We start from the raw sequence: 72,089 nt of genomic DNA on the forward strand, positions 1-72,089 counted from the left end.
TATGCGGAGGGATGTGAGTGATGTAGATGAGATCTATCCCTCCTATATGACGGGAGAGACATCGATATTCTTGACAGAGTAAGACCACGAAGTGCATGACCATGCCCAAATGAGTTAATATGAGATATTGAGCTTATTTGATTTAGTGAGTCTACTTGGAGTTCAGGATTTAGATTGATCAGAGGATGACACGGTCTATGCCTCACATTGATCAATCTAGATGTCTAGGATAGAAGGACACTTGTGATATATTGTGAGGAGTCACAATTAGTAGCCACAAGGTGATGTTGGATCTCAACATTCTTGTAATTTGGGTAGTAATGATGTGTTGCTAGATACCGCTCATTACTTATGCTCCTAAATAGGTTTATGGGCATTGCCAACGTTACAAGAACCTATAGGGTCACACACTAAGGACAATTAGATGGAGATTAGGTTCATATGATGAACCAAGAGGATTAGATTCATTTGATGAATCAAATTGGATTAAGAGTAATCCTAATTGGGCTAATTTGAGTTGGACTCAAGTTGATTCATGTGTTCAATGAGTCTAATTTAGATTATGACTCATTGAATCAATTTAATTAAATGAATTAGATTCATTATATTAAATTGGCTTGAATTAAATGGTTGGATTAGATCAACCATGAGAGAGATTAAGTCAAGTTTGACTTGAATTGAGAGGAAAAGAAAGAGTCAACTTTGACTTGACTTTTTGCCATATCATTAGTGAGTTGGCAAGATGTGAACCAATGATGATGCTCCATATCATCATGATTAATTAAGTGAGATGTCACCTCATGGAGGTTACAATTCTTCACTTTAATGGCTACACATTAATTGCACTTAATGCAAAATGGGAGTTACATTCTTTTGAATGTGGCCGGCCACTATTGTGTGGAGTGGAATGAATTTTTCATTCATGTGTGCATTCACTCCATCTTCTTCCTCTCAAGCTCTCCCTCTCCCTCTTCTCCTCTCTTGCCGTGACCTATCAAGGTGCTAGCACACCTTCGTTTAGGTCTTTCTCCACCTAATTGGTTCGTGTGGATACTTCTAGAGGAGTATCTATTTTGATACTCTTGAGATCCGGCACCGTTTGGACGAGCGGGAACGCGAAGGGCTTCGCTTCAAAGGTATAACCCTTTTTCATGTAGATCTAGGAGTAGATCTAAGTAGAAACTCGTACATGTAAATTTTTGAAATCTATCCTTCGCACGAGATCCAGTGACATGGGTGATTCGGGGTTTCCGCGACGCGAAAACGCGATTTTCGCGACCCGAAAAACCCAACATATTTCACTCATGGACTTGTGGTTCATTACATAATCTTCTTCTAAAAATCGAGCATTGGTGCTAACAATGATCTTCTGATTTTTAGGATTATAAAACAAACCACCTTTCGTCCCTTAGGATATCCCACAAACAGACAAACTTCTGTACGTGATTCCAACTTGTTAGTATCTCCCTTCAGCACATGTGCTGGACTACCTCATATCCGGATATGATTCAGACTAAGCTTACGCCCATTCCATAATTCCATGGGAGTAGAAGGAACTGTTTTAGAAGGTACCATATTCAGAATGTACACTGCTGTTTCCAGAGCATATCCCCAAAATGAATTTGGTAATTCTGAATAACTCATCATCGATCTAACCATTTCCATAAGAGTCATATTCCTTTGTGCTGTCACACCATTCTATTGGGGTGTACCAGGTGCAAACAATTGGGATTGAATCCCGACTTCTGATAAGTAATTCATAAACTCTCCAAAGAGGTATTTGCCACCACGGTCAGACGGTAGTGTCTTGATAATTTTACCAAGACGTTTCTCCACATCAGCCCTATATTCTTTGAACTTGTCAAAGCATTCAGACTTGCGGCGCATCAGGTAAATGTATCCGTATCTTGAATAATCGTCTATAAAGGAGACGAAGTATTCATAACCACCTCTTACCTGGATAGACATAGAACCACACAAATCAGAATGAACCAGCTCTAACGCATCTTTGGCTCTATACCCCTTGGCCTTAAAAGGTCTCTTGGTCACTTTACCTTCCAAGCAGGATTCACATGTTGGAAAGTTTTCCAACTCTAATGAACCCAAGAGTCCATCGGCTACAAGTCTTTGAATCCTACTTAAGTTAATATGACCAAACCTTAGATGCCAAAGACACGTTTGGTTCATTTCCGAAGGTTCTTTTCTCTTATTAGAGTTAGAAGATGTGTTATTAATTTTCATATTTTACTTTGTGGGAGAAATTGGATTTAAAGTATATAAATTGCCAACCAATGCACCAGAACAGATAATCACCTTATTTCTCTTTACAACGATATTGTTACTAAAGGAAACAGAATATCCATCCAAATACAGTTTAGAAACTAAAATTAAATTCTTTCTAAAACTGGGTACATAAAGACAATTTCTTAAAATCAAACTTCTATTCCTATCAAAAGATAAGTAGACGTCTTCCACTGCAACAGCCGCCACCTTAGTAGCATTGCCCATGTAGACGGTTATCTTTCCATCAAATAGTCATCGGGTTTCCTGGAACCCCTGCAAAGAATTGCAGACATGATCAGTGGCTCCCGTATCTACACACCAGGTGCTGGTAGATAACACCGCTAAACATGTTTCAACTACTAGAGCATGAGATATACCTTTATTGATCTGATTCCTACGAGGACAGTCCGCCTTCCAATGTCCTGACTGTTTGCAGATGAAGCACTTGCCCTTCGGCTTTTTCATTCCAGCTTTTTATCCCTGAGGTTTATTCACTCTCTTTGCTGAAAAGACCTGTTTCTTCTTCTTCTTGCCTTTCGGCTTAGAAGTAGAACCATTTTCAGCATAGTGAATCTGAGAACTTTGACGAAATATACCTTCTGCTGCCTGTAGCTCTGTCAGAAGTTCCACCAACATATACTCTCTTTTGTTCATGTTATAGTTTAGGCGGAACTGCTCAAAACTTCTGGGTAGCGTTTGGAGAATTATATCGACCTGGGTTTCCCCATCGATTTATTCTCCAAGAACTTGTATTTCGTTCAGATAGGCCATCATTTTGAGGATATGATCCCTTACGGGTGTTCCCTCAGACATGGTGGTTGTCATTAACTTTCTCGTTGCCTCTTGCCTAGCAGTCCGACTCTGGTGCCCAAAGAGTTCTTTGAGATTGTTCATTATATCATAAGCTGTTGGTAAATCTTGATGCTGATGTTGCAATACATTTGACATTGATGCCAAAATGTAACACCATGCCATCTCATCAGCTTTTACCCATTTCTTATGATACTCAATCTCCTCTGGGGTAGAGTCATCGTCAGGTGCATCAGGGCAAGCCTCAGTCAGTACAAACTTATAGTTTTCAGCAGTAAGAACAATGTCCAGGTTCCTTTTCCAATCAATATAGTTGGGACCAGTAAGTTTGTTCTCTTTCAGTATAATGGTCAGTGGGTTGAAAGTCATCCTAAGAATCACAAAAATAAACTTTGGTCAAAACTCTAAATTTAGAATAATATTGATTCCTCAAACAATATTATTTTAAATTAACCAACCCCTCAAAACACTGTGAATATTACATGTCACGTTAGTGTGGACGTATACAAATTCATCATTTGTAAAAGGAGAGTGTAACCCATTAATTTTATTATCTTGTCATCCTAACTTTATGACAAATAAAATTAATAGTTGATTTCACTTTGGTCACACAAAACAATAGTAGTGACTCCGTTGGGGAGGTTACTATTGAATGCGTCTAAGTGTATACCATTACTTGATACTAAGTCCATTAAATAGGATTGTGCCCCTTCAGTTGGAGAAGATCACATGCTCCTAAATAATTTCCTATAACCATCCATAATGGAAGTTTGATCTAGTAATCCGCAACAAACCCATCCGTTGTGGAGGGAGGCACTCAGAGCCAACTCGCAAGCTTGTTGCATCACTTACAAACCAGTAATGGAGATCATGAGATTTATTAAAATCCCTCTCCCACTTAGTTATTTAACAATGAGTATTTTAACCTATGCTAGCATACATCACATGCACATAAACATCACAGTAAATAAAAACAATAAATTTGAAAATTAATTTTTCAACTATTATGATTTTTTCCATCACTGTCTTCAGTATGCTCCAACCCTAGCTGTTGCCATCTTTAGCCACCGCCATCGGGTCGAGTTGTTGCATCTATCTTGCTTCTTATTCCGCTGCACCTCTGGTCCTCCAATAACACCACGCTTTGCAAAGATACGATCCGCGACAAATATAGAATTTTACATATATCGATCCTATATTCCATAAAGGAATGTACATGTATTCTAGATTGAACAAAAATTAAAATTCTAAATATAATACAGCTCCTGCTGTATTTAATACATACAATCATGCACAAAAAAAAATGCCCTTGACATGTCCAAGGGCCCAATCACACACAATATCTAAATGTCATAATAGTTGGAGCCTGCAACCACAAAGTTAGCATATCCTACTATTATCCTGCCTAAATTATGTATGACATGTGCATAATTAATTTAAAAACCAAAACACACAGAGGCAAACCCTAGATCTGATACCAATTATTGGTTAGTCCTAGGAAAATCATACCGGTTCCACTGTATAAAAATTTTGTAAAAGTGTCGAACCTTTTCTTAAATAACCTATTGTGTTCTTTAAAAGTTAAATTAGGAATCGCAGACGGAACTTAACATCATTGATTCCAAATTTAACTTATTTGTTCATAATGGTTTAGATTTGAATCGCAAGCGGAACTAAACACTATTGATTCAAATCCACATATGTTATTAATTTCATTAAATATTAATTTTCAAAATTGGCTTCCAGGACTACATGGCGAGGCACATGGCCTTCTTGGATATAGGAGCAACCACCACCACCTAGACAAAGTCTTTTAAGGAAATCTAATATTTAATTTCCTTAAATAACTCTAGGTTAACCAAAAAGAACAATCGAATCACAAATTCAAAAATAAAGAAAACATAAATTTGAAAAACTAATTCGAAATACTAGATCCAATGCCTCTTGTGTTTGGAATTCTTACAAAAAGAAATAACTAGCATGATGCGGAAAACAATTGCTAATTATACATTCTCTTTGTAAACTAACGACCTCGAGATCTTCTGCCGTATTCCTCACCTCGCCTTGGACGTCGTGTGGGCGATGATCCTCCAAGATGAACACCACCCAAAGGCTTTCTTCCTCTTCCTCTAAAATCCGGCCACCACCATTACCAAGGAGAAGAGAGTAAAAGGGAAAATAAGAGAAGAAAGAGGGAGGGTCGGCCACACCAAAATCTCCAAGCAAGAGAATAAGAATTATGTCTCATGAAGCCTCCTCACCCCTTCTTTTATAATACTTGCCCAAGGCAAATAAGGGAAGAATTTTTACAAAAATTAAAATCTTCCTCTAGTTTTTCCTTTTCCCTTTAAATTTTCCTTTTCTTTCCTCTTGATTGAATCGATCACCAAATCAATTTGGATGATGATTTATTTTATTTTCTTTTTGGTCGGTCACCTTGCTTGGGCACCAAGCAAGGGTAGCCGACCTCCATAAGAGGAAAGAAATATTATTTTTTATAAAATTTTACAAGAAGAAAAACTCTTATAAAATTTTACAAGGTCTCTTTCCTAAAGTAGGAGTTAAAAAAGGAAAGTTCTAAAAATTAGAACCATGTTTTAAAATTTAAAACTTCTCTTATAAAATTTCCTTTTTTAACATGGTGATAGAAAATTTAAATTTTAAAACTTCTCTTCCTTTTTTCTAAACCATGAGGATGGTTAAAATGGGAAAGTTTTAAAATCTTTTAAACTTTCTTTTAAAACATGTAGCCTAATTCAAATAAGGAAAGTTTTAAAAATTTAAAAATATCTCTTTTAAAACTTGTAGTTTTCTACAAAGAGAAGATTTTAAAAATTCAAAACACCCCTCCTTTTTTGAATTATCGTGGCCGACCCCTATATGCTTGGGCACCAAGCAAAGGGCCGGCCCCTATAGAAGAGGATGTGGCCGACCCTTGCTTGGTCACCAAGCCTTGGACTGGCCCCCTTCTTGGACACCAAGATGGGCTTATATTTGGATGGACTTGTGGCTATAATGAGGCTATGACAGGGACCTAAAGGAGAAATTAGTTTTGCCCTTCCGATGAGCTTGAGTATCCTGTGTTCGCCTCGAACACACAACTCAAGTTCATCCATAATAACTCATTCCATGAGAGAGTTATTATCGCACTACCGCACCAATCCCAAATTACATTATGGGCTCCTTCTTATCATGAGTGTGTTAGTCTCCCTGTATTTAAGATAACGAATGCCCACTAATTAAGTAAGTTACTGACAACTCACTTAATTAATATCTAGCTCCAAGAATAGTATCACTCAACTTCATTGTCATGTCGGATTAAGTCAACCTGCGGGGTTTAACATGACAATCCTTATGAGCTCCTCTTAGGGACATTCTCAACCTAGATAACTAGGACACAGATTCCTTCTATAATCAACAACACACACTATAAGTAATATCATTTCTCAACTTATCGGGCATATTGATTTATCGAGCTAAACCTCACCCTTTGATAAGTCAAAGAAATAAATATTAAATATATGTACTTTTTATTATATTAGGATTAATAGCACACACTTCCACAATAACTAAGGTCTAGTTCTTTTATTTAGTCAGTACAAAAAGAACTTACCTAAAATGATCCTACTCAATATACTTAGAGTGTACCAGTGTAATTTATTAACCAAGATAAACTAATACTTAATTATACTACGACTATTCCGATGGTTTGTTCCTTTCCATCTTAGTCGTGAGCAACTATTTATAATTTATAAAAAACCGACAACATGATCTTCTGAGTATGACACCACACTCCATGTTGTCTAAAATATAAATTAATTGAACAATTACATTTAACAAATAAATGAAGATATTGACCAATGTGATTCTTTTATTTCAAAAATAAATGTTTACAAAAGCTAGGCTTTTAGTATACACTCCAACACGATCAACTCTTATTCTTTTCCGGAGAGGCTGAGGCGCCACTTCGAGCTGCTAGTGAGTCTGGAAGTCTGGCTGCTCAGGAAGGCACACCAAAAAAAAATTCTCTCCAATGCTTATTGGAGGACGACATTTTGTCGAAGAAAATCAAGCACACTCAGGCTTGGAAAAGTAAAGTCCCTTTCTCGGAAAGTTTTGGTTAGTAGAAATAGTGAAAGACCCGAGGAGTAAGGGGAATGTCGTGCAGGCGAAAGAGAACCACCACCCCGCATAGCAGCCAAAAGGAGTTCGACATTAGTTGGTAGAGGGAGATGCGAAAATATTTACAAACAGAAGGGAAGAAGGGATGGATAGAGAATCGCAGACCGGTTGTAATGTGATCTCAAAAGAAGGTGATACAACTGGGCGGCGGAGAATTCAGCCGATCGGAAGGACAAGGAATGATGACTTCATATTCGGGAGGAAGCTCAAAAGTGGCTTTTAGACTCTCAGCGTCGTCGGTGTCGAACCGGGACTCGGTAGAGGTGTGTCAGGGCCTCTAGATGTCGGTGAGAGGCTAAGAAGAACTTGCCATTGCAAAACAAGGTGGAGATTCGAAGCACAGAAAACCTACTCACAGGATTATCGCCGGAACATTGAGACACCGAAAAACTCAGAAGATAGGGAAGAACAGACGCTGGAAGACGAAAAATCTTGCAGGTCAGTGCGATACGGGGGAAAGCTTACAAGCAAAAGGTCAACGGAGAAAGTCTGTTGGGGGAGGTCGCTAGAGGAGCAGTAAGGAAATATCGTCGGAGCATGAAGCAGGCAGCACCAAAGAGCACGAAGGCGAAATGCGCAAAGGCGACAACATGCACGGGCTTATAAGCCTAGGGGCCAACCGATCGGAGTCGTCCGATCTAGGTCACAGAAACCCAGACAAAGATCATATCGTTGAATTTAAACCATCAAACATCACATCAATACCCTGTCACGCCAAGCGTGCGGCGGCAGCGGGCGTGACACATGGCGCATCGCCACAGGTCGACATTTAATGAAGACGTGGGAGCGTGCTCAGTCTTAATGCGCGGAGATTTGCACAATTTCCCAGAAATATGGGTGACGTAAACCCTGCTCGTGCTCGCCCAAGACAGTCCAAGAATAGATTTTACAAGTGAAAACCTTCGTCGTACCGATCAGATTGAGGGAGCATACCTATAGCCGAACGACAGGGCATAGTCACATCTCGATCAGAAATCACACAGTGTCGAAGGCCGATCGGGAAGAAAGCTGCTCAGACAATTGTCTAGTCAGTTGGACTTATAACTGTTGGAGCAATCCCAATGGTCCGCGGGACCATGTGTTTTGGTGTTTGGGCAAAGGGTTTAAGTTAGGTTCACCCTTGTATTTGATATGTGTATTTGAGTTGTGCAGGTTTGCAGGATACACATATGACTCAGGTTGATGGCTTCGGGTCCGGTGAAGGATGGAGCATCCGAGGGACCGTGGACAAGGCAGCGAGGACAAGGGCCGAGGGAAGCGACTTCGAGGCATACGCGAAGGATGGCATTGGGGACGAGCCGCGGGCTTGAATGCATCCGAGGGACGAGAGCCAAAGGAAGTAGGCTTGAAGGCAAAAGGTCAAAGCTGCAAAGGAAGAATCAAGTGAGTCATAAGGGTGAGGGTACGAGTGCACGAGAGATTGTACTCGGAGTAAAATCCTAGTTTTTAGGGTTTTACTGTAGCAGTACTGTAGCGTTATTGTAGCAGTACTGTAGCGCTACTGTAGCAGTACTGTAGCAGTCGACTGCATGTTTTAGCAGTCGACTGGCAGCGAACAGAATGTGTGGAATCGAGCCGTTGGGATGTAACGGTCGAATTTCCACAGAGGGCAGTCGACTGCATGTTTTAGCAGTCGACTGGTAGGCGGGGTTTTCCAACCCGTGGCCTATAAAACCAAAGCTTGGGAGCTTGGTTTGAGTTGACGAAATTAGTGGTGGGTAACCTCTAATTAGTAGTCAACTAGTGCCCTAGCAATCCAAGTGCTCTTGATCGAGTTGTGGTGAGGTTTCTCCACCGACAAGGAGGATTGTGCTAGCCGGAGTTTCCGGGGATTAATCCACCGACGGATTGAGGGATCGTCCACCTTACGGACACGCCGTGGAGTAGGAGCTTTATCTCCGAACCACGTAAATCGACGTGTGTTGGTTTGTTTGCGCTTTCGTATTTGTATTTGTATTGTTTGTATTTCCGCTGCGCAAGCTAACATCGTAGGAGAAGCGAGTATTTGGGGGCGCCGTCTATCCAACCCCCCTTCAAGCCGGCCGTCCGATCCCCAACAAGTGGTATCAGAGCAAGGCCGCTCTCCGTCGGACTAACCGCCGAGGAAGCAAAGATGACCGGCTTGATTGAACCGCCAAAATTTGAAGGAGGAAGCCTTGGGGACATCACGTATTGGATGATGAAGATGGAGATCTTCTTCAATACAGATTGGGACATCATGATGATTATCAAGGACCCATTCGAAGTCCCAAGAGACAAGAAGGGAAAAAGACTCCGATCACAACATTGGACGGAAGAGCAAACCTCACGATCGGAGGCAAACTCAAAGGTAATATCAATCTTAATAGATATATTGCCGTCTAATGTGATAAATGGTGTAGGTGAGTATAAGAACGCTCACGAGTTGTGGAGCAAAATAAAGAAGGTTCAATGGGAAGAACTCATGCCTACACAAGAAGAAGAAGAAAAAGAAAAATCCGAAGAAATGGATGTAGAAGCTCAAGTAGAGGAAGATCAACAAGAAGTTGAGAAATGTTCAACATCCGAGGAGGAGAAGATAGATGAAGTGGTCCAAGAGGAGAAGAATGACCATTTGGATGTGGAGACCAATTCAACATCAAAAGAGGAAGAGGAAGTGAATTCTATCACATCCAAGGAGAAGGAGGATGAAGAAAGGCCATCCACAAGTGTGGATAAGGAAGATGAGGCATCATCAACATCCTCAAGAAGTGAAGAAAAATCCAAGACAAGTGAAGAGGATGAAGAAGAGGTCTTGGAAGTGGCCAACATAGCAAGCACCTCCACCGAAGTGAAGTCAAAGAATAACATAATTTGCTTCGGTTGCAATAAGAAGGGACACTACAAGAGTAGATGTCCATTGGGTAAGAAGAAGGTATCTCCTAAACTCAATTCAATCTCTTTAGAATCTAATTTGAGTTGTAGGAAGAAGAAGGAGAAGAAACACATTAGATGCTTCACGTGTGGAGAACTTGGACACTACCACACAAGATGCTCAAGGAAGGGAGAGTTCAAGAAGTTCGAGCATCTAAAGAAGTGGGAGAAGAATAAGAGGAGCTCAAGTCAAGGGGGAGCTTCAAGGGTAAGGGAGGTATACCCTAATTTGAAGTGTAATTCAAATTCAAATTCTTATGTTCCCATGCATGTTAGGAAAAATAATTTTAATCATTATATGCCCATGCAAAATTGTGGTTTCAAATATCATGATAGGAGTAGGGTAATTGTAGATCAAAACCCTAGGAGACCCATTCATGAAAAATCTAAAAATGGTAAACCTAAGGAGACCCAAGGCATTAATCCCAAGAAGGGGAGACATATGCCTAGAAAGGGTAGGTCTAGGAATGTCCAATTTGGACAAATTAACTCTAGGGTTAGGAACCTAGAGAAGGAGAATCAAGCCTTAAGGGGAAAGCTTGATAAGTTAGAACAATTCCTTAAGAGATTCAATGTTGGATCTAAGGAATTAAATATGGTGTTGGGTAGCCAAAGACCCAACCATGATAGATCGGGCTTGGGATACCGATCTAGTTCCTCCAAGGCTAATGAGAGATCATGTGCTAGGGTGGCAAATGATCATGGCAAGAGAGAGTCCTCCAAAGCTAAGGGAAAGTCTTATGCTAGGGTTGCATATGACTATAGCAAGGAGAAACCAATAAATGACAAGGGAAAACCATTTAATGGTAAGGAGAAATTAACCAAGGACAAAGTGTCCAAGGTTAAGAAAGTTAGATTTGTAGGCCAAGTTTCACCAGGGGTGGACCGATGTGGCCTAGCCATTGTGAATGAGTCACCTAGGGAGGTGACTAAGGTTAAGAGCTCTAGGGGGAGCTCAAGGAGTCAATTTAGGACCCATGGCCAATGGATCTCAAGGGGGTTTTACTTGGGAGTCTAGACAAGCCATGGAATGTGCCAAGTAGTTTGAAGACGGACTTGAGTCTCAAACTTAGGGTTTTGGCACAATTAGTTTATGTTTCATGCAAGAAATATGACAATTGGGGTCATATAGCATGGAAATTGGTTTTGGATGTATAAATGCCATATAAACCAATGCTAGGGATGCATTGTGGGTTAGTATGGGCAAATACATCAAGAGGAAGCCAAAACTAGGACTTTAGGTCAAGGTTCAATTGAACTTTTTAGCTAGTTTTGTGTTTTGTGTCAATCTTGGGATTGGTGATAGATATATTTTTATATATATTTTTCCCAAGTAGACATGGGTAAAACAGACCTCTCCACAAAATTTGGGGATTTTTGGAGGTCTGTGGAATTATTGGTGCATTTCTGAAATTGGGTCAGAAATGCTGAAAAAGGCTGAAAAACTGTGCCAGTCGACTGCAACTTTTAGCAGTCGACTGCACCAGTCGACTGCTAAAAGTTGCAGTCGACTGGCTGGAAACAGAAGCATTCTGTTCGCTCGACCAGTAGCGACCAGTCGACTGGTAGTTCTTGCAGTCGACTGATACCAGTCTGAAATTGTTTTCAGCATTGAATTTTGACCAAGTCAACTCATACAGGTGTATGAAATCCATGGGGGATTAATACATGAGTTTAGGGTCAATTGGAATGACAAGTTTTCAACAATTGGGATATTGTTGGAGAACTTTTTGGATGTTAGGCAAAGGGGGAGAAGTAAGGTTTAGTTAGGAAAACCTGAAAGTACCTTTGTGTAGGGGGAGCCTTGGGATAGGTTCTTAAAAAGCCCGTTGTAAAAATCCTAGCTCAATGGAGAGCTTAGGTAAAGGGGGAGCCTTGGGATAGGTCCTTCAAAAGCCTTATGTGGAAAATCCTAGCTCAATAGGAGCTTAGGTGTAGGGGGAGCCTTGGGATAGGTTCTTAAAAAGCCCTATGCATTGTTTTGGCGTTGTAAGTCCAAGTGTGTAGCCTTGGCATCGTAAGTCCATTCGGCGGTTGCCAAGTGTGTAGCTTTGGCAACGTAAGTCCATTCGGCGTTGTAAGTCCAAGTGTGTAGCCTTGGCATCGTAAGTCCATTCGGCGGTGTAAGTCCAAGTGTGTAGCCTTGGCAACGTAAGTCCATTTGTTTTAGCATGTTTATTTGCTATATGTTTTCCCTAACTTAAACGTATTGCCAAACACCAAAAAGGGGGAGATTGTTGGAGCAATCCCAATGGTCCGCGGGACCATGTGTTTTGGTGTTTGGGCAAAGGGTTTAAGTTAGGTTCACCCTTGTATTTGATATGTGTATTTGAGTTGTGCAGGTTTGCAGGATACACATATGACTCAGGTTGATGGCTTCGGGTCCGGTGAAGGATGGAGCATCCGAGGGACCGTGGACAAGGCAGCGAGGACAAGGGCCGAGGGAAGCGACTTCGAGGCATACGCGAAGGATGACATTGGGTACGAGCCGCGGGCTTGAATGCATCCGAGGGACGAGAGCCAAAGGAAGTAGGCTTGAAGGCAAAAGGTCAAAGCTGCAAAGGAAGAATCAAGTGAGTCATAAGGGTGAGGGTACGAGTGCACGAGACCTTGTACTCGGAGTACAATCCTAGTTTTAGGGTTTTGTGGCGATCAGTAAGCCATCAGTGGCGATCTGTAGCGCCTCGTAGTAGCATCGTAGCACCATCGTAGCAAGATCTTGTGCGATCATCGCATGTTTTAGCGATCGTGCGATCGCGCCGATCGGCATCGAGCAGAATGTGTGGAATCGAGCCGCTGGGATGTAACGGTCCGAATTTCCAGAGGGCGCTGCATGTTTTAGCGATCGGTAGGCGTGGTTTTCAACCGTGGCCTATAAAACCAAAGCTTGGGAGCTTGGTTTGAGTTGACGAAATTAGTGGTGGGTAACCTCTAATTAGTAGTCAACTAGTGCCCTAGCAATCCAAGTGCTCTTGATCGAGTTGTGGTGAGGTTTCTCCACCGACAAGGAGGATTGTGCTAGCCGGAGTTTCCGGGGATTAATCCACCGACGGATTGAGGGATCGTCCACCTTACGGACACGCCGTGGAGTAGGAGCTTTATCTCCGAACCACGTAAATCGACGTGTGTTGGTTTGTTTGCTCTTTCTTATTCTTGTCTTTAGTTTAGCTTGTTTGTTTTGTATTTCCGCTGCGCAAGCTAACATCGTAGGAGAAGCGAGTATTTGGGGGCGCCGTCTATCCAACCCCCCTTCAAGCCGGCCGACCGATCCCCAACAATAACCTCCTTTGACTTGACTTGAGGGGGAGATTTGTGATGCGGTGATGATGAAGGGCCTCACCGTGCTATCACGGTAGAGGTCAAAGTTAAGACGGTCAACACATAGATGACATCGGCTGGTCGGGCGAAGCATGCCCCGACCGGGGGAGAAGACTCCGATCTGCCGTCACCTTTGACACAGGGAGCAATCAAGCAATCGACGCTCAAGGGAGACAATGTGCAGAAGCTGAGCCGAGCGGCTACCCTGCTCGACCAGACAACAGAGATGTGTGAAGAGTTCAACTTTGGTCGAGCGGCTACCCTGCTCGACCTGGCGACAGGTTTCGGCCGAGTGGTGACCCCGTTCGGCCTGACAGCATGCCTTTGCAATAACAAGGCGGAGCTTCGGTCAAGCAGACACACACTGAGGAACATCGAGGTTTCGGCCGACCAGACGGGGCACCCGGGCGGTGAAATTCAGGCCGAGCGGCCAACCCGATCGGCCTAGCAGTACACTCTTGATGATATCCAGTGATATCCTTTTGGGAGTTGGTGCCGTCGACACAGGGGACTGTCAGAAGATCGTACAGCGAAAGCTTCCATTATCACTTTAGAGATATGCTCGGCCTGTTAAGGTACTGTGTCAGGGACACTTTACTGACAAGTCTTTTCAGGAAAAGTTTTGAGAAGTGTGCTCACCTTGGGAAGCGTACGCGTGCGCTACTGGAACTCTATATAAAGGGGGGGGTCCAAGCATCAATGGGGGTATGTGATATTCACTGTTTACGCTACAGTTCTCTTATTGTTCCGCTTCATTCCTCATCGCCGGTGACTGACTTGAGTGTCGGAGGGCCAACGTTGAGAGCCCTTCCCTGGTTCGACACTGATGTAGTCTGTGTAGGGGTGGCAATTTTCCCCACGGGTTCGGGGCCCCGTGGGGAAAACCCGAACGGGGACGGGTTCGGGGAGTTAATTCGGGTATGGGTTCGGGTTCGGGGATTTTTAAAATCCCCGAAAATAAATCGGGGCGGGTATGGGTATGCTATCCCCATCCCCGAACCCGCCCCGATTTTAATAATAATAATAATGTTAATAATAATAATATAAGATAAAAAAAATCCCCTAATTACTAAACCCTACGTCTTCTGCCCTTTCCCATTCGACGCCGCTTCCTTCAATCCTTCGTCGCCGCTTCCTTCGTCGCCACTCCCTTTGACAGTTCGACGCCGCCGCTCCTTTCTTCTCGTCGAGCTCCACCGATGTCTCTCCTGTTAGGATCTTTCGTACGGCTAGAGAGGGGGGTGTGAATAGCCGCCCCAAATCGCTCTCGTTTCTTCCTACAATTAGGTTAGTCGCAGCGGAAAATACAAAGAAACGAAAGAGAAGAAAACCAAACCTTAACACGAGGATGTAACGAGGTTCGGAGATTAGGGCTCCTACTCCTCGGCGTGTCCGTAAGGTGGACGAGTCCGGTCAATCCGTCGGTGGATGAGTCCCCGGAGAACCGGCTAATATAATATACTCCTTGTGGGTGGAGAAACCTCGCCACAAACGTTTGCAACAGCAAACAAAGAGTACAAGAGCAGTAAGAAAAGCAATACAATATGAATACAATCGCACTCTACCAATTGCTTGCTTTCTTGTCGACTGGAGGTGAAGCAGCAACTTCACGCGACGCCTACAACAGCAGGAACCCAGCCGGAAGCTCACGCGAAGCTTTGGAGGAGCTCAACAAAGCTCAAGCACAGCAGCACTTAGAACAGCAAGAAGGAAGAAGGAGAGATATTCGCACAGAAGATGCCTCGATCCTTTATACCGCGAAGAAGAAATGAAGAAACTAACCGCTGTGTCGCGGTTAGAACCCGATCGGTCTACGCACCGATCAGCCCTAAGCGCATGAGGCTTACTTGTCACCGATCGGTCCCGCACCGATCGGTGTCGCGATCGAAGCCCCGATCGGTGCGTGGACCGATCAGAACCTCTGATCGGTCCATAGACCGATCGGGCCGCTCCTCACGCCATCGATCTATTCTCGATCGGTCCGGGCATCGATCAAAGATGGGTGGATCGGGCCGATCCACGGTTTTTCTCGCGAGGTTCCCGATCGGTCTCGGATCGATCGATTGCAACCGCGAGCCATCGATCCGATTCGATCGGTCACTGCACCGATCAGGCAAACGCAGATCACCGGATCTGGCCACGGCATCGATCCAACTCCTTTAGAGTGCCCTCTCTAACCTAGTTCGAGAACGAGCCACCGAGCCCTCTCCGACTCCATATGCCAAGCTTCACCACTTGGACTTCTCAACACCGGATGTCCGATCACCCTTGATCCATCCGGATTTTCCCTTGCCGGCTTCACTCACCAGGACTTTCCACCGGCTTCACTCACCAGGATTTCACACCGCCTAACATCCCGCTTAGGACTTTCTCATTCACCTAGCTTCACTCACTAGGATTTTCACCGGCTTCACTCACCAGGATTTCACCTGGCTTCACTCACCAGACTTTTCCGCATCTGGCTTCACTCACCAGACTTTCCCTTGCCGCTTCACTCACCAGGACTTCCAACCGCCTAACATCCTCAGTCTTTCCACCGCCCGGCTTCACTCACCGGACTTTCCAACCGCCTAACATCCCAGTTAGGACTTTCCACCGCCTTCCTACTCAGACTTCTCCGTGCCAAGTCTTCATACTTGGACTTTTCCGTGCCAAGTCTCCATACTTGGACTTTTCCGTGCCAAGCTCCCTGACTTTTCCATACTTGGACTTTTCCAGTGCCAAGCTCCCTGCTTGGACTTTTCCGTTGCCAAGTCTCCATACTTGGACTTTTCCAGTGCCAAGCTCCCTGCTTGGACTTTTCCGTTGCCAAGTCTCCATACTTGGACTTTTTCCCGAATCAGGTCAACCAGGTCAACCTTGACCTACGGTTGCACCAATAATCTCCCAAACATCTATTCTTGTCCCATATCAAGAATAGAACTCTCTCACGAGTGTCAAACATCAACATGCAACACAACTAGGTCAACCTTGACCTAAGGTTGCACCGACAATCTTCCCAAGTCAAACATCAAAATACACCTCGAGTCAAGTCAACTCGAGTCGGGTCAACCAGGTCAACCTTGACCTAAGGTTGCACCAACAATCTCCCCCTTTTTGATGTTTGACAAAACCATAATCAAGTTAGGTTAACCCGATAACCTAACTTAGGTTTTCCAACCATCTTCCAATGTCCAATGTTCTTTCCTTGAACATTCTCTAGATATTCTCCCTTAGGTTAACCTGATAACCTAACTTGGGTTCTCTAATAATTCTCCCCCTTTTTGACACACATCAAAAAGTATTCCAATGTTCTTCCTCGAACATTCCTTGACAATCTTCCCCTAGCTTAGGTTAAACCGATAACCTAACTTGGGTTCTCCAATAATTCTCCAATGAACACTCTCCCCTTTTTGACACACATCAAAAAGAATAAGGAGGGTATCAAGGTCAAGAGTTTCTTCCTAATGAAAGTCCCATACCTTTCATTGAAACTCTTATTTTCCCCTTGATACTAAGCTCAACAGTCCACTTAGTGATAATCCCATATCACTAATCCTCAAGGAGTAAAACCCTAAAAGTCAACTCCCTTGACTAATAGTTAAAACTCCCCCTAAAGGCCAACTCCCCTTGACCATTGCACCAACAATGTCTTGGAGAGTTTCAAACCTTTAGAAATCTAAAACCAACTTTCACCGAAATTTCAGACATGCAGTCGAATTTCAGCACATTGGCACGCTATCAGACCTCACTGGATCGGTCACCAGACCGATCCACAGCACTCTGGATCGGTCCAGTGACCGATCCAGCCCTCCCTGGATCGGTCCAGCGACCGATCCAGACACTGATCACAGGGATTTCTGATTTTTCCTCTCCCGAAATTCAGAAACCCCTAATAAATTCCAGAAAATTCGAAAAATTGTGAAATTTTGAGGATACATTCCTCATATCATACACTACCATGGAAAAATAATTTTCTATGAAAATAGTTTCCATTTTCAAATCTTGATACAAAGTTCAACCACTTTGAAATAGTTCAAAGTTTTAACTCAACTTTGTATCACAAAGTTCAATGATGAATGCTATCACTAGGAAAGCTTCATCAAGGTTTTTCAAATCAATTTTAAAATGCTTTTAAAACCATTTGAATTTAGGACCATAATCTTAGGGCTAAATGTACATGACTTGTGCATAAGCTTTCCCTATGATCCTCCATTTCTTGAATTAGGGTCATCTAGGTACAAGAATTATGCACCTTGATCCTAACTCATGATCCTAATATCTCACACACATCTAAAGTGTATCAAACCACATTCAAGTCAATTTGATGTGAGATATGGGTTAAGGTCAACTTAGGCTAAGTTCTCATGCATTTTCTAAACATCAATTTGATCTCAATATCAAAATGTGTTTTTCCTTAAATCAATTACATTGATTATAATGCAAGAGATGATGACATGGCATATAATGATATCATAGGTAAAAACATGTGCCAATGTCATGATGTCATGGCATAAAGTTTGAAAACTTAAATAAAGCATGACATATAAACTAGCCTAGCACTATCATGACATTTCAAATGATGATAAAACTAAACATGATGTCATGACATGTCATACGGCAAACAACCATGGTAAGTTAACACAAATAAAATACCTAGATTACCTATCTAAGTATCCTTAATCTCTTAGTTAACTTAAATTCTAATCCTAGATTGCCCATATATCCCTAAGAGAAACCAAAATCCCAATTATGGTTTTTCTCTAGGTTTCTTAAATTGTGCCAAATAAGATTAAAATATTCTCACTTTGGCACACTTTACTCTTCCAAGGAGTGAATGATAAAGATTATCCCCTTTCATTTTCAAAGGTTCCCAAAAACCTTGAAAATGCTCCTTGAGTGTCAATTTCCTCAAAGTTGGGTTAACTACCCTTCTTATTGAGTTGACACTCTCTAACCCATCTATGGGGTAGAGAAAATGCTCCTAGGAACCCAATACCTACTTGAGCTCATTGGGTTCACTAAAAATTCACTAGGGATGACTTCCCTAGCAACCCTCCTAATGACCCTCTTAGGCTTTAAAGCCTTGGTCATTTGGGTCTCATCAAGATCAACTCTAGGGGTGACTCCCCTTGTGACCTTGGTGGTGGTCTTCCTAGCCCTAGGTTTTGTTCCATAATCGAATGGAACATTATGATAGGTGGGCTTGACCATTTGGGACTTAGGTTTGTGACCCAAACCTTTCTTGTCCTTGGGCTTTGGTTTTTGACCCTTAAACCCTAGAGATGACTTCTCCATGTTTTTAAGAGCCTTTTCTAAAGTATCAAGTCTTGACCTCAAGACTTGATTCTCCTTCTCTAATACCTCAATTTTTGATTTGTCATTTTTCTTTGAGGTATTCCTAGGCATGTGTCTAGTTGTTTTGGGGTTTCTACCTAGGTTCTCCTTAGCCTTAGATGAGTTAATTCTAGGGTTAGCATTTCTAGAATTGTTCTTATCTAGGCTAACATGTTTGGCACCTAAGCATGTGTATCGATTTCTAATGTTATCATGCTTATCATTATTGACTAGTGCAATAAAATTTCTAGCATGCATCTTACTAGTATTGCACGAATGAGACTTAAATGATACCTTAGGGTTTGCCTTAGCTCCCCCTATAGAAGTGCTCGGTCTCTTGCCCTTGTGAGGTTGCCTCCCCCTCGGACAATGGCTCCTATAGTGTCCCCTTTGCTTGCATTGGAAGCACACGATGTGCTCCTTGCCCTTGCGTTTCGGGACTCTGGCTTCCTTGACCTTTGGCGCCGGTGGAGTCTTTCTTACCCTCTTTGGACACTTACTCTTGTAGTGCCCAATTCCCTACACTCAAAACACATTATATGCAATTTACTTGAACTTAAAGTGTTTGAGTTACCTAGGATTGAGGATGAATGGATGTTCTCTTCTTCATCCCTCCCGGAGGTAGAAGCTTCTTCTTCGTGCTCCGAACTTGAGCAAGAGGAACTCTCCTCCTCTTCTTCCTTGGATGTTGAGTAGCCCTCAACTCCCAATTTGCTCTCCATGATGTGAGCTACTTGGCTCACTAGGCTCCTCTTCATGGCTTGAAGTGGAGCTCTCCTCATGGTACTTGGCCAAGTTATCCCACAATTCCTTGGCATTGTTGTATTTACCTATCTTACACAAAATATTAGTAGGTAATGAAAATTCAATTGTTTTAGTTACCTCATTGTTGATCGTGGATTGGTGGACTTGTTCCTTCGTCCACTTGTTCTTCTCTAGAGGCTCTCCTTCTTTATCCATTGGAGGAGAAAACCCTTCTTGTACACAAAACCAGTTCAACATATTAGTCCTAAGAAAATACATCATCCTTACCTTCCAATATGTGAAGTTGTCGTTGTAGAAGGGTGGAATCGTGATGTCTTCTCCGAATTGATCCATCTCTAGCTTTGCTCCCACGGGTGTTGATCCGACGAAGAGCGTCCTCGCTCTGATACCACTTGTTAGGATCCTTTGAACGGCTAGAGAGGGGGTGTGAATAGCCGACCCAAATCGCTCGCGTTTCTTCCTACAATTAGGTTAGTGCAGCGGAAAATACAAAGAAACGAAAGAGAAGAAAAACAAACCTTAACACAAGGATGTAACGAGGTTCGGAGATTAGGGCTCCTACTCCTCGGCGTGTCCGTAAGGTGGACGAGTCCAGTCAATCCGTCGGTGGATGAGTCCCTGGAGAACCGGCTAATATAATATACTCCTTGTGGGTGGAGAAACCTCGCCACAAACGTTTGCAACAGCAAACAAAGAGTACAAGAGCAGTAAGAAAAGCAATACAATATGAATACAATAGCACTCTACCAATTGCTTGCTTTCTTGTCGACTGGAGGTGAAGCAGCAACTTCACGCGACGCCTACAACAGCAGGAAACCAGCCGGAAGCTCACGCGAAGCTCTGGCGGAGCCCAACAAAGCTCAAGCACAGCAGCACTTAGAACAGCAAGAAGGAAGAAGGAGATTTATTCGCACGTAAGATGCCTCGATCCTTTATACCGCGAAGAAAGCGAAGAAACACAGTTGTGTCGCAACGGTTAGAACCTGATCGGTCTGCACCGATCAGCCCAGGCGCATGAGGCTTCGCTTGTCACCGATCGGTCCCGCATCGATCGGTGTCGCGATCAAGCCCGATCGGTCGTGGACCGATCGGAACCTCCTGATCGGTCCATAGACCGATCAGCTCATCCCAGACCATCCAGTCGCGATCAGAGAGTCAGCGAGTTGGATCGGTCCGCCGACCGATCCACGGTTTTCTCGCGAGGTTCCCGATCGGTCTCCGCATCGATCAGATTGCAACTCGCGAGCCATCGATCGATTCGATCGGTCACCGCACCGATCGTGGCAAACGCAGATACCGGATCGGCCACGGCACCGATCCAACTCCTCGGTTTAGAGTGCCCTCTCTAACCTAGTTCGGAGAACGAGCTACCGAGCCCTCTCCGACTCCATATGCCAAGCTTCACTCACTTGGACTTCTCAACACCGGATGTCCGATCACCCTTGATCCATCCGGATTTTCCTTGCCCGGCTTCACTCACGGGACTTTCCACCACTCACCAGGATTTCACACCGCCTAACATCCCAGCTAGGACTTTCTCATTCACCTAGCTTCACTCACTAGGATTTTCACCGCTTCACTCACCGATTTCCAATCTCGGCTTCACTCACTGACTTTTACATGCGGCTTCACTCACCAGACTTTCCTTGCCTCGGCTTCACTCACCAGACTTCCAACCGCCTAACATCCCTAGGATCCCGCTTCACTCACTGGGACTTTCCAACCGCCTAACATCCCAGTTAGGACTTTCCACGCCGGCTTCACTACTGAGACTTCTCCGTGCCAAGTCTTCATACTTGGACTTTTCCTGCCAAGTCTCCATACTTGGACTTTTGCCAAGCTCGCTTGGACTTTTCCGATGCCAAGTCTCCATACTTGGACTTTTCCTGCCAAGCTCCCTGCTTGACTTTTCGCCAAGTCTCCATACTTGACTTTTCGCCAAGCTCCCTGCTTGGACTTTTCCAGTGCCAAGTCTCCATACTTGGACTTTTCCAGTGCCAAGCTCCCTGCTTGGACTTTTCCGTTGCCAAGTCTCCATACTTGGACTTTTTCCCGAATCAGGTCAACCAGGTCAACCTTGACCTACGGTTGCACCAATAATCTCCCAAACATCTATTCTTGTCCCATATCAAGAATAGAACTCTCTCACGAGTGTCAAACATCAACATGCAACACAACTAGGTCAACCTTGACCTAAGGTTGCACCGACAATCTTCCCAAGTCAAACATCAAAATACAACTCGAGTCAAGTCAACTCGAGTCGGGTCAACCAGGTCAACCTTGACCTAAGGTTGCACCAACATCTCCCTTCATAGATCTCCGTCGATGCTACTCCTTTCAACGCGGCAAACCCTCCAGCCTCTCTAGTCTCCTGTCATCGTTCCCTGCCAGTGCCTCCCTTCCAAGTTTGATCTTTGCCCCGTGCCTCTATAGTCTCCCGTCGATATTGTTGGCCTGCACATCTTACAATCCTCGTATGTCATCAACGCTTGCTCCCATCGTCAGTGAGGTGAGCCATATTTTAAATTTTTGTTTGTGTCAATTTCTCTCTTCTCTTTTTCTTCCTGGATTCATGAATTTTATTTCAAAAAATATTACCTTATTTTGTTTCATTTTCAAATACAAATGATATTTTGCTGGTATCTGTCTTTTGAGATGATCTGATGCTTATGAATTATGATGCTATCTATTTTTAGCTTCTTTTGAGATGATCTAATACTTATGAATTATGATGCGATCTATTTTTGGCTTCTTTTGAGATGATCTGATGCTTATGAATTATGATGCTATCTATTTTTGGCTTCTGTTAAGATGATCTATGCTTATGAATTATGATGCTATCTATTTTGGCTTGCTTTACAAATTCTTGTTAATGTAGGGATTATGTGGATGAGTGGACTATGATTTTTTGATGTTATGATATATCATTTCAGATGGAAAATAATGATAACGAGGTTGAGGGTGCTATGCAAACTATTCCAACTATGGGAAGTCAAGTTCTTGCATCGACAGCATCGCATTCACAAAATGAGAGTGTTCCAATTGAGGCAAACGAAGCAACTCTAAATAACACTTTAGATGTTGAAATTTCGGGTACAGATGTTGGAACAAAAAGAAAATGTAGATCTATTGCATGGGATCATTTCGAGAAAAAACTAATTGGAGGAAAATGGAAAGCGATCTGCAATGATTGTAAGAAAACCTTAGGTGGTGATACTAAGAATGGTACCAAGCATTTACTTGACCACATGAAAATATGCTTGCACAAGAAACAGAAGACCATACAACAATCTCTATTGCAGCCAGCAAAATCCAATGATGGGATAATGCAACTTGGGACATACCATTTCAACCAAGATCAAGCGAGGACAGAGCTTGCAAATATGATTATATTGCATGAGTACCCGTTATCTATGGTTGATCATGTTGGCTTTAGAAGGTACTCTCATGCATTGCAACCAATATTTAAAGTTGTTTCCCGAAACACAATCAAGACTGACATCATGAAGATATTCGAGTATGAAAGAAATAAAACAATGAAATTATTAGACTCAAATGTTAGTCGAATTGCGTTGACAACTGATATGTGGACGGCAAGTAATCAACAAAGAGGATTCATGGCCATCACTTCACACTTCATTGATGTTTCATGGAAATTACAAAGTCGGCTTGTCAGGTAAAGTTTTTTCTCTTGAACTTTATACTTGCATTTACCATTAATAATATTACTATTATCATTAAAATGCATTATATTTTTTTTACTAGGTTTATATATGTGCCGTGTCCACATACTGCTGAGGTTCTCGCAAATGCACTTGTTGATTGCCTCTTGGATTGGAACTTGGATCGTAAGTTATCTACTTTAACCGTTGATAATTGCACAACTAATGATGCTATGATTGAGCTTATTCTGGACAAGCTTCCTCCGAGTTCACTTATCTTAGAAGGAAAATTATTTCACATGCGGTGTTGTGCCCATATTTTGAATTTGGTTGTGAGGGATGGACTAGAATTAATTAGTGATAGCATTGAAACAATTCGTTATAGTGTCGCATTTTGGACAGCAACACCAAAAGAGATGAAAAATTTATTGAAACAGCTCGACAATTGAAGGTTCCAAGCACAAAGAAACTAGAACTTGATTGCAAAACACGATGGAACTCTACATATTTAATGCTTAACACTGTATTGGAATATGAAGCTGTGTTTGCTCGTTTGAAACAACGTGAAACTTTATATAAAAGAGTTCCCACACAAGAAGATTGGTCAAAAGTGAGAGAGATTTCTTCTAAATTGGAGATGTTTTTTGATGCCACAGAGTTATTTTCGGGGACCAAGTATCCCACTATAAATCTTTTCTTCTCTACTATTTGTGATATTAAGTTGGCAATTGGTGATTGGCTTCTCTCGGATGATAATGTGGTGAAAACAATGGCAACAAATATGAAAGTAAAGTTTGAAAAATATTGGGATGTAATGAATTGTTTATTGGCAATTGGGAGTATTTTAGATCCAAGGTACAAGATGAAGACAGTTCAATTCTATTATCCTCTTGTTTATGGTGATATGTCTTCTTATGAGATTGAAAAACTAAAGAAAAAGTTGTGTGACATGGTTGAAGAGTATGAGAAGAAATCCAAACAATCACAGAAAGTGAAAAATTCACAATCGTCTTCTTCTTTAAGGCCTCCACTTCCTAAGTGTGGTACTTATGCTGATAAATTTGAGATGTTCATGGATTCTAATAATAGTACTGAACATGAGAAGTCGGACTTGGATTATTATTTAGAAGAGTCTCTTTTGCCAAGAACAAGTGAGTTTGATATCTTATGTTGGTGGAAGACAAATGGGATTAAATATCCCATTTTGCATGATATTGCTAAGGATGTGTTGGCCATTCCCGTGATGACCGTTGCTTCCGAATCAACATTCAGTACTAGTGGGAGAATTTTAAATGCTCATCGTAGTAGACTTCATTCTAAAACTGTTGAAGCTTTGATGTGTGCTCGAGATTGGTTATGGAGTGAAATTCAAGGTATTAAATAGTTTTCAAATGAAATTGTTTCTATTTCTTTATCGGTTTTCATTATAATATTTGTTATTCATTTTATCTTATTAGATTCTACAATTTCAATTGATCAAAAGTTTGATAATGATGCTGATATAGAGGTAAGTTATTTTTATTATTGTATTAAAGTGTTTAAAATTTAATTAATATTTTTTCTATATGTCTTATTATTTTGTAGGAGCCAGAGTCGTCACGCACAATTACAGATAGTAACTCCATAGAATGTTAGAATTTAATGTGATGGTAAATTTAATGTGATGGTCATAGATAGTAACTCTATAATCTATATGTCTTTTTTTCTATTTGCTTTTGTTGGACAATGTGATAGTTTCTGTTATTTGCTTTTATTGGATAATATGATAAATTTAATCTCATTCAAATTCCTTGTCAACATTTATGCAGAAATAGATTTCAAAAACTGGATCATATTAAGGACTCCAATGAAGCTCTTACCCCCACATAGCGAGGATACTTTAGTTTGCTTGAATACCAAGTGGTTCCCAAGTAAGTGCCTTCATTTTCGATCCCATAGGGTTTCATGTACAGGTACTAACCATAGTACTTAATTCATATTGTTAGAAATCAGCATGTTAAAAGGGAGTGAGTGAAATGGAGAAATGATACTTTATCTCTTAGTTATACATTGCTATGTGAAATTTGTTAACCATTCTTAAATATCATCTAATCTCTAACAACGTTGGATATGGGTGATTATATTAGAAATATACATGCTAAAAGAAGAAAGTGAGAACAAGAAGTATTGCTACACTGCAAATATTGCTATAGCATGCATCCTCCAATTGCGGGATAAATTCATAATTATCGCATTTCTGTTGTAATGATGAAAGCATAAATTATGACAGCATGTATACGAAACCACAGGCAATAGTTCTGGCTCTGCATTAGTTCTAAAACAGTTCACAAAAACTTACAATTAAAAATTAGTAAAAAGCTTACAACGAAAGGTTATCAGTAAGAGTTGTAGCTAATCTACACAATCATTACAGATCCCTCGTTCTAAACAAAACTTGGACCAAATGCTGCATTTGTTGGTGTCTGACCAACAGAGTTCAACATCTGAATACACCACAACTTCATCCTCCCTTCTGCTGAAGCTTCCTTCTCTTAAACCTGTCAGTCAACAATCAACAAACCTCTAGAATAACATTTGATGTGTTAACAAGCAAATATGTCAAGTTCATTAGAAAGTTACCAGGGCCATTTTTTCCATTAAATGAAAACTTCTTTTTTTTCTTTGACTGATCAACAGATGTAGGTAGTGTTTTCTAATGATTCTTCTTACCACCTAACGGTTTGATTTTCTTACCTGCATGTCTACAAGCATTTTTAATACTTGTATTAGATTCTTTAATTTTCTTAACTGCAGCATATACTTTAAACTGATTCACAAATTTAAAGTAATTCTAGCAGATATAATTTGCTTTAAAATGCAGATATAGTTTTGCTATTTAATTCTCTTCCTGTAACTATCAAAACATAGTGAAACTAATTCTTATTCTAACTGCTTTCAAATACTTGTGCCTTTCTTGTTGTGATTTTCCTCCTATTTACTCATTGAATTTTCCTTGTTTTGCACTCGGTTATTTACTCACTCTTGACTCATTGCTGTTCAGATTAACATGGAGACAATAGTTCAAAAGAGAACTTGTGACTTGTGAGTATCGCGGGCGAGTTGTGATGTCGTTATTCTTGCAAGGAAATAACTCTTGTTTTAGACAGTTTCATCAATACTTTTGTGATATTACTGTTGTGAATTGGTGGTGTATTTTGCGATAGACAGTTTCATCGATACTTTTGTGAAATTACTATTGTGAATTGGTAGTTTTTTGAGAATCTATCGCATTGCTGTATTATTTATTTTCTTTTGATTATACAATAGAATGAATAGAATATAATGAAAGTAAATTGATATAGTAATTTTTTCTAAAATCGGGGATGGGGTCGGGGACGGGGCGGGGATTGGATTCCCCGATAAAAAAATCGGGGGCGGGGGCGGGGGCGGGGATGGGAATTTAATCCCCGTGGGGCCGGGTTCGGGGATTCCCCGATTAGAAAAAATCGGGTATGGGGCGGGGATGGGGGCGGGGATAAAATTCGGGGACGGGGATGGGGATGATAAACCCGTCCCCGCCCCGACCCATTGCCATTCCTAAGTCTGTGTTGCAGGTCCGCACGGAGTCCACAGGAGGTTAGCACGAGCATCACATTTCCAACTTTCCGTCTCTTCGACTTTCGGACAGGATTACCCATGATAACCAACTGCCTCAGTCGCTAACCATTCAAAAGCGTTAATTCTGCACAGAAGATCCATGTTATTTACCTTAGCCTCTTGCATTTCAACTCCTGAGTCAAAACATACCAAGGTTTATGTTGCTAAATCAAGTTTACCCATTATTTAGGGAGCACACCAAACTTCAAACGGATTGATCAAAGAGAGCATCATTTGAGGCAGCTATCATAATAGGCTCCTTAGGTGTACAACCGTCTTTTAATCATCGTGAAGAACAAGACGATAGTGGTGGTGGTGGTGGTGGTGGTGTCAAAGCAACCTCGGGCATGTAGAGGAACGCAACCATGGCTATAGGCTCCTCGTCTGCTGACAGTTGGTGGGGAGAGCGAAGGATTGTCATATGTAGGATCGAGAGAAATGCAGAAGAGGATGAATATAGAGCACGTTGATTATGCATTTAAAAATCATTTTTCTCTTTTTCAAAGTGTACAACGGAAATGTAAACAAAAAGTAAGATAACACTTTTAATTTTATTTGAATCATAGCCTCAGGCTGCTAGTCTAAGAATAACAATTGTTAATTATTTCGATTGAACAATCCACTATTAATCTCATTCTTCAAAGAAAGAGATTCGTCTGAAGAAGGATAACAAATTTACCATTCATTAGAGTTTAAAGCACAAAGATGAACTTGTAATAAATAAATATATTGACAAAAAGAATTTTGGAGGGTTGCTTCATTGTCGAAGTAGCACAACGACATTGCATCAAGATTTCAGAGCAGAATGAGAATGACAAGGCGTAAGCAATTGATGTCGAAACCTTTGGTCGAGTATTTCTTTTATAGGTCTAGATCTATCTATCGATCGCCTCAATAATTGGATCCAGATCCAATTTATCGGTCTATAAATCTACAGGATCAATCTACCGATCCATCCCTCGACTAGTATCTGTTAAATACATGAATGGAGAAGAAATGGAAGAGGAAAGAGACTCCATTGTGAATGGAATTTTAGTCCCACATTGAAAATTTCAAAGTATTTTTGTTAGTTTATATTGATTCACATACATTGAGGATGTGAACAAATGCATAGGGAGAGGCTCTGTCTCACGCGTGAGTGTACAGGGGGTGCAAATCCAGGCTTCATATTGCACTAAACCAAGTTGACTCGTGTGCGAACGCGACCTGCGCACGCGACGCAAATGCCGGCCCGATCGGGGTAAAATTTGCCCAAGTGGAACAACCAACATTCATTTTGCCACGTAGATCTTTTGCTGCTAAGGAGGCTCCGATCATAAGCAGAGAAGTCCATTTTTTTTCCTCCTCCTTTGTCGTGCATCTCCTGCTCGGCAGAGTGCTCGTGGTAGCATTCGGGTACCATTCAGCTCGTCATGACCACCAGTGCTTGGTCGGATTCACAGTCGGTCGTTGTATCCTGGGAAACAGATGACCCTTGTAAGCCTCGAAGCACAGCTGGAGGTGGGTGAATCTGTTTCAAGAAAACTGCGACTCGTAGACCTCGGTCAGCTCGCCCGGTTGGTCTCTTTGTCAGATCGACAGACTTCTCTGACCGCTCGGGATCTTCGTCCGGTCGGCCAGTCATTTTGACAGCCCGACCTGTCTGCTTCACTCGACCGATCTCTCTGACAGTCCGACCTGTCTGCTCGACCTGGCAGACCTCTCTGTCCGCCCGATTTGTCTACTCGACCCGACCGACCTCTCTTGCTCGGCTTGTCTGCCTCGTCCGACCGGCCTCTCTTGTTAGGGCTGTTAGCCTCGTCCGACCCGCCTATTTGCTCGGGCGCTCTGCTCACTCAATCACTCTGAGGTTGACACTTGGATAAAAATCAGCCCCTGCTAGCAGCCTGAGATCATTTGCTCAGGTCAGCTCAACTGTAAGTTGAATTTAAATTCTGTGTAATATTTTAAATTCAACTAAGTCCCCTAAAAATCTTCGGCAACAGATTATTTGTATTCCAACAATCTTGAAACAGATTCGCTTCTGTTGAAATGGCCACAGAACGAAATGTTGAGGTGCAACAGACTCAACACATGCATGCCCCCTTCGCCCCGATTGGAACTGTGTCAATCAACCACGGTGGAAAGCCAGAGAAGTTCAGTGGACTGAACTTCAAGAGGTGGCAGCAGAAGATGCTCTTCTACTTGACCACGCTCAACCTGGCTCGGATCTTAACCAAAGACCCTCCCAAGTGTGATGAGGATGATGATGCGTAGACCATCAGTACAGTGGAGGCATGGACTCATTCTGAGTTCCTCTTTCGAAACTACATCCTCAACTACCTTGCCGACTCACTGTACGCTGTGTATAGCATGAAGAAAACGGCTAAGGAGCTATGGGAGTCCCTGGACAAGAAATACAAGACGGAGGATGTAGGGGCAAAGAAGTTCATCGTGAGCCAATTCCTGGACTACAAGATGGTTGATTCCAAGACGGTGATCAGTCAAGTCCAAGAGCTTTAGGTGATCTTGCACGAGATCCACTCAGAAGGGATGGTTCTGAGTGAAACCTTCCAGGTGGCTGCTATCATTGAAAAGCTGCCTCCCGGCTAGAAGGTCTTCAAGAACTACCTGAAGCACAAATGGAAGGAAATGAATGTGGAGGAACTCATTGTTTGACTTCGCATCGAAAAAGACAACAAGAGTTCAGAGAGAAAACTGTTCTCTCAGGCTACTGTGAAAGCCAACGTGGTCGAGCACGGTCAAAGCTCGAAATGGAATAACCCTAAGTCTTCCAAGATGGGACCCAAAGGAGGCATTAGTAAGAAGAAGTTCTCTGGGAAGTGCTTCAACTGTGACAAGGTGGGTCACAAATCTTCGGAGTGCAGAAAGTCAAAGAAGAAGCAAGATGCCAACCTGAACGAGGGACCAGAAATGGACGACCACTACGCAGTGGTCTCAGAACTGAACCTGGTCGATTCAAACCCGCGACAATGGTGGATTGATACTGGAGCCACCAGACATGTGTGCTGTAACAAGGAGCTGTTCCACAACTTTGAAGAAGTCACTGGAGACAAACTGTTCATGGGGAACTCAGCAACCTTGGATATAATGAGCCAAGGAAAGGTGGTGCTGAAGATGACCTCGGGCAAGGACTTTACTCTGAGTAATGTGCTGTATGTTCTGGAGATTCGGAAGAATCTAGTGTCCGGATCACTGCTAAGCAAGCATGACTTTTGCATTGTTTTTTAGTCGGACAAAGTTGTATTGTCCAAAAATGGAGTGTTTGTAAGAAGGGGCTATGTATCTGATGGGTTGTTTAAACTTAATGTAATGGTGATTAGGCCTAAGATAAATAAAACTGAAAGCTCTTCCACTTATATACTTGAGTCTTCGTATTTGTGGCATGGTAGACTAGGACATGTTAACTACAATGTTTTGCGTAGATTAATTAATATGCAAAGCATACCTACATTCCACCTTGACCCAAAACACAAGTGTGAGATTTGTGTTGACGCGAAAATGACAAGGTCATCCTTTCAACATATTGAAAGAAGTAACGAATCACTTGACCTAATCCACACTTATGTGTGCGACCTAAAAGGTACGCCAACACGTGGTGGTAATAAATACTTTATCACTTTTATAGATGATAACACAAAATAATGTTATGCGTATCTTCTTAAAAGTAAGGATGAAGCTATAGAGAAATTTGCTCTCTATAAGACTGAGGTTGAAAACCAACTTAATAGAAAAATTAAGGTGGTTCAAAATGATCGAGGCGGTGAATATGTATCACTGTTTGCTGAGTTGTGTGCTGAACATGGCATCAGACACAAAACAACGGCTCCTTATACTCCTCAGCAAAATGGAGTTGTTGAGCGAAAGAATCGAACTCTAAAGGAGATGATGAATGCTCTTCTATTGAGCTTTAGATTGCCAGAGCCCATGTGGGGGGAAGCTGTGTTAACAGTGAATTACCTTTTAAATAAGGTGCCCCAGAAGAAAATAGATAAGAGCCCTTATGAGTTGTGGAATGAAAGACAACCGTCCTACAAATATTTATGAATGTGAGGGTGTCTTGCCAAAGTGTTGGTGCTTGATCCGAAAATGATTAAGATAGGACTAAAGACTATTGATTGCATATTTATTGGATATGCACAAAACAAACTGCGTATAGATTTTGTGTGAGTCACACATATCGGAGATACACAAGAACTCGATAATCGAATAGAGAAATGCCTTGTTCTTTGAGCATGTGTTTCCGTATAAGACCCGAGAGGATGCTAGCTCCTCAAAACGGGCAAATGAAACACAAGGCCAAGAAGAAGATAATGATGATGAGGAACCTATGGAGGTTGAGCCTAGACGGAGCAAAAGAGAGAGTTCGGGTAGAAAAATCCTATGGATCGGATTTTATCACTTTCGTGTTGAAGAGTGAGCCCCGAAGTTACTCAGAAGCTGTAGGCTCTTCTGATGGACCTCACTGGAGAGAGGCAATTGCATCTGAGATAAAATCTATCTTACAAAATCACACTTGGGAACTTGTGGATCTTCCTTCGGGAAGTAAACCATTAGGTTGCAAGTGGATTTTCAAGAAGAAAATGAAGTCAGATGGCATGATTGATAAGTATAAGGCCAGACTGGTAATAAAAGGATATCGACAACGAGAGGCCTCGATTACTTTGACACGTATTCTCTGGTGTCGAGAATAACTTCCATTAGAGTACTGTTGGCTATCGTCGCTCTATGAAATTTCGAAATATATCAAATGGATGTAAAAACTGTCTTTCTAAATGGGGATTTAGAAGAGGAGATCTACATAGAGCAACCTGAGGGGTTTTCTGTACTAGGACAGGAAAACAAGGTTTATAGATTGGTGAAGTCATTATATGGCTTGAAACAAGCACCAAAGCAATGACATGAAAAATTTGATAATGCCATGAAGGAATATGGATTCAAGATCAATGAATGTGATAAATGTATCTACATGAAAGCCACAGAGAGTGACTATGTCATCTTGTGCCTCTACGTAGATGACATATTTATCATTAAAAGTAATGATAAGATAATATAATCCACAAAAGGTATGTTGAGCTTAAGATTTGATATGAAAGACATGGGCCTAGCTGATGTGATTCTAGGAATCAAAAATTTTAGAACAACAGAATGACTTGTTCTTAATCAGTCACATTACGTGGACAAAATTCTTGAGAAATTCACCAAGAGTGATATTGCGTTGGCACGAACGCCGATAGATACGAGTCAACATCTATCGAAAAATCGAGGTGATTGGAAGTTTGATATACTTGATGAGTTGTACACGACCAAACTTGACCTACGCAGTAAGCAAACTGAGTAAATACACGAATAATCCCGGCGTTGAGCACTGGAAAGGGATAGCAAGAGTACTGAGGTACTTGAGGTATACTCGTGAATATGGACTGCACTATACAAGATATCCTGTTGTGATCGAAGGATACAACGATGCAAGTTGGATATCTGATATAAAAGACTCTATGTCTACGATTCTGTAGAATAATATGGCAATTCTGTGCCAATTTGGGAAATAAATTGTAACCAGCTAGAGTTACTGAAACCTGTAAAGCCTTTGAGTATGCATTGATAGGGATCTTAAGAAGCAAGATGAAGAAATATTGAGATTTGTAGTGGTTAAACAGGGCAAAGTTGATACAAAGTCAAAAACTTTCTATAAGGATCCAGATTTGCAGCTAGCTGTGCTACATTGTATGAGATTTGCCATTGAACAGAAATGAAATTTAGTTTTGATTAAGATCAAGTGCAAAAGAATAATTTCGAAATTTAAGACTGGGTTCTGAATTTTTGAAATGTTTCAGCTGGTTTCTGCAGTAGGCAAACTCTGAAAAATTGTGAGTGCAGATTTTCTAAATTGAATCATGAATCTGAATTCATGAGTTTAATCTCATGCTTCTTTGATTCCTGAAATTACCTAACCGGATTAGTATAGAATTGTCAAGCTATTTCACACAATATCTATGCTTTGCAGTTAGTCCTTCCTTTTATCAGCAGCAAAAGATTTTGAAAACTATACTTGATGTATCAACCTTGACATGCCGCGTGCCAAGTTTTTGTGACAAGTTTCTGATAAGTGGAAAGACCAAGTGAAGTTCTTCCACAGATTCCAGTATTTCTGAATTTAGGAATATGTTTGATGATTGTAGCTGAATTCCAGAATCCAGATTTGTTTGTGTCAAGTCTTGGTTATTAACTTTTAATTAGTAAGAGGTCAAAGTGAAGTTGATGATCTTCCATTACCATTTGGTGTTCTAGTCTCTTCAAACTTTACATGATTTTAAGCAAGCAACTATAATGGATGTGGATTCTGAAATTGAATTTGGAAGTTGAGTGCTGACATTGAATTGTAGGAATGAACCAGCTCAGCAACCCTTTACTTACTGTAGAGAAAGAAACAAGAACCAATTACACTCAAGGTCATTGATTGAACAAATCAAGCTGTGAAAGAATGTATCAACTTTGTTAGTATTAGCCCTAGTACCAATTATGAGATGATTGTAAAGGGCTCATTTTGTATCATATTTCATTATTAATAAAGACAAAGTTGGTTATTATATTACTTCAATTCAGTGTCGAATAAATAAGTATAATAATGTCCTAGAGTAGGAGGTTCTAATCTACAACATATCAATTGGTTGAATTGATAGTGAGATATTGTAGATATACATAGAACACTACTCTTAACTATTCCTAGTCAAACATTAATATGCAAGGACAATATTAATGTGTTGAGACTAGCATGTAGGTCAACGGATGACTTAATCTCACAAGTCATGGATATAAGATATCAGGTTGACACATGAGTATATATTAGAGAATATATACTGAATGACTCGCCATGAGAATATTTCATAGATCGTTATATGAGTGTCATAAATATTCTCATGTGACTATTGGTATGAATAGTTCTTAGACCTGAAGTCACTACGGTTCCCTACATAAGGAGTTATATACTTTGGTATCGTCAAATGTCACCCGTAATAGGGTGGACTATAAAGTCGATCACTGGGTATGCAATAAATTATGCGGAGGGATGTGAGTGATGTAGATGGGATCTATCCCTTCCATATGACGGAAGCGATATCTGTGGGCCCCTTGATTAGTAGGACACAAGAAAGCATGACCATACGTAAATGAGTCAATATGAGATATTGAACTCATTTGTTTGAGTGTGTCTACTTGGAGATCAAGAAACACAAAGATTGATAAGAGGATGACACGGTCTATGCCTCATTGATCAATCTAGATATCAAGGATAGAGGGACCAAGTCATACAAGATAATAGCCATGAAAATATTAAGTCAGATCTCGACATTCTTGTCACTTGGGTAGCAATAATGTCTTGTTAGATGTCACTCATTACTTATGTATTTAAATGTTGATTTGGATACATTGCCAATGTTACAAGAACCTATTGGGTCACACATAAAGAACAAGTCAATGGAGATGGATTCATATGATGAATCATTGGATTAAGTCTAATTCAAATTGGACTCATTGAGTAAGACTCAATTAAATCCATCTATTGGATTGTGTCCAATTCAAATTAGACTCATTGAATCAATTAGATTGATGATTAATGAGTTGGACTCATTATATGATTTCATGAATTATTTGATGATTAATGAGTTGGACTCATTATATGATTTCATGAATTTGAATTCATGAAGAAAGAGGAGTGTACAACTTGAATTACTCATGCATTGGATGCACTGGATGAAGAGTGAACAATTTGAATTGCTCATGCATTGCATGCATAGGATGTATTAGATTCATTGGATGAAGACAAATATTAATGTCAATCAAGGCAATTGACATTAAGGCATGAGGCAATTTCATGAATCTACAAAAGGAAGTTTTTGGATTCATTTTCATGATGAATTTTTGGTGTTCTTGCTCTTCTTCCTCCTCCTCTTTTCCACTTGTCGAAACTTCCAAGAAGGGTTGCTAGCACAACCTTTGGTTGTTTCATTCTCCACTTTGTGAGTTTGTGAGACAAATGAGACTTGTTCGTGTGGATACCATAGAGGCACGGCCACTTGATCGCGCGAAGATCTGCATCTAAAGAAACGTTGCTGTCGGGATTGCGAAGGGCACGCAACAAAGGTATAACTTTCTCATGTAGAAAATTAGTACTTAGTATATGCTTTCCTTTCGCATGGATATTTTGGAAAGGAACTAGATGTTTTCCGCTGCGCTTTCACTTGTTTAGCGCCCTAGTTCCTTACAAACTAAGTCTCTAGTGTGCCAAGTTTTTGTTGTACGTTTCTGGAATTGATGAAGTGCAGGAAAATGAATGTAAGAATTGGGAGATGTTAATAGTGGTTATTAATCTCGTTTTAGTTCCCTACCTGTGTAAAGTGGATACATCTTTTTAAAAGGTTGAGGGAACAAGTACGAGCACAAGAGCATGTAACTTCAATGAATCCAGAATCTGAACTTTGAAGTGTAACAGTAAAGAAATAAAAAAAGTGGCAAATAAAAAGAGTATCAAGTGTGAAAATAGAGTATCAAGAATTTTGGATTGTCATCAAATTGAAGGAGAGGTTAGCTTGATCTTTTGAATTGGTAACGACAAATGATATTCATCTCTTTTCACATCAAATTGGTCAACTCATCAAGTATATTCCTCCAATACTCTCATCTTCTCATTTTCTTCATTAAATTCTTTTCTTTTACCTATTTCATTTACTTTAATTGGTCTTCTTGATTTCATCTAAATTCTTGATGATAAAATCCTTTTGATTCATGTATGTTATATTTTATAGTGGTGGAGAATTAGGAAATAAGCAAGCTTATGGTAGTGAAATGTTGTGAATTGCATTGAGTGAGCTCCACTTATACATGTTTGAGTGTGAGAGATAGAATAGGTGAATACCTAATGAGATTGCAACTTGCTTAATTTTTCAATTGGATTGAAACTACCAAACCTACTAATTATTGTTTGGATTGTATTCATGATTGTTTGTGATCTTTAGATGACCTTAGTTAATTACCTTTTACCATCTTCTAGGTACTGCTAGGGGATTATTGTGGAGATGATTTTTAGGTTTTTTTTCTTGACTTGAACGGGATATCCAAGACTAAGTATGAGGGATTTGATAACCATGATTTTGGCTATATTATCTTGATTCATAATTCGAGTTTTTAATGATATTTTCATAGATTGAATTCATATTTACATCACATTTCATAATTGCATTTGATCTTAGATTTAATTACAAATTAGCCTATAATCGTGGTATTTGATGCTAATATTTTGATATTTTCTTTATAGGCACCAAAAGAGTCATGGACCCGATCAGATCAGACCACATTTACAATCAAATCTAGGGCTAAACAAGATGATCAAGCCTTGGAGCGATTTGGACCGTCTATTGAATATTGGAGAGATCTGAACCATCCGTCAAGGATCTAGTCCATCCAAGCTAAGAGGAAATACATCACAACCATTGATGAAGACCCAGAAGCTTTTGATCCAGATCTAAGAAGCTCTCACTGTTGATCAAGACTTGAAGCAATTTGGACCGTCCGATCAGATGTGAGGTTGATTTAAATTGCGCGAGAAGCTACAATGTTCCCTGAGCTTGGCATCCTCGCAATTTTAGCACTGTTCACCCTTCTTCTTCAGCGACGCCGAAGCCTCCCATTCCACTTCCAGATCTGAGAATCAAATCTCTCCATCTCCGGTGAGCCTACAACGATCCAGCGACTAGCAATCAAAGGATAGAGCATGAATTGAGGGTGCTCCCCGTTCGTGGTCATGATTCCAGCGAACGACAACCAAGCACAGTTCTGAAGGTGTTCCCCGATCTGGTGCTGCCATCATCCAACGGAGGTGTTAGAGGGTGTTCCCTATCACTTCCGAATCCATTCCATCATCGATTTCACCTTACGTTTCCGGAATCAGGCGAATCTAAAAAGAAATCCTCTGTTCTTCGGCGACTAGTGAATTCAAGTGATTCCGAGCTAATTAGGGCATTCCCAGTAGCTTAGGATTTCTTCTGAATGAGCTGTGAGTTCAAATCTTCATTGCTGAGTGCTCGAAGGGCGTTCCCAGAAGCAGATCAATGATACGGTAGAGAAGAGAGGTTTTGTTTCGGGATTTGGCTGTGGAATGCATTTGATTTGTTTTCTTTACTTTACATTACTTATATCTGCTCAGATCTTATGATCTGATTCTTAGCTTGCAATTCCGTTTTGGTTACTTAGCTTGCTATTTGATTTCTTTTGAATTTCTGCAATTTCAAACTCATGTTCAGCTACTTAAGGTGATAACAATTTATTCTGTTTTAATTTAGAAGTTCTGATTAACACAAGTTGTTTAGTGTTGGTTATTTAGTTAGCTAATCTTGTTCACTGCATTGTATCTATTGTTGCTGAGATTGAATGTAATTGTTGAATGCTTAACTTGTGAATTTGATTGTTAATTTCTGTTCAATGTTATTGTGAATGAGATTTCGAGTTTAATTTTTTGGATTAGATTGTAATTGTGAATTGGATGTTACTCCGGTACCTACAAGTTTGCTAGAACTTTTGAGTTTCCTTGTTACTGTGATTAATAATTGAAGATATGAAAATTGAATGATTTGATTTAATGGTGCATTAGAAACCGAACTTAATTGATGATAATTTGTTGAGATGAAATGGATCATGTTAAGAAGAGAATTACATTTCTTTGATTCCATTTTAAATTGTTTTAATGCACTTTTGAGAATTAAATGTATTGAAGTTAAAATGAGAATTGAAAGGAAATGCTAAAGGAACCTTGATGATGTAAGAATTCCATTTGAATCATTTCTAGAATTAACACACACTAATTAGCTATCCTTGGAAAAATACGACTTGAGACTCGTTACTACATCTCTTATTTAGTTTGGTTGAGTTCTCTATTTTTATTAATTTGGAGCACCTAGTGACATGTGAAAAAGGCTACTACCACCTGGCTAGGGTTGGCGGCGGCTAGGGTTGGTGGCATACGGAGGACAGCGATGGATGAGACCATAATAGTTGGAAATTTATTTTCATATTTATTGCCTTTATATGCTGTGTTTGTGTGCTTGTGTGCATGTGTGATGTGTGTGTATGTTAAACTTCCTCGATTTTAAATAACTAAGTAGGAGAAGAATTATTTAAATAAATTACATGGTCTCCATTATTGGTTTGTAAGTGATGCATACAAACTTGCGCGTTGGCTTTAAGTGTCTTCCTCCATATCGGATGAGTTTGTTTGCGGATTGCTAGATCAAACTTCCTTTATGGATGATTATAGGAAATTATTTAGGTTTGTGTGATCTTCTCCATCTGAAGGGGCACAATTCTAATTAATGGACTAAGTATCAAGTAATGGTATACACTTAGGCACATTTAATAGTATCATTCCCATCGGAGTCACTGCTATCATTTGTGTGACCGAAGACAAACAAACTATTAATTTTATTTGTCATAAAGTTAGGTTGACAAGATAATAAAATTAATGGGTAAAATCTCCTCATACAAATATTTGAATTAGTATACATCCACACTATCGTGGCATATGAAATTCACGGTGTTTTGAGGTGTTGTTGAATTTAAATTATATTGTTTGAGGAATCAATATCATTTTAAATTCTAAAGTTTTGATCAAATATTTTATTTTGTAATTCTCAGAATTTTAAAATGGCTTTCAATCCTTTTATTGTTATTTTAAAAGAAAACAAACTTATTGGTCCCAATTATATTGATTGAAAATGAAACTTGGACATTGTCTTAACTGCTGAAGGATACAAGTTCATACTTTTTGAGGTCTGTCCTAATGTGCCTGATAGTGATTCTAGTGAAGAGGAGATTGACAGACATAGGAAATGGGTCAAGGCAGATGAGATGGTGCGGTGTTAAGGCTTCTATGTCAAATGTGCTGCAACATCAGCATCAGGCCATGCCTACTGCCTATGACATGATGTACAATCTCAAAGAGCTCTTCAGAAACCAAAATCGGGTTGCCAGACAGGAGGCCATGAGAAACTTGATGACGACCACCATAACTGAGGGGACACCCGTGAGGGATCATATCCTCAAAATGATGGCTCACTTGAACGAGATACAAATCCTTAGAACTGAAATCGATGGGAAAACCCAGGTCGATATCATTCTCTAAACGCTATCCAAGAGTTTTGAGCAGTTACGCCTGAACTATAACATGAACAAAAGGACTTATTCATTGGCGGAACTTCTGACAGAACTCCAAGCAGCAGAAGGGATATTTCGTCAAAGTTCTCAAATTCACATTGCTGAAAATGTTTCTGCTTCTAAGCCGAAAGGTAGGAAGAAGAAAAAGAAACAAGTTGGTTCAGCAAAGAAAGTGATTCGACCTCAAGGGACTGGACCGCAAATAGGTGTGAAGAAGCCGAAGGGCAAGTGCTTCACATGCAAGCAGTATAAACATTGGAAGGTGGGTTGTCCTCGTAGAAAGGAGAACAATAAAGGTATATCTTATCCATTAGTTGTTGAAACATGTTTAGCGGTGTTATCTACCAGTACCGGGTGTGTAGATATGGGAGCCACTGATCATGTCTGCAATTCATTGCAGGGGTTCCAAGAAACTCGACAACTACATAAAGGGGAGATCATCATCTACATGGGCAATGCTACGAGAGTGGCGGCTGTTGTAGTAGGAGATGTTTATTTATCTTTTGATAGAAATAAAACAGTGATTTTGAGAAATTATCTTTACGTACCATGTTTTAGAAAGAACTTTATTTCAGTTTCTAAATTATTTATGGATGGATATTCTGTTTCTTTTGATGATAAAGAAGTTGTCAAGAAAAATAGGGTGGTTATCTGTTCTGGTACGTTGGTTGGCAATTTGTATACTCTTAATCTAATAACTCTCACAATGCAACTGTTGGTGCGGTTAGCACTAACGATTTAATCCAGGTTTTGATGAATGACAAATCAGGTTAAGTTAGTTTGTCGTTGTCTGACACTTTGATCAAGTGTGCAGGAGAAGTCCAGACAGGTCGACGGGCTGACCGGATGTCTGGCACGAAGCCCAGCTAGATCGACGGGCTGACCGGATAGCTGGCACGAAGTCCAAGCGGGTCGACGAGCTGACCAGACGCTTGGCGAGAAGTCCAGCTAGGTCAACGGGCTGACCGGATAGCTGGCGAGAAGTCCAGACGGGTCGAAGGGCTGACCGAACGTCTGGCAGGTAAGTGAGGTAAGTCACTGGAGGGGAGTGACTGTGAGGACGCGTTCCCGGGAAGGGAACATTAGGCGTCGATCCGGCTTAGATCCATTTCGGATATCTAAGTCGAGATCGTGACTAGATTCCGGTCTCGGAAAGACGGAATCTAAGTCATACTTTTTCATGTCAAACTCATGAACTGTGCTAACACTTTGTTTTGCAGGAAATTTATTATACTTGCCTCGGACTAACCTTGTCTTGCAGGAGAAGGACCTGTTCTGGAGAAAGGTGGTCCGGGCGCCCGGAGGGGATCCGGGCGCCCGGGAGGCAAGTTTTATCCCGATTGCGCGTCGCCACGTGGAGCTCACTGGTTGGACCTGCCACGTCTCACCAGGGCGCCTGGAATGGATCCGGGGCTCCTTGAGCTTCATATAAAAGAAGGGGCAAGGGTAGAGCTTCCATATGAACTGAGAATCCAAGATCTGCTGCTCTGTGCTCTTGCGACGCCACAAAAAGCTCTCCGACTCAGTGCTGGTTTTGTTTTAATTCTATTGTCGGTATTTTCTTTATCTGTCAATTCTTGTACTTAACTCTGTAATATTCGAATTGATAGTGATTGCCCAACGAAAGAACTCACGGAGTACGGGCCTTCGAGTAGGAGTCGTCACAGGCTTCGAACGAAGTAAAATCAACTGTGTTCATTTACTTTTCCGCTGCGTACTTTTACACTCGAGTTTTCGAATCGATATTCATCCCCCCCCTCTATCGAACGATCACGGTCTACAGCAACAAATGAAAATTAATAACACATCTTTTAATTCTAAATAAGAGAAAGCAACCTTCAAAAATGAACCAAACATATCTTTAGCATCTAAGGTTGGGTCATATTAACTTGAGTAGGATTTAAAGGTTAATAGCCGATGGACCTTTGGGTTCATTGGTAGTGGAAAACTTTCCGACCTGCGAGTCTTGCTTGGAAGGAAAAATGACCAAGAGACCTTTTAAGGCACAGGGGTATAGAACCAAAGATGTGTTGGAATTGGTTCATTTTGATTTGTGTGGACCTATGACTATCCAGGCAAGAGGTGGTTTTGAATATTTTGTCTCTTTTATAAATGACTATTCAAGATATGAGTACATTTACTTGATGCGCCGCAAGTCTAAGTGCTTTGATAAGTTCAAAAAGTATAAGGCTAATGTGGAGAAACGTCATGTTAAAAGTATCAAGACACTACGGTCTGATCGTGGTGGAGAGTACCTCTTAGGAGAGTTTAGGAATTACTTGTCAGAGGTCGGGATTCAATCCCAATTATCTGCGCCTGGTACACCCCAACAGAATGGTGTGGCGGAATGAAGGAATATGACTTTTATGGAAATGGTTAGATCAATGATAAGTTATTCAGAATTACCAAATTCGTTTTGGGGATATGCTCTGGAAACGGCGGCGTACATTCTGAACTTGGTACCTTCTAAGTCAGTACCCTCTACTCCCACAAATTGTAGAATGGGCATAAGCCTAGTTTCAAACACATTCGGATTTGGGGTAGTCCAGCACATATGCTGAAGGGAGATGCTGATAAACTAGAATCACGTACAGAAGTTCGCTTGTTTGTAGGTTATCCTAAAGGAACGAAAGGTGGTTTGTTTTATAGTCCTAAAGATCAAAGATCAGAAGGTCATTATTAGCACCAATGTCTGATTCTTAGAAGAGGACTATGTGATGAACCACAAGCCCAAGAGTAAAATTATTCTTGAGGAAATAAGAGAGGACACATCTAATTTAGTACCAATGGTACAAGATGAGATACCACAAGAAACTACAACACGTGTCACAAATGATGCACAATTACAGGTAGTGCCTCATCATAGTGGGAAGGTTGTCAGGCAACATGATAGATTCTTATTTTTGGGAGAGTCTTCGGATTTGATCCCTGGTGAACATGAACCTGATCCCTAGACATATGATGAAGCGCTCCAAGATAAAGATGCAGCATCTTTATCTTGTGCAATGAACCCTGAAATAGAATCTATATATTCTAATCAAGTCTGGGAGCTTGTAGAACCACCAAATGGTGTAAAAACCATTGGATGTAAATAAGTCTATAAAAGGAAAAAAGGGACAGACTGGAAGGTGAAAACCTTTAAAGCAAGTCTTGTTGTGAAGGAGTATACTCAGAAAGAGGGAATCGATTATGAGGAAACTTTTTTGCCGGTAGTCATGCTTAAGTCTATCCAGATTTTTTTATCTATTGTTGCTCATATGGATTATGAGGTTTGACAAATGGATGTCAAGATGGCTTTCCTTAACGGAAGTCTTGAAGAAAACATCTATATGAAGCAACCAGAGGGGCTCATTGCAAAGGGTAAAGAGTATCTAGTTTGTAAGCTTCGAGATCTTGGAACATCCGGTTTGATGAAGTAGTCCAGCTTTATGGATTCATTCAGTGTCCAGATGAGTCTTGTGTATATAAGAAAAGTGACGGAAACGTGGTGGTATTTCTTGTACTATACGTAGATAACATTCTGCTCATTGGCAACAATGTCAAAATGTTGTCAGACATAAGGGTATGGTTGTCCAAGCAGCTTGATATGAAGGACTTGGGAGAATGTGGACATATTCTTGGGATCAAAGTATTAAGGGATGGCAAGAAAAGGATGTTATGCTTATCCCAAGCTTCGTACATCGATACTATCCTAGCTCGTTTTAGCATGCAAAACTCTAAGAAAGGTTTTCTACCTTTTCGGCATAGAGTACCTTTATCTAAAGAAATGTCTCCTAAGACACCAAAGGAGATAGAGGAGATGAAGGCAGTTCCTTATGCTTCCGCTGTAAGAAGCCTAATGTATGCGATGCTATGTATGAGACCAGATATCTGTTTTGCCGTAGGCATGGTTAGCAAATATCAAAGTAACCCAGGACCGGGACATTGGACTGCCGTAAAGCATATATTAAAGTACCTGAGAAGGACTAGAAATTATATGTTGGTTTATCAGGCAGATGATTTGCTCCCTGTGGGTTACACGGATTCAGACTTCCAATCAGATAGGGACAGTAGTAAGTCAACCTCAAGGTATGTGTTTACTTTGGGAGGTAGAGTCATACATGGAGGAGCGTTAAGTAGAAAAGCGTTTCAAATTCCACTATGGAAGCTGAGTATGTGGCAGCCTCTGAGGCAGCCAAAGAAGCTGTATGGCTCAGAAACTTCTTGATGGACTTAGATGTGATTCCTAGTTTGCCCAAAATTAACACAATTTATTGTGATAATAGTAGTGCAGTAGCAAACTCGAAGGAACCACGAGCCCATAAGGCAAGTAAACACATTGAGCACAAGTACCACCTGATACGAGATATCGTAAAGTGAGGAGAAGTTGTTGTCGCCAAGATTGCATCAGTAGATAACTTGGAAGATCCTTTCACTAAGGCCCTTCCGGCAAGAGCTTTTGATGGGCATGTTGAGGGGATGAGAATCAGATGTATGACAGCATATATGGCATCATAGTCTTTTAGTATAAGTGGGAGATTGTTGGGATGTATACTATAAGCCTAGCTTTTGTATGATTATCTATTTTTGAGATATTTTGAAATGAGAATCACTTTGATTAAATGTCTGCATTTTATATTTATATATATGTCAATGCAGTTATCCATTTAATTTATATTGTAGATAACATGGTGTGTGGTGCCACACAAAAGATCATGTTATCGATTCCTTATAAATTATAAATAGTAGCTCACAACCAAGATAGATAGGGACAAACCATTGGAACGGTTGTAGTGTAATTTGGTATTAGTTTGTCTTGACTATAAAATTACACTAGTACACTATGTGTGTATTAAGCAGGATCATTTGAGGTTGTTCGATTTATACTGAATATATAAAAGAACAAAACCTCTATTATTATGGATGTGCGTACTCTTAATCCCGATATAATAACAAGCACATATACTTAGTATTTATTTATTTAACTTATCAATGGGTGAGATTTATTCGTTAAATCAATAGGCCCGATAAGTTGGGAGATAGTACCAATTATATGGTGTGTTGTTGATTATAAAGGGAAACTATGTCCTATTTATTTAGGTTGATGATGCCCCCTTGAGGAGCTCATAAGGAATATCATGTAAACCTTGCAGGTGGACTTAATCCGACATGATAATAAAGTTGAGTGGTACTACTCTTGGAGTCAGATGTTAATTAAGTAAGTTGTCAGTAACTCATTTAATTAATGAACATACGATATCTTAAACATAGGGAGATTAACACACTCATGATAAGTAGGAGCCCATATTGTAATATGGGATTGGTGCAGTAGTTCAATAATGACCCTTTAGTGGTATAGGTTATTATTGATGAACTTGAGTTCGGTGTTCGGGTCAAACACAGGAAGCTCAAGTCCATCTGGAGACCAAAACCAATTCCTCCTCTCGGTCCCTGTTCTAGCCTCTATAAAGCCTCGCATTCACTCGTTTTCGTTTTGCTTCCTACCCAAGAAAGGGGTTGGCCACATCCTTGCTTGGTGCCCAAGCAAGGGGCCGACCAAGCCTTGCTTGTTGCCCAAACATAGGGCGAGCCAAGCCTTGCTAGGTGCCCAAGCAAGGGGTCGGCAACAATAAAAGAAAAAAAAAGAAAAAAGAAAAAAAAAAAGGAGATTTTTTTTCTCAACATAATTCTAAAAAAATCTATTATTTTTTCTCCTTTTTTATCTAACGTCAAGGATTATAAAAGGAAAGGAGGTTGTGCCACAAAAAAAGAAGTGATAAGTTTTTCTCCACAACCAAAACCCTCTCCTTTTCTTTCCTCGAGGGTCGGCGCCCCAAATCCCTCCCTTTCTTCCCTCTAGGGTCGACGCCCCAAATCCCTCCCTTTCTTTCCTCTAGGGTCGACGCCCCATCTCCCCTTGGTGGCCGGGGCTTGGAGGAGAAGAAAAAGAAGAGAAGAAGCACCTAGGTGGCTGGTGGTTTAGAGGAAAAGAAGAAGAAGAAGGCGCCCCTTTTGCTTTGCATTCTTTGGTGGTAGGCGGCTTGGAAAGGAAGAAGAGGTTCAGGTGTTTTATCTTGGTAGATCGTCGTCCACACGACGTCCAAGAAGAGGAAAGGAATACAGCAGAAGATCAAGAGGTCTTTAGCTACGCAGAAAGGTACAACTAATTCTTTAATTTCGCTACGTAATTGGTTTTGTTTTCTTCGTGTCGATTTTGTATATCGATTTGAATACCAACACAAGAGGCTAGCGATCTTGTACTTCGATCAAGGTGTGCTTTGATCAAATAAGATCTTGCTTGATTGATCAAGCACATGTCTAATCGAGTATGTGGGTTGCTAGGAAAGGTTTTGTGCTCGTACAAAATTTTGTACAGGGGATTTACACAAAACGGAATTTTCGGCCCCAATAGACCTAGCCTTCTAGCCTCCTCCATCAGTCTTGCGTCCCTCGGATGTCTCCCCATCCTTCACGTCTTGCCTTCTGGAGCTTCCATCGACCTTGCCATTGTTGTCGGGTCTTCCTTTGTTAGGAGGTCGCACCTCCGGGACTTCGTCCATTGCCAAGTCACACTTGGACTTACATTGTCAAAACTATCTGCTTGGACTTACATCACCAAGACTCATCTTTGGACTTTCCTCCTTTTACCAAGATCATACTTGGATTTCCTTGTTGTACCTGTATCCTGTACACTCACAATGCATATCAAATACAATAATAAATCTAACTTAAATCTTTACCCAAATTTCAAAACCTAGGGTACTTAGCTTGCTTCAACATTCTCCTTGGTTCAAGCTATTATTCCTCGCCATTAATTTATTTCATTTTACTTTGACTTAAATTTTAGATTGGATTATATTGAGCTCATCTATAATACCTAAAATCTATTCATTTATCTACTTTTTAGTCAATTCACATTGAGTCAGTTACTTATCTAGAAGAAGAAGATTTCCATAAAATTAAATAGTATTTAAGATTTTAGTACACCATAATTAGATTGAACTATAATAACAATAATTTTTTATTCCACTAAGGGTGGAGGAGCTCGTCTCGTGCGCACACGTGACATGAACAAAAATAAATATAGCATTTTATATGGAAATATCTTATTTTAATATTCCAGAGACCAAATGCGCTTTTTAAATAAAATAAAATATAACAAAACACAGAAGACGTATTTTTAATAAATTTTTTAACGTGCGTTTTATAAAATTCACAAGAATAAAAAAATAACATGAGGACTACGTGAAATTGAAAGGATGATTTTTTTTTTTTTTTCGGGTGCCACTTTCCTTTGCTCTTTAATGCATGCCACACCATGCTATGTTTAATTTAAGTAAATTTAGGGTCTTATCAACAAAAATCCCTAATCTACCATAACTATGATATTGTATTAGGTCGGATGGGTCCATCATCCAACCGTTAAATGTCGAACGACGCTGCATGGTCGAGCAGGATGGGCGGGGAGCGCGCGGGAGGAAATGGCGGCGCCGTGGGCCACCGGCCGCCGCGGCGACGCTGGTGGAACCGCGAGATCCTTGTTATGTTAGAAGGTAAGCGAGCGGTAGAGGCGCGGGACAGGGATCCCTTTGTCGCCGTGCCGGCGGAGACGAAATGGGAGGCTGTGTCATCCTACTGCCGCCAAAAGGAGGTGTACCGGAGCTCAGAACAGTGTCGTAGGCGGTGGGGTACACTGATGAACGGTTACAGAAAGATACGGGCGTGGGAGACGAGGGACGGTGCGGCCGCTGGCAATTCCTACTGGACGATGGGAAGCCAAGAAAGGAAGGACCGGCGGCTGCCAGGGATATTCGAGGGCATGTTGTATCGCATTCTTGAGGCAGACGTGGAGTCTGACGGCAGGGTCGGTGATGTTGGAGAGAGGATGCAAGAAGACGAAGAGGAAGATAACGAGGATGGGGCGGAGGCGTCCTTCTCTAGCAATCAAGATGCAACAGAGAGTGGATCTTTCTCCTATGCCGATCAGGTGAATGTGATAAAGGACCTGCCGTCGCCAATTGCTGCCACGCCAATATCAAGTAATTACCTACATCTGGCTCGTATTTAAAGGCCTTTTTTTTTAAAAAAATAAAAAATAAAGATTTAATCTCTCATCAGGGCTGGAATTTCTGTGCTTGTTGAATTCGAAATGCTTTAGGTTTTTTCTTAAAATGTTTGTCAACTAGATTGTTCATAAACTGTTCCTGTGTTGCTTGCAGTGAGAAAATTTGAGCCATCTCAACAGGAGTTCGCTGATCCTGGTATGTCCTTTGATATCATTTAAGGCTCTGTTGTACTATCCTGGCATCTTGTTGATTAAAAGTTGTTGGTGAGTTGGGAGAAGTTAGGGAGGCAATTGTTGTGATGGAGGTAGAAAGAACTGGAAGCCAGAAAGGTTTACTAATTTGAGAAATACCAAAACATCAAAGAACTTAATTGCAACAGGAACTCTACTTTTAAGTGAGTAATTCTGACAAGGAAGCATGGTTCCTTACATAATGACGTATAACTCAAAATTGCCAACACGTGCTTATTGTAGGCTTTCCTACTCACGCCTACCACTCAATGAGTTAAAAGATCATTATATGCTGTTACCCAATTAATAATCTTTCCTAAGACTGATTATGCCACACAATTGTATGAATTTTAGTCATGGAAATGCTCTGGGAAAGATATCAGGCTGCACATTTGCCTTGCTTTCGATCTTATTGTTCTTGGCTTCTTGAATTACGATACTTGATATTGCAGTATGTTTAGTTTGCACTTTTGCTTGAAAGTTGGTTTTGTCATTGCATTTGCTTTTAGATTTTCCTTGTCCATTTTGCTCTCTTTCTTGTTGTAACCTTGTTTTGAACCAAATCAATGACTGGATCAGATTGTGGGGTGACTGAATCAGTAATGTCATCTGGAAAACCTAAGGAAAATAGAGATAGAGAAAATTTTAAAATACCCTTGAAATCCTAGAAAGGATAGTTGGTGTTGGTTGCAGAGGAACATGCTAGTAGTAAACTAGAAATATAAAGAAGATTGTCCAATATAGATTTGTGGAGGAGAGTAACCCAAACAAATGTTGCAGCAACAATGTAATCGCAACAACTAGTTACTGTGTTGTTGGAACTTAGAGATTGAAAAGGAGGAGACCATGGATGGTAACTAAGAATGTCACTATACGCCTGCACCAAATGCAAGCCAAGAAAAGGTGTCATAACATTTGCACAATACATTAGCACCAAGTTTTCTCAATGCATTGATTTTAAAAAATCAATGTTGTTAATGGTGTCAACATTCCTTTCTTCGTCAAAAATCTCTATATAAATCTCATTCGATGCGCAAAGAGTATGTAAGGGAAATATGCACGAGTCTTGTTCTATAAATTTCTCCTTTTTCTTTATTTGTGGATAAAGTTTGAAGTATGGTCTAAGAGGGTTTCATCTTTGTATGTTACTGGTGAAGCCATATTTGGGTTGTACCTTTGGAATCTAGGGCGCTGCTGCGCTGCTCTGCATACAAGGTCAATTTTATTTGATGCAATTTTATTAATATTCATTTTATTAGATCTAAAATGTATCTTCTTTTTATTGTTTGTTAAATCTTAGTAAAATACCTAAATTTTGACAACAGTAGTGTGCACTGGTATTTAATGCCACAATCACACAATAAAGATTACTACTAATCTAAAAACAAATTGTATTAAGCCTTGTGCATGACAAGTTGTGTGAGGCTATTGGCAGTGTACTTCTGTTTTCCACTTGATACACGGAAATTGTTTCTATATTCATATGTCACCAAGCCAATGTTTTTGCGGGATTAGGGAAACTTTAATAGAACTTATACAACTTATATTAATAACTTTAATCAACTCCTAGTTAGAGTAGGAATAATCTAAATAGACTTAATTAAATCCTAATAAAATTATCACATTAATTTATTAATTACCATATAGGAGTGCCTCCATCCAATATTTTTTTTAAAAAAATATTTTTATATATTTTTAATATTTATGTTAATTTTTTTTAATTAATATATTTTATATTTTAAAAAAAAAACTGAAATCATATTGACGCGGCATGATACGGTACGAAAACGGATCGTTCCAATCATAGATCGAAACTCTGATACGGCCCAAGATTTTAAACCAGGCTTTTATCAATCATTCTTTGGCTTTTGATGGATTAGCAATGTTACATTTTTCATAGTTATCTTGTCTGTCTTTCATGGATTTCACTAGAAAGTGTATACCTCTCTTCATCATCTTCTTCATAGGGACATGGTTGAAAAACAGAAATGTAGCGAAATTTATTTTGCATCTTCATTAAACTTAACATACCAAGCCTAAGTTGGAATTGTAGTCCAAGAAATTCTTTCAATCTGATAGGTTGTCTAGTTGCTCATATATTGTTACTAATTAGTAAGGATACAAAATCACTAATTTATTTTTTCTGGTATTTAACCTTCAATGTTAACAAAAACTCAAATGTACTGTCTTGAACTTCGAGATGGGGAAGGTTTTGCATTGGTGAGGGTTTCAACATGCTTTTGCTTTGTCTTAATCAAAACTCAATTCTACTTGGACTATGCTTTGATACTAGTAGCAACTTTGATGGAGCTAGGAGGAATTCTTGAAGAATTGAATCAAGGACTAATGTGGAAATATCAGATGACCAGGGACTATTTCAACTGTGCTCTACTTAATGACTTTATGTCGGACTTATTGCTCACACAAGGAAGGATGACAGGGTTTCCTATTATTTTGGGAGGAAGAGGAAGGTGCAGGGGTTACCAAGGAGGGGCAATGCTGGTCGTGCGCAATGATTTTTTTTAGCACTGAGTGATGATGGGACAACTTCAGCGGAGCATGGATGTGGGCAAGGTTGCTCATAGGTTGAGCATGAGATGTCCCTAGGCATCAGGGGGGAGGGGAGCAGGTGAAGCACAACCAGGAAGTGGGGCACCAAGAGCTTACTTGTGGCTCGCAAGAGAAAAGAGGTAGACAAGATGCTAAGGTTCTTGGGTGAAGGGGCTTATGCAAGATCAGAAAAGATATGGAGAGGGGATGGTCTCAACTCCAGTTCCACTATATTAAGTTGAAACAAGTCCAATTCAACTCCAATTTGAACTCAAGTAAACTAAGATCAAGCTGTAGATGTTCCATCCATTACATGCTTATCTAACCCCCAAAGCAAGCTCAAATAGGAACCAAATAACACTAAATCAGCATCTAATCACTGTGGTTAAGCAGTAAAACCTCTAAATGTATGTAACAATGCAGTTAAGATGGTTGTGTTTACTTTCATAACCTTGTGATGGCATGAAGCTCCTCATTTGTGAAACAGAAACCACACATCCCACTCAACTGTTCTCTTTGTATTACCAATTGTAAAAAGCCAACTTCACATCCATTTAATTCTTTGTTTTCACAACCCTACATAGTACATTATGATTCACTGAAAAAGTAGTAATCTATGGCTCTGCAATAAAGAGTAAATGAGTCAGGAACTAACGATATGGTTGAATTTTGGATCTCAGGAATTACAAAGGATGAGCAGCCAACTAATGATTCTGAAAATAAATCACCACAGCAAGGAAGAAAGCGTCATCGAACTTCACAAGATGAAGTAATAAACAACAATCCTTACAGGAAACTAATTGAAGTCTTAGAGAGGAACAACACGGTGATTATGGCACAACTTGAAGCTCAAAAGCTTAACATTCAGCTGGACAGAGATCAAAGGAGGGAACAAGCTGACAGACTACTCACCATCCTTGACAAAGTTGCTGATGTTCTCGGAAAATTTGCAGATAAGCTGTAAATAACTGATACAAGGATGTGGGAAGGATTCAATGGTTGGCAAAGCTAAAGAATCACATAATCCCTAGTTTTACTGCATTGTTAAGGAGCAATACATTTTCTCAGAGAACCTTTTGTTTTACTCAATCATGGTTAACACGAAATAACATTCTTTTGTTAGTATTAATTCTCTGAGCTGACAAAGATAGGCTGATGAAGTAAATCAACAATGGCTTCCTGTGTCAACATATTTGGTTCATTCATTATTTAAATTGTTAACTTTGCTTATTTCAACTTGATTCACATGTTAACCGATTAAATTTATTATTACTTTTTAAATGTAGTATTTTGGTTTCTAAAAAGGGAATCTTGGTGTAATAATATAATTGTTGCTGTATGATTTGAAAGTCATGGATTCAAATCGTGAAAATAATCTTTTGAACAAATGGATACAATATGTCGTAAATAATAAGCATAGAATCAGGGATGCCTTATGAAAATACATAGTTAAATTAGTCAACCTTCTTCCACTTGTGTCCTGGCAGAGAAACAATTTCTTGTATACGGAGTCAAATACATGTAGTGATAGGAGAACAATAAAAATACTTGCATAACTATAAAAAATTTAGACACGTCGTGCATCCACATCAATTTTTCTATTATTATATCTAAAATTTAGAATAAATAACTCACTTTATTAAATCTAGACAATTATTTTTCACTACATATTACATCAACTACCCTAAAATTTTCATCATCCTTAATTTTGATTATTATATTCTCTTTCTTCTATTTTTTTTTATTATTATATTTATGGAATAAGTGAAAGGAGAGAGATTGAAAAGAATGAGTGGAAGGAGAGAGATTAAAAAGAAATATTATTTTATTTTTAAGGTAGATGTTTCATTCCCTAAATTTAGGAAATCACTATTCATCAAATCTAAATTTAAGAAATGGATAGGGTAGTTGATGCAAAAGTTTTTTAGCTACCATATCCAAAATTTAGGGTAAAATCTTTGGATAGAGTTGTTGGATCGTGAAAGTCGATAGGGGGGTGAATATCGATTTAAAACTTTTATCGAGAGATTACGTAGCGGAAAATGTATAAGCGAAAAGAGATAACAACGCACACAGTTCGATTTACTTGGTTCGGAGCCTGTGTCGACTCCTACTCCAAGGCCGGCACACAAGGGTGTTTTCGATGGGCAATTCACTAGCAATTCGTAAATTATTACAAACTAAGTACAATTGCTTTAAAATAAAAGTATACCAACGAGAACAGGGAATTAAAAGAAGAGCGTCGTTAGAAGAGCGTCGCAGCGTCGGAAGAGCGTCGCAGCATCGCAGGAGCACAGGAGAGTAGTTCTTGAGTTTGTTGGTGCAGTTAGCACTAATGGTTTAACCCAGGTTTTGATGAATGATAAAATAGGTTAAGTTAGTTTTGTTGTTAATCTAACACTCTGACCGAGTGTGCAGGCGAAGTTCAGACAAGTCGACGGGCTGACCGGATGTCTGGTACGAAGCCTAGCTAGGTCGACGAGCCGACCGGATAGTTGGCACGAAGTCCAAATGGGTTGAAGGGCTGACCGGACATTTGGCATGAAGTCCAGCTATGTCGACGGGCTGACCGGATAGCTGGCACGAAGTCCAGATTGGTCGAAGGGCTGACCAGACATCTGGCAAGTAAGTAAAGGTAAGTCACTGGAGGGGAATGACTGTGAGGGCACGTTCCCGGGAAGGGAACTTAGGCGTCGATCCAACTTAGATCCATTTCGAAAATCTAAGTTGAGATCGTGACTAGATTCCGATCTCGAAAAAACGGAATCTAAGTCATACTCTTTATGTTAAAATTATAAACTATGCTAATACTTTATTTTATAGGATATATATTATATATTTGCCTCGGACTAACCTTGTCTTGCAAGAGAAGGAGTTTCTGGAGAAAGGTGGTCCGGGCGCCCGGAGGAAAATTTTATCCTGATCGCGGCGTCGACACGCGGAGCTCGCTGGTTGGGCCTACTACGTCACACGAGGTCGCCTGGAAGGGATCCGGGGCGCCCCGAGCCTCTTATATAAGGAGGGTCAAAGGCGGAGCTAAAAAAAACAACTCAGAATTGACAATCTGCTTCCTCGTGCTCCTGCGACGCTGTCGACAAGCTTTCCTTTTCTGTTCTAATTTTTTTTATTGTCGGTAATTTTCTTTATTAGCAATCTTGTACTAAATTTGTAATCTATATTCGAATTGCTAGTGGATTGCCCAACGAAAGTACTCAATGAGTACGAGCCTTAGAGTAGGAGTCAACACAGACTCCGAACCAAGTAAAAAGATTCTGTGTTAGCGTTGCATTTACTTTTTCGCTGTGCTCACTCTTTTCGAAAGATTTCGATATTCACCCCCCCCTCTATCGACTTTCACGATCCAACAAGTGGTATCAGAGCCGGTACCGCTCTGATTTGGTGCAACCACCAATCAGACAAGGGGGTGATCTGTTTTAAAAAAATTTTCTTTCGAATTTCAGTTTTTCGTATAATTCCAAATTGGTATTATTACCTTTTTGGAAATTTCTTTCCGTTGTAATTAAATCTAAATTGGTACAACACCAATTTAGTTTTTTTTATTTCTTCCCACACTACTAATCCAAGATCAAATCTTGGAACCACTCTTGTTTGTTCTCCTGTGTGCAGATTAAAATGTCACAGCTTGAGGGCTTCAGCACAATGAGACCTCTCCTGTTCAACGGGGATGATTTATCATACTGGAAGAAATGGATGGAGGTGTATCTCAAGACGGATTTCGACAAGTGTCTTAGCGTCACAAAAGCCTACAAACCGCCAGTTGACAACTCCGGAAATCTGCTTGATCCAGAACAATGGACGGCAGACATAAAAAAGAAAGCGTTGACGGAAAACAAGGCGATCAACACGTTACAATGCGGATTGACAAGGGAAGAGCTGAACCGGGTAGGACCGCACCAGAACTCTAAAGAGCTATGGTACAAATTGATCGAGCTACACGAAGGCACCAGTGACACAAAGGTAACGAAACGAGACCTGCTATTAAATAAAATATTTAATATAAAAATACATGAAGGAGAAACGGCGAGTCAGCTGCACGCGAGGATCAAGGATATCCTCAACGGGCTCCACGTAATAGGTCATCAGATGGAAAACAGAGACCTAATCAGGTATGCATTAAACGCGTTTCCACGCAACAATTTGTGGGCATCTATCGTGGATGCCTACAAAATCTCTAAGAACTTATCAAAATTTAAATTAGATGAATTATTTTGTGAATTAGAGTTACATCAGCAGACTAACGCTGGAGGCAAGAAAGGTGTTGCGTTATTTGCATGTTCCTCCAAAGAAAAGAAGAACAAGCCTGAACCTGAAGAAGATTCTGACCAAGATTCCGAAGATGAAGAGCACCTGGTAAACTTGGTAAGGAAGATGTTCACCAAAAGGAAGAGAAGCTTCAGCAAGAAGGACCTTCAGAAGATCAATTCTCCAACAGAATCAAAGAACGTGACATGCTTCGGAAGCAACAAGAATGGGCACTACAAGAACGAGTGTCCAAGATTGAAGATCGACAAAACGAAGCCGACCAAAAAGAAGGCCCTCAAAGCGACGTGGGACGACTCCTCGGACGAATCGGAGGCCAAAAATCAGAAGCACCAGAGCCATCTCGCGCTGATGGCCCGCGAAGCAGAGTCGGAAGACGAATTAGAAGATGGGTTCGAACCCGAATCGAGCCACGAGTCCGTACTCATTTCCGAAAGTTCCAAAGAGGTATACCTAACTTTAAATCGAAAGTTTTTTAAAATTATTTCTTTCTTAAATAATAAATTAGTTAAATTAGAAAGTGAAAACAAATTACTCCTTGAGAAGAATCAAAACCTCAAGGAACAAATTGTAAATAATAATCCAACTCAAGATTTAACACTTGAGGAGGAGAATCTATCACTAAAATTCGAAATTAATAATTTAAAAGAAATGTTAGAAAAATTTACAATAAGATCTAAAAACTTAGATCTAATTTTAAATAATCAAAAAGCATGTTATAACAAAATCGGACTTGGATACAAGTCAAACTCAAATAAAACTTTTAAATCATTAATAACCCAACACAAACCAATGAGTAAAGCCTGGGTTCCGAAAGCGTGTTTGATCACGCAAGTAGGACTTAGCCAATATTATATCCCTAAAGATAAAATATATTACGTAAAGTCAAATAAACCAGAATACAAACCTAAACCAAAAAATTCAATATCTAAATATTTTAAAACTCACCAAAACTTAGACTATCATCAAGTAAATTATAACTATAAAAGAAATAGACATAAACCTAGAACTAAAAATTAAATTAACGACCAACAATTCAGGGGGAGACTCCAGAATAGCTGACACCTCCAAAACTAACCTACCCGGCAGGGTAACCCTAACCAACCTACCCGATAGGGTAATTAGGACTAATTAAAAAGGGTTCAAGTTTAACTTGAAAAATGGTACTGGTGAAATTTTGGATGATAGTACGTTAGGGAAGCTTAGTCTATGCATGTCTAGGAAGATATGGCTTCGACCTGGTGCATTTGGCTAAGTGGAACTAACCGAAGCTACCCTTTATGGATCCTAACCAGTTAGACCAAGGTTTTGTACTAAGCCCAGTGGATAGGACTATTTGGAAAACCTCGAAGGCATGGTTACTCTAATGATGTCCAAGTGACTCACCATAACCCAGAAGTTTATCTAGAGAGCGCCTATTTGTTGAACCCAAAGCTAAACCTGAATCTGACACAAGTTAAAACCAAACCTTAAAATTGAACCTAACTAATCTCACAAAATAATAGGATTCACTGATTGAAAACATAAATCGGGTGAGATGACTAAGAACCCAATTAAATTTAAATTAAAAATTTAAAAAAATTAAATTAAATTAAAAATTTAAAATTAAAAATTAAAAATTAAAAAATTAAATTAAATTAAAATTTTAAAATTTAAAATTTAAAATAAAAAATTTAAAATTTAATTAAAATTTAAAAATTAAATTAAAATTTTAATTTTTAAAATTAAAAATAAAAAATAAAAAATAAAAATTAAATTAAAATTAAAAATCAAAATTAAAAATTAAATTAAAATTAACCTTATTTCATTTAATTTAATTTTTTTTAAACTAAAATCTTATTTTAATTAACTTAAATTTTTTTCTTAAAAATTTATTTTAAAAATTAACATAATTTTTTTTAACTTAAAAATTTTATTTTCAAAATTAACTTAAATTTTTTTAACTTAAAAATTTATTTAAAAATTTACTTTAAAAGTTAAACTTAAATTTTTTAACTTAAAAATTTATTTTAACAATTAAACTTAAATTTTTTTTAACTTAAAAATTCATTTTAAAAATTAAATTAATTTTTTTAAACTTAAAAATTTATTTAAAAATTTACTTTAAAAATTAAACTTACATTTTTTAACTTAAAAATTTATTTTAAAAATTAAACTTAAATTTTTTTAACTTAAAAATTCATTTTAAAAATTAAACTTATATTTTTTTTAACTTAAAAATTTATTTTACTTAAATATTTATTTTAAAAATTAACTTAAATTTTTTTTTTAACTTAAAAATTTACTTTAAAAATTAAAATTAAATTTTTTAACTTAAAAATTTATTTTAAAAATTAAATAAATTTTTTAACTTAGAAATTTATTTTAAAAAATTAAATTAAATTTTTTTTTAACTTAAAAATTTATTTTACTTAAAAATTTATTTTGAAAATCAACTTAAATTTTTTTTTTAACTTAAAAATTTATTTTAAAAATTAACTTAAATTTTTTAACTTAAAAATTTAATTTAAAAATTAGCTAAATTTTTTAACTTAAAAATTTATTTTAAAAATGAAACATAAATTTTTTTTACTTAAAAATTTATTTTAAAAATTAAACTTAAATTTTTTTTAACTTAAAAACTTATTTTAATTAAAAATTTATTTTAAAAATTAACTTAATTTTTTTTTAACTTAAAAATTTATTTTAAAAATTAAAATTAAATTTTTTAACTTAAAAATTTATTTTGAAAATTAACTAAATTTTTTAACTTAAAAATTAATTTTAAAAATTAAACTTATATTTTTTTTAACTTAAAATTTTATTTTACTTAAAAATTTATTTTACTTAAAAATTTATCTTAAAAATTAACTTAATTTTTTTTAACTTAAAAATTTATTTTGAAAATTAACTTGAATTTTTTTTAACTTAAAAATTTACTTTAAAAATTAAACTTAAATTTTTCTTTAAACTTAAAAATTTATTTCAAAAATTAAACTTAAATTTTTTTACTTAAAAATTAAACTTATTTTTTTTTTAACTTAAAAATCTATTTTAAACTTAAATTTTTTTTTTTCTCAAAAATTATTTTAAAATTAAACTTAATTTGTTTTTCTTAAAAACACTTTTAAAAATCATTTTAATTTCAAAAATATGGTTAACCTAAATTTTTGGTTACTCAAAAACCTTTTCAAAAATTCTTTTTAACTTAATTTGTTTACTCAATTTTTTTTCAAAAATTCCTTTTAACTTAAATAATTTTACGTTAAATTAAAAAAAATCGAAGCCCGAGTCAAAAACCAAGGGCGGGCGCTCCTGGTATATTGACCCGGGGCACCCGGAAGGGACTTCAGGCGCCCCGCCCCACTTGACCCCAGGCACCCGGAACACTCTATATAAGAGGGGCAACGGGCGCCCCTTCTTTTGCACCTTATCTCCTTCACTCTCACCAAGTTCTAACCAAACTTTATTGCGAGAGCGATTAAAATCAAAATTTTCTACTGCGAATCAACCAAGGTCGTTATTTCTAAATAATATTTTGCGATGGCTCCTCGGTAAAATTCTTTTCCCTTGTCTAAATATTTAATTTGTTGCATGCTAGTTTGTTTGTTATTTAAGAATATTTTTTATAATGTAGAAAGCGTTCTAGATCTGGTGCTGGACCCTCGACTGCTAGCATAGATCCTAGGTTCCCCACTGACGAACTTAGAGTTAAGTTTGAGTCAACCATTTACGTAGCCATTAGGACTAAGTGTCTAGATAGAGCATTCTTCTTACGTTCTTGTGTTCCAGTTATAGAGGTGATTAGCCACTATAACTTACGGAACCTTGTTTACTATACCGATTCAGTAAATATAGATTTATGTGCTGAATTCTATAATAACTTAGTGAGGGTAGATGATCTCACTTACGTTACTAGGGTAGCTGGTACATATATGACACTATCCCCTACCATTATCCAGGACTTCTTAGGATTACGACCATCTACGTGTCGTTTTCAGTGTTACCCCACTAGGGATCTATCATTTGGTGATCCCTACTCACACATCACCCTGGATACGATTTATTCGTATTTTTTTCGGAGGGGAGCGTGTACCCACCGTCACTATGTTTAGGTCAATTGGCCTTTGAGTTCATGACTATGCATTGTATAGGGTCTTAGTTTACTGTATACTACCATTATCCACTCGCGACATAGCGATGATGCGTCCATTCCATTCCTTTCTGTTGTACGCACTTTGTCATAGACTAGACATAAATATTAGTCTACATATATTTTAGACCATTATCTACGCAGCTGGATATGCCACTAGCGCTCGAGTTCATATGCCATATTGTTATATTTTGACGGCATATTTTGCTCACCGCCAGATTAACGTCACCCGAGGTAATGTTCGTGCCATGACTGAGTTCGACGTCATAGAATCTAGGAGTTTCTCATTAGCGGGTGTCCACGTAGATGAGGACGACGACGTCATGTCTTGGCGGAGGGGGCCACAGCACCGGCCAGACCCAGATGCCTAGGAGGCAGCAGAGCATGATGAGTTTATGGTTGCATTATTCGGCGACGACGCTCCAGCTCCAGCACCAGCTCCACCTCCAGGCCGAGCACCCCGTCCTGCATATTGCACTCTAGGAGATCGAGTTACTGGACTCGAGCTATCCATGACAAGTCTTCGGCAGGAGGTCTTAGACCTGAGATGAGACGCGAGACAGGACATCTCGAACCTGCGACGAGACGTGCGACAGGATATCACGGATCTTCGACACGATCTATCTAGTTCCCGCGAGGATGCCCGGACCCGTCACGCTGAGTTGATCGAGATGTTCCGTTCCTTCGGAGCCAGACCACCCGGATCACACCCCTCCTCTTCATCTTGATAGACATCCCGACCATTATGTATATTTTATCATTGTACCTTGACCTTGAGTTATGACATTTTGGACTTCACCTACTTAGGTATATCTTAATATAATTGATTCTGACTTGTCTAATAGACTAGGAATTTTAAAATTGTTTTAAAAAATGGTCATTTTCAAATTATAAGGTAAAATACTTTTATGTTTTCAAAACTTCCTTTAGAATTTCAAAACCATTTTAGCCTTAGACTAGAACAATTCCCTTAGAAATCATGTTCCCTTAGGACTAGTACTTGAGCATCTCACCAACACCCTAGGTCTACCTTGCTTGTGATTGACAAACATAGAAAGGGGTGAGATGCATAGGCCAGTTGCCTGGACTTAAGATGCTTATGCCAGTGCATCGATATAAGTTTGGGCGTTAAATACAAAATAGACATTGATCAAGTTAAGTTATTCAGTTTAGTCAAACATTAACTGATTACAATGCACTTAACTTGACTAACCAAGTGAAAGCTGCTATTTTCTGATAGTTAGTAAGTACCTAGTTGGTTAGACAATTGTTTTAGATGTCAGGTTTAGGGAGAGGATTAAATCAACTTATTTTCATACTTAGCACCAAAATGATTTTTTTCACTTTAAAAGTAATGACTCCTCTTAAAAACTTTTTTAAATCTGATCCTTGGAAATCTAATTTGATAAAATCTTTTTTTTTAAAACTAGCTTTTATAAAACTAAGCTTTTAAATTGGATTTTATAAACTAAGGTCGTGAAAATAGAATCTTTTGTAAACTTAGATTTGAAAAATAAATTTTAATTAGTTTTGAAAAGTAAAATTTTCAAACTTAGTTTTGAAATTTTGGTTTTGAAAACTTATGTTTGAAAAGTGTTTCAAAGTTGTAACTTATTTTGAAAATTCAAAACTTGATCTTGAAATTTGAAACTTATACACTTATGTTTGAAAACTAGACTGTCTAAACTTAGTTTTCCTAAACTTATACGTGAAAATTAGCTTTTAAAATTTTTGATTGGAAAATTCTCTTTGAGTTTGCAAATTCATTTTGAAAATTAAATTAATTTTATAAAAATTATCTTTAAAAATTACTCAAAATGTACTAATTCATCACAAGTTATCTTGCTACAATTAGCTACTTTTCAAAACTTAGCTATTTTCTAAAGGCTAAAAGCTAATGCTTTAAACAAGTTTTCAAAAGTTTAAACTCCCCCAAGTTAACTTGACATCATTTCTTGCAACTCTTACTTTGTATGTATTCTATAATATTGATTACTTGACCTATGTTCTTATTTGATGAATGTCAAAGGGGGAGGGATAAGTGGTTAAGTTAGAGAAACAAAATGTCAAATTTAAACTAACTCAAAACCTTGCTTGTTATACTTGCACTTCTTTTACACTAACTTAACCAGGTTGTCATTTCATCAAAAAAAGGGAGATTGTTGGTGCAGTTAGCACTAATGGTTTAACCCAGGTTTTGATGAATGATAAAATAGGGTAAGTTAATTTTGTTGTTAATCTAACACTCTGACCGAGTGTGCAGGCGAAGTCCAAACAGGTCGACGGGCTGACCGGATGTTTGGCACGAAGCCTAGCTAGGTCGACGGGCCGACCGGATAGCTGGCACGAAGTCCAAATGGGTCGAAGGGCTGACCGGACATTTGGTACGAAGTCCAGCTAGGTAGATGGGCTGACCGGATAGCTGGCGCGAAGTCCAGACGGGTCGAAGGGTTGACCAGACGTCTGGCAGGTAAGTAAAGGTAAGTCACTAGAGGGGAGTGACTGTGAGGACGCGTTCCCGGGAAGGGAACTTAGGTGTCGATCCAACTTAGATCCATTTCAAAAATCTAAGTTGAGATCGTGACTAGATTCCAGTCTCGAAAAGACGGAATCTAAGTCATACTCTTTATGTTAAAATTATAAACTGTGCTAATACTTTGTTTTACAGAATATACATTATATATTTACCTCGGACTAACCTTGTCTTGCAGGAGAAGGAGTTTCTGGAGAAAGGTGGTCCGGGCGCCTGGAGGGGATCTGGGCGCCCGGAGGTCCGGACGCCCGGAACAGGTCCGGGGCTCCCGGAGGTAAATTTTATCCTGATCGCGGCATCAACACGCGGAGCTCACTGGTTGGGCCTGCTACGTCACACGAGGTCGCCTGGAAGGGATCCGGGACACCCCGAGCCTCCTATATAAGAAGGGTCAAAGGCGGAGCTAAAAAAAAACAACTCAGAATTGACAATCTGCTTCCTCGTGCTCCTACGACGCTGTGATCTCCGACAAGCTTTCCTTTTCTGTTCTAATTTTTTTTATTGTCGGTAATTTTCTTTATTAGCAATCTTGTACTGAATTTGTAATCTATATTCGAATTGCTAGTGGATTGCCCAACGAAAGTACTCAACGAGTACGGGCCTTGGAGTAGGAGTCAACACAGGCTCCGAACCAAGTAAAAAGATTCTGTGTTAGCATTACATTTACTTTTCCATTGTGCTCACTCTTTTCGAAAGATTTCGATATTCACCCCCCCCTCTATCGACTTTCACGATCCAACAGAGTTGTTGTTGGAGCTTCAGCCTTGACTCTCTATTTATAGGAGGTTCAGGGCGCCTGGAACCCTTAGGTCGCCCTGGTTGTGACGTAGTCGAGCTAACCAATGAACTCCACGTGGCTCACTGACGTTGGGGATAAAAGTTTACCTCCGGGCGCCGGGGTACCTCCCAGGTGCCCAAACCCTATTTTCCAGCAATTTCCTACCTGCAAGAAAATGTTTAGTTCGAGGCAAATATATATCCTGCAAAACAGAGTGTTAGCACACTTTATAGATAAACAGAAATGGTATTAATTAAATTCCATCTCTCTGAGACCGGAATCTAGTCAAGATCTCGACTTAGAGTTTCAAAATGATTCTAAGTTGGATCGACACCTAAGTTCCCTTCCCGAGAACACGTCCTCACAGTCACTCCCCTCCAATGACTTACCTTTACTTATCTGCCAAACGTCAGGTCAGCCTTTCAACCCATCTGGACTTCGTGCCAGCTATCCGGTCAGCCCGTTGACCTAGTTGGACTTTGTGCCAAACGTCCGGTCAACCCATCGACCCGTTTGGACTTCGTGTCAACTATCCGGTCGGCCCGTCGACCTAGCTGTGCTTCGTGCCAGACATCAGGTCAACCCGTCGACCTATCTGGACTTCTCCTGCACACTCGGTCAAAGTGTTAGATAAGAACGAAACTAACTTAACCTATTTTATCATTCATCAAAACCTGGGTTAGATCGTTAGTGCTAACCACACCAACAATCTCCCCCTTTTTGATGGAATGACAACTTGGTTAAGTTAGTGTAAAATGCAAGTGAAACAAGCATTAACATGTTTTTAAGTTAGTTTTTATTTTCAATTTGTTTTAGCTAACTTAACCACCTAACTCTCCCCCTTTGGCATTCATCAAACATAAACATGGATCAAATAATCATAAATACAAAAACATTGCAAAAAGAATGCAAACACAAATCAGATCGACTCAGGGGAGTTAAATAATTAGAAATTTTGCTTTAAAAAGTATCTCTTATCCTTTTCAAAATAGCTAAGTTTTTTTTAAAAAATGACTAAGTTAGAAAGATAACTAATTTAGCAACATATCTTAGTAGTAAGTTTATAGATTAATTTTTAAAAGATAATTGTTGCAATCATAAATTTATAAAAGCTAATTTTTCAAGTATAAATTAAAAAAAAAATCCAAAATTCCAAACATAAGTTTATATGTTCCAAAATTTTTCAAAATAAACTTGAACTTGAAACATTTTTCCAACATAAATTCTATAAAGAAAATTTTCAAAAGTAACATTTTTAAAAATCAGGTAAAACTCAATGTTCAAAGTCTAGTTTTTCAAAGTTAAGTTTGTGAAATTTAATTTGCAAGACTAAGTAAATATTTTCTTAAATTAATTTTCAATATTAAGTTTGAAAACTCATAATTTCAAAACTAAGTTTGTAACATTCGATTTTCATAACCAGTTTTTCAAACCAAGTTTATAACATACAATTTTCAAAACCAATTTTTTAAAAAAAAAAATGACATAAAATTTAGTTTTTCAAAGGTTAGGTTTCATAAACACATTTCTAAAACATTTTTTAAAAGAATATTTTCCAAAACCTAATTTCAAAAATATTTTTTAAAAAAAATGTGAAAATAATTATTGCTCCCCCTGAACCTAACATTATTAAATCTGTCTAACCGGTTAGCTACTTACTGACTATTTAGAAGATAACAACTTTCACTTGGTTAATCAACTTAAGTCTAAGCATCAGTTAGTGTTTGACTATACTGATTGACTTAATTTGATTAATATATATTTGGTATTTAACGCCCAGACTCATATTGATGCACTGACATAAGCATCTTAAGTCCAGGCAATCTGCCTATGCATCTCACCCCTTTCTATGTTTGGCAATCACAAACAAGGGAGTCCTAGGGTGTTGGTGAGATGCTCAAGTACTAGCCTTAGGGGAACATGATTTCTACGGAATTGTTCTAGTCTAAGGCTAAAACTGTTTTGAAATTCTAAAAATAGGAAATTTTGAAAACATAAAAGTATTTTACCTTAGAATTTGAAAATAACAATTTTTGAAAACAATTTTAAAATTCCTAATCTATTAGGCACATCCCTAATTTTTTACGTAGATTGCTAAATTCACTTTCAGGGAGGGGTTTAGTAAATATGTCAGCTAAATTATACTTTGACTCAATATACTTGAGTTCAATGTCTCCTTTAGTGACATGATCCCTGATAAAGTGATGACTAATTTCAATGTGTTTGGTTCTGGAATGATGCACTCGATTTTTTTGTTAAATTAATTGAACTAATATTGTCAATTAACACTTTTACATTTGTAAGGTTTAGGTTAAAATCTTTTAAAGTGTGCATCATCCATAATAATTGTACAACTCATTCTCCTATGGCTATATATTCTAACTCAGTTGTAGATAACGTAACACAGTGTTGCTTTCTACTAAATCAGCTAACAAGTGATGGACCTAGTAGTTGACAACCACCACTTGTGCTTTTGCGGTCTAATTTGCACCTAGCATAATTTGAGTCAGAGTACCCTATTAATTCAAAATTATTAGTTCTAGAATACCAAATACCTACATTTGTTGTTCCTTTAAGATATCTAAAGATTCTTTTGACCTGAGTTAAATGTGATTCCTTAGCGCAGGTTTGGTATCTAGCACACAAACTAACTTCAAATAAAATATCGGGTCGACTTGCAGTTAAATACAATAGGCTACCTATGACACTCCTATAATATTTTAAGTCAACCGATTTTCCATTTGGGTCATTATCTAGGATTGTATTCACGGCCATAGGCGTTTTTATTTCTTTAGTATTTTCCATTCCGAATTTTTTAAGTAATTCTTTAGTGTATTTTTGTTGATAAATATAGTTTCCTTCATTTGTTTGTTTGATTTGTAATCCTAAAAAATAAGTTATTTTTCCTACTAAACTCATTTCAAATTCTTGTTCCATTAGACTTGTGAATTCGTCTAAAAATTCTGAATTTGTTGACCCAAAGATGATATCATCTACATAGATTTGAGCTATGAAAATATCCTTTTGTATTAACTTAATGAATAGGGTTGGTTCAATTTGACCTTGGTTGAACCCTTTAGAAATTAAGTAAGAAGTTAGTCTTTCATACCATGCCCTAGGGGCTTGCTTAAGTCCATATAAAGTCTTCTTTAATTTAAATACATAATCAGGGTGTTCTAGATTTTCAAACCTAGGTGGTTGTCCTACATAGACTTCTTCTTTTATCAGTCCATTTAGGAAGGTTGACTTAACGTCCATTTGGTACAGTCCAAAGTCTTTGTAGGTGCATAACTAAGTAACATTCTAATGGACTCTAGTCTAGCTATTGGGGCATAAGTTTCATCATAGTGAAGTCCTTCTACTTGACTGAACCCTTTAGCAACTAGTCTAGCTTTATTTCTTGTGATTTCCCCATTTTCACTTAATTTATTTCTAAATACCCATTTTGTTTCTATTATCTTTTTATTCTTGGGTGGTGGCACTAAATCCCAAACTTCATTTCTTTCAAATTGAGCTAGTTCTTCTTGCATAGCAATTACCCAATCTGGCTCAAGTATTCAACCATTATTTTAGGTTCAATTTTTGAAATTAATGAAATTTGACTTAGGTTTCTAAAGGATGACCTAGTCTAAACCCTTAGGTCTGGATCACTAATTATTTGACTAGTTGGATGATTTGGGTTGACTCTAATAGTTCTAGGAGGTTAACTCTCTTGAGGTTCTTCTTCCTCTTCGTGATTTAGAAATTGATTGGTTCCTTCAGAATTAGTATTTTCTTGAACGCATTCAATTGGTTGAAGTTGGGTTTGTTCTTGGTTTTGTTTGGATTCTTCAAATTTTACATTTGTAGTTTCTTCAATTCTTAAGGTAACCTCTACTATTTAGGGAGTATCCTACAAAAATTCCATTCTCTACTTTAGATGTGAATTTTCCTAAGTTTTCTCTTGTATTTAAAATGAAGGTTGGGCATCCAAATACTTTAAAGTATTTTATATTGAGTTGTTTATTATAATAGAGTTCAAAACAGTTTTTATTATGTGTTTTGTTTAATGTTGTTCTATTTTGTACGTAGCAAGATGCACTAACAGCTTCTGCCCAAAAGTACTTAAGTAGGTTGTATTCATTCAACATTGTTCTAGATGCTTTAAGCAGAGTTCTATTTTTTCCTTCTACAATTCCATTTTGTTGGGGAGTTTTAGGACACAAGAATTCGTGATGATAGCCGTTTTCGAGATAAAATTTATTAAAGTTATGATTTTTGAATTCTCCCCCATTGTCACTTCTAATTCTTTTAATTTTAAGGTCTTTTTCATTTTCAACTTGTTTACAAAAGTTTGTAAATATTTCAAAAGTTTCATCTTTATTTTTTAAGAATTTGACCCAAGTAAACCTAGAATAGTCATCTATTATTACTAGACAATATAAACTTCCATTTATTGATTTGACTCCATGAGAGTCAAATAGATCTAGGTGTAGAAGTTCTAATATTGAGTTGGTTTATGATTGATTGGTTGGTTTGTGAGTAGATTTTGTTTGTTTACCTTGTTGACAAGCATTACATTGGCACCCTGGTTGTAACGTAGCCGAGCCAACCAGCGAACTCCACGTGACTCAGTGACGTTGGGGATAAAAGTTTGCCTCCAGGCACCCGGTTACCTCCCGAGCGCCTGGGTACCTCCCGAGCGCCCGGATCCTGTTTTCCAGCAATTTCCTGCCTACAAGAAAACGTTTATTCCGAGGAAAATATATATCTTGCAAAATAGAGTGTTAGCACAATTTATAGATAAACATAAATGGTATTAATTAGATTCCATCTCTCCGTGACCGGAATCTAGTCAAGATCTCGACTTAGAGTTCCGAAATGGTTCTAAGTCGGATCGGCGCCTAAGTTCTCTTCTCGGGAACGCGTCCTCACAGTCACTCCCCTCCAGTGACTTACCTTTACTTACCTGCCAGACGTCATGTCAGTCCTTCAACCCGTCTGGACTTCATACCAGCTATCCGGTCAGCCCGTCGACCTAGCTGGACTTCATGCAAAACGTACGGTCAGCCCGTCGACCCATTTGGACTTCGTGTCAGCTATCCGGTCGGCTCGTCGACCTAACTGGCCATCGTGCCAGACATCAGGTCAGCTCGTCAATTTGTCTGGACTTCTCCTACACACTCGGTCAGATTGTTAGATAACAACGAAACTAACTTAACCTATTTTGTCATTCATCAAAATCTGGGTTCGATCGTTAGTGCTAACCGTACCAACAAGAGTAACTGATATAGATGCTCTAAGAGCCTATAAATTTAAGCATGTATACATGATTCTCCATTCAATCCCAATCCTGATAATTCTAAGTCTTGAGTGAGATGGATGAGGTATTATCCTTATCATTTCATATAAGTTGTATGATTAATAGTTGCACTTTTCTTGCACTCGAGGTACCAATGATGCACGCATCAATTTAATGCACCAAATTTATGCATAAATGTATCAACTATGCATAAGGGTGTGCCTATCATACATATTTTGTTTTCATCAATTCAATAATTTAACCTCAAGGCATACAATCAACATTCATGACATAAACATGACATCTTAGCATGAATCAACCACTTGGTCTTTGACTTTCTAGGATCATGTTAAGGTACCTAGAGCTATAGTAAACTCATCTAGTTCTCAAACTTTGATTTTCTAATTCAAAGTTTCTAACTCTAGGAGAAAAGACCTGATTTAGTCCTAAATGGTATGCCTAATGTCTGATTTAGTCCCAAACATTTTAAAAGGGTCAAATTAATCCTAAATGTTACTATTTTTTTAAAACCTGTAACGACCACCCTTCTTACTACTATTACTCTCTAAGGATGACCGTTACTTAACTATTAACTCTACTTAACCGGTGTGATTAAAAACCACATGGAAACCCTACCGAAAAATTTCGACAGAGTCTCCCCTGTACCGGTGACCTTAAACTGACATACATAACATAATATACACAGCCACAGGCGGCTGGAACACATATCAAACACACAAAAGGAATAACATCACCACGCAGTTTAATGAAATCAAATCATGCAAGTAATGAATAGCGGAAACAAAATAAATATACAATTAACTAACAGCGGAAGACTAAATGACTCATCTAATACATTCTTAATAAATGACAATCTTAATAAATGACAATCTTAATAAATGACAATCTTAATAAATTCTTAAACTAAGTCCCAAGGCTTCCATAGTCCTGGCATCACACACCATCCGCGCCACCTTGTCGCCTTCCTTTCTATATCTTTTCCTTTCCTGTATCTGCAGTAAGAGAAAGTGTAGTCTATAAGCAAAATTTGCTTAGTAAGCGCTATCTAACTCACAAAATCTCGATATGCATGAGGATATACTGAAATCTAAAACTGAATGCTCAAAAGGAAATCTACTCATGCTCATCTACTAGTAAAAGAAACATACTAAAAGACTAAACATGTAAAGCAGAGCTATACAATCATGCTAGCATAAAGAAAGCTAAACTTACTGAATTCTAAACATCTTCTTAATCTTATTTCACTTTCTTTTAGACTTATTATTTAATACTTATGTGAAACTTCTTTTACTTGTTTAGAAACTTATACTTATAATACTTCAAAATAATAATCAACTTCTTCTTGGGCCCAGGCATAGTACCATCTTATGCGCGTTCCCTAATAGGTTGGGGTAGCGAGCCACCAATCCTAAAAGAGCAGACCTCGGTCTACCAGGGCCAAGACCTCGGAATTGGACACCTGGATTTGTTTAACGACAAGCTCTTGGATGTCGGGTACTAGCCTCTTCTTAAAAGTAAAATATTTATAATCTTAATTACTTCTTCTTTAAATGCTTTGGCATTTTAATAGGCACCTTGTGTGCCAAAAATCCCTAAAGTCTCGACTTTGGGATCTACTTAAGGCCTCGGCCTTTTCTTTCTCTTCTTTATCTTTCTTATACTTTTCTTTATCTTTCTTATACTTTTCTTTATCTTTCTTATGTGTCTATGAATGAAACTAACTATGTAACACATAATCATACATATTGAAGTAGTAATTAAACTTAAATATGTATGCTTAAACAAATTCTAAAACTATAATTCTTAACCAAAATCTGTACTATGATACTCAAGAAAAATTTGCACTATACTAAGCTTAACAAAATCTGCATACTAATGCGTAATAAAATCCGCATGCTTATAAACAAAACTGTTCATGCATATTGAGGTAACAAGAAACTTAATTCTGAATGCTTGAAATAAATAACATATATGTATAGTTGCTCATGTTATTCTAATAGCAAGGAATCTAGAAAATTTGCTCATGTTATTCTAATAATAAAGAAACTACATGTGCTTAACTGATAACAAATAGGAAAGTCCAACAACATGCTAAATCATAAGGCTAAAGAATCTAACCCACATACCTTATCTATGCCAAGTTAAACTTGCTATAATACTTTAACATAAAGACCTATACACAAAACTTATTCTCAGCTTATGTTTTTATAGAGTAAGGGAACCTTTAAGCATGCTTTACCACCGACACTTCAATAAATCTACAGAAACTTTAGGCAACCCTATACTGTACAGCAGCTCCAAAGAGGACTGCTCTGAGCTTCAAATGAAGCTGTTCATACTAATATAGAAACTTCTCTAAGCAATAACATAGTTGGAAACACACACAACATTTATCGTGACTAGAACATGATAGCATAGTAAGCACGAATCTGAACCTTACCAGCCACATTAATCTGGATTAATACAAGGCTACATAAGCTAAACAAAATCTGCAAATCTAACAGAAGGAACCATCTAATCACATGCTTAACTATACTAATTACTTCCTTTCTTTGTGATTCACGGTAGCAACCAAGCAAGAATCCAGCACAACCTTAAAACTGAATTATGCAAAGATAGGGCTACATAGCTCCAACATTCTAACTTTCAATTAGAAATCAAGCGATAACCTATAGAACACTCACGGCAGAAATCTTCAAAGACAAAACTCCTTACAGCATGCTTCAACAATCAAGAAGAACAAGCATAATCTTTACAGCATGATTCGAAATCAAGAAGAACAAGTCCGAAAACTACTCTCAGAAACCTAACTCACGGCAATAGCATTAAAACCAAAATCCTTAAATCTCGGCAACAAGAAAACAAATCTCGGAGCTATCCTACTGCAGGTGAGTAGCAACTTACCTTCGTTTCCTTGACTCACAGCCAAAGGAGAAACCTCCTAGTGCTTCTAGGGTTCGGGTGAGCTCCCAATCCCGGCTCTTCTTCGTGCTCCCGACTTCCTTCTTGACGAGAGGAGCCCGATGGTACGAAGACTCCACGAAGAGGGGTGCTCGTCGGAGAAGCCCTAGCTTCCTCGGCTTCGTTTTCGCTCACGAAGATCGCCGACGCCGTCGCCCGAACAGCGCTGTCGCGCGCGCGAGAGAGGAAAGGGCGAAGGAATTAGGTTACGGGAGAGAAAAGAAATAACTTAACCCCCTCTTAACTTGTCCTTTTATAACTTAACAATATTACATGTTCTTATCTATTCACGAAATAACCGCGGAATAGTTGGTCAGCCATGTTTGGACCAAATCAAAGGTCTGGGTTTCGAATCCTCAGCTGCAACTTATTTCCTTCCTATTATTCGCTATTACTAACTTCTACCTTATATATATTTTATTCCACATATAATTAACAAAACTTTCGCAGACCAGCTGGTTGGCTGAGTCCGGTTAACATCTGGTTCAGGTCCGAGGTCTTGGGTTCAAAACCCAGCTTTAACACTTTTATTTCTTATTTTTTTTTAAACTTCTTCCTATTGGTAAAAATACCAAATGAACTCCAAAAATTACATAAAAATACTCTATAAATTCCTAAAAATCTCTAGAATTTTTCTAAAATATTTATAGATTTTAATAAGGACTTTTAGGACTCCAAATCGTGAAATTTGGGGTGTTACAAATTGGTCCTTTCGTTATTTTAGGGGTTAAGTTAGATGAAAAAAATGCATGTGACTTGTACAAGCCATAGATTTCATCATTTGAAATCCAATTCTACGACTAAATCTTCATTTCCCCAATTTCACTCATGTCTCTCTGAATCTCATTTTCTTCTCCTCCAAAATCCTATTGGTGAACTTCAGACTTCATGCGTAGGAAGGAAAGCTATAGTGAGTTCGAATTGTTGCGCCACCTTCAGCCGACGGAGTTCATGCTCCTATGTGGATGAGCCTTTCAGTCTTATGTTTGAACAAGTAAAGGTAAATATTTTTAAAAATATCATAAATTTTTTGTTGTCTTTCTAGACCTAGTAATGGTTAGAAGAAATGTATCTAATTTCATAATCATTTTGACATGGTGGTTGCAACATACTTTTGTGATATATAATTTGATAATTTATTTTTGTAAAGAAATTTACTGAATTGGTCCACATCTTGGCAAAGAAATAATTGCATAAGACTACTTTTTGACATGTGATTTGTGATCTATCAATGATAAAAATTTATCGAGGTGTCTTCAGAGAATTGACATCTCTCGTAGATTAGTCTTGGAGGATGGAAATTGGGGGAATCTTGAGAAGTGAATACCTGCCTGATTGAACTTCATTACATACTTTTGCTGTCTAATCTAATTACAAAGTTGCAATTTAGGTAATGCTGTTAAGCCATAATTCATTATTTAATATTGTCAAGGCAGTATATATTCAACAAAGCTAGAAATATATAATATATAAACGGATTAAAATGCATCTAACTTCCCATAAAAGAGTGATGGAGAAATATCAAAAGGTTAGTATTATTTTTCATGTTGATTGTCTTTCATGCAATAGGAAGCATTTGGAGACTTCAAGTGAACATTAAATGAGATTTTCTATTGTACAAGACTAAAATTAGGAATAAAATTTTTTATTGGGGTGTTTCGTTCGTGTTTGCAGAGGTAATAAAAAATTTATGTATGAGTATTGGGAACATAATTTACTTCAAAATTTTGATTGGATTGTGTTTATTACCATGGTTAGAAGCAATTGGCTATCTATCTATCTAAGAGCACCCACACAAACTTTCTTCTAAAATGTATAATTTTAGTTTAAAAAATTACTTTTTTAAATTTAGATATCCACTTTTCACTACACCATATATCAGCTTTCCTATTTTTTCTCTCTTTTCTATAATGTTTAGAGAATGGAATCCATTTCCTAAATTTAGAAAAGTACTATTTATAAATGTAAAATTTAGGGAAAGGATAGGGTAGTTGATGTAAAAAAATTTTAACTACCCTACCCAAATTTTAGGATAAAATTTTTGGATAGAGTAATTGATGTAGATACTCTAATGGCTAGAAGAAGTAAATTCTCACTAAAATTCACTCCAAATTATGTTTAATTTATTTGTTTATATTTTGCACTAATGCACAGTTATATTTGATATTTAGTTTATCATGTACTTTTTGTTGAATAATTTTTTTTATAG

The 72,089-nt window shown here is 38.7% G+C and overlaps 2 protein-coding genes across 3 annotated transcripts; both read left to right on the forward strand.

The window, feature by feature from the left end:
* Positions 1-22,499: 22,499 nt before the first annotated feature.
* Positions 22,500-24,863, forward strand: LOC122055067 (zinc finger BED domain-containing protein RICESLEEPER 2-like). The gene is made up of 5 exons (XM_042616465.1): positions 22,500-23,242; positions 23,332-23,532; positions 23,631-24,601; positions 24,686-24,735; positions 24,813-24,863. Exons 1-5 carry the CDS (start codon positions 22,500-22,502, stop codon positions 24,861-24,863), a joined length of 2,016 nt encoding a protein of 671 aa, XP_042472399.1.
* Positions 24,864-46,441: 21,578 nt separating this feature from the next.
* LOC121967177 (trihelix transcription factor ASR3-like) lies at positions 46,442-51,089 on the forward strand. 2 transcript variants are annotated; one of them, XM_042517245.1, is made up of 4 exons: positions 46,442-47,086; positions 47,267-47,308; positions 48,501-48,558; positions 50,574-51,089. In XM_042517245.1, the coding sequence occupies exons 1-4, from the start codon at positions 46,474-46,476 to the stop codon at positions 50,587-50,589; spliced, it is 729 nt and encodes a 242-aa protein (XP_042373179.1). In that variant the 5' UTR covers positions 46,442-46,473; the 3' UTR covers positions 50,590-51,089. The 2 variants fall into 2 exon arrangements, with proteins under 2 accessions (XP_042373179.1, XP_042373178.1); XM_042517244.1 differs by lacking the exon at positions 48,501-48,558 and having other exon boundaries at positions 46,448-47,086.
* The last annotated feature ends 21,000 nt before the right edge of the window (positions 51,090-72,089 follow it).

The sequence above is a fragment of the Zingiber officinale genome, chromosome 3B (genome assembly GCF_018446385.1).
Source record: "Zingiber officinale cultivar Zhangliang chromosome 3B, Zo_v1.1, whole genome shotgun sequence".
In the NCBI taxonomy this organism is placed as follows: Eukaryota; Viridiplantae; Streptophyta; class Magnoliopsida; order Zingiberales; family Zingiberaceae; genus Zingiber; species Zingiber officinale.

Excerpts from the sequence above, each read along its gene's own strand:
- LOC122055067 (XM_042616465.1), top strand. The coding sequence starts at position 22,500 with ATGGAAAATAATGATAACGAGGTTGAGGGTGCTATGCAAACTATTCCA. Across the intron at positions 23,243-23,331 it reads TTACAAAGTCGGCTTGTCAG|GTTTATATATGTGCCGTGTC; the intron begins GTAAAGTTTTTT and ends TTTTTTTACTAG. Across the intron at positions 23,533-23,630 it reads GGAAAATTATTTCACATGCG|CAACACCAAAAGAGATGAAA; the intron begins GTGTTGTGCCCA and ends CATTTTGGACAG.
- LOC121967177 (XM_042517244.1), top strand. The coding sequence starts at position 46,474 with ATGTCGAACGACGCTGCATGGTCGAGCAGGATGGGCGGGGAGCGCGCG. Across the intron at positions 47,087-47,266 it reads TGCTGCCACGCCAATATCAA|TGAGAAAATTTGAGCCATCT; the intron begins GTAATTACCTAC and ends TGTTGCTTGCAG. Across the intron at positions 47,309-50,573 it reads ACAGGAGTTCGCTGATCCTG|GAATTACAAAGGATGAGCAG; the intron begins GTATGTCCTTTG and ends TTTGGATCTCAG.